At 39.1% G+C, this 59,160-nt stretch overlaps 3 protein-coding genes across 3 annotated transcripts; 2 read left to right on the top strand and 1 right to left on the bottom strand.

Moving 5' to 3' along the window:
* Window positions 1–1,660: 1,660 nt before the first annotated feature.
* naa20 (N-alpha-acetyltransferase 20, NatB catalytic subunit) lies at window positions 1,661–6,512 on the top strand. Its single transcript, XM_053336815.1, has 6 exons — window positions 1,661–1,752; window positions 2,421–2,445; window positions 2,778–2,868; window positions 4,299–4,434; window positions 5,202–5,347; window positions 6,148–6,512. The coding sequence occupies exons 1-6, from the start codon at window positions 1,700–1,702 to the stop codon at window positions 6,231–6,233; spliced, it is 537 nt and encodes a 178-aa protein (XP_053192790.1). The 5' UTR covers window positions 1,661–1,699; the 3' UTR covers window positions 6,234–6,512.
* An 11-nt stretch (window positions 6,513–6,523) lies between these two features.
* On the bottom strand, window positions 6,524–13,440 carry crnkl1 (crooked neck pre-mRNA splicing factor 1). The gene is made up of 14 exons (XM_053336813.1): window positions 13,272–13,440; window positions 11,840–11,992; window positions 11,650–11,741; window positions 11,103–11,261; window positions 10,810–10,976; window positions 10,249–10,427; window positions 9,897–10,067; window positions 9,528–9,719; window positions 9,340–9,399; window positions 9,143–9,223; window positions 8,622–8,861; window positions 8,325–8,426; window positions 7,185–7,433; window positions 6,524–7,054 (listed from the first exon to the last, which is right to left on the bottom strand). Exons 1-14 carry the CDS (start codon window positions 13,317–13,319, stop codon window positions 6,626–6,628), a joined length of 2,322 nt encoding a protein of 773 aa, XP_053192788.1. The 5' UTR covers window positions 13,320–13,440; the 3' UTR covers window positions 6,524–6,625.
* Window positions 13,441–14,762: 1,322 nt separating this feature from the next.
* On the top strand, window positions 14,763–57,240 carry cfap61 (cilia and flagella associated protein 61). Its single transcript, XM_053337462.1, has 24 exons — window positions 14,763–14,905; window positions 15,487–15,637; window positions 15,840–15,916; window positions 16,439–16,506; window positions 16,591–16,711; window positions 17,250–17,382; window positions 18,686–18,892; window positions 19,365–19,462; window positions 20,927–20,966; window positions 22,094–22,230; window positions 22,853–22,979; window positions 24,196–24,273; window positions 25,218–25,424; window positions 26,289–26,417; window positions 32,163–32,290; window positions 37,982–38,074; window positions 39,347–39,515; window positions 40,794–40,968; window positions 45,065–45,357; window positions 46,607–46,931; window positions 50,051–50,133; window positions 51,522–51,733; window positions 56,404–56,497; window positions 57,070–57,240. The coding sequence occupies exons 1-24, from the start codon at window positions 14,763–14,765 to the stop codon at window positions 57,238–57,240; spliced, it is 3,459 nt and encodes a 1,152-aa protein (XP_053193437.1).
* The last annotated feature ends 1,920 nt before the right edge of the window (window positions 57,241–59,160 follow it).

Here is a 59,160-nt window from a genome sequence, read left to right as displayed (position 1 = left end):
AGCACATTGTTAAAGATGAAACCAAAAAGCAGTGTGTAGTTAGGCTCACATTTCAGATGTCTATGAGTTGTTAACAGCTCCACCAAATAGTGATTTTTCCCTCTAAACTTCTCACATGCTTTCATTTCAATAATTAGCCAATATTTCACGAATATTCAAAGATTAGAGAAAAAGTAAGATAAGGAAAATCCTCTCTTTGGTTTAAGTGGTCAGAACTAGTAGACACAGTGTACTGTACAAGAAGAACAAGGAGTCCTGCAGCAGATGGTTTGGCCCCCACACAGCCCTGATCTCAACATCATGGCGTTAGTCTGTAGAGACAGAAACAGCTGAGACGCCAAAATCTACAGAAGAACAACTGTGGTGACTTCTCCAAGATGCAGGAATGCCCGACCTGCTGAGTACCTGAAAAACTGTGTACAGGTGTACTGATGAGAACTGCATCTGTGTTAAAAGGCAAAGCTGCTCACACCAAATATTGATTTTTAACTCATTTTTTAAAGCTTCCTCATTTTACTTTTAGTGCTGAAAACTTTTGCACAGCACTGTAAACAGATGATTGTTTTGCACGTGTTCATGTGTTGCGTGTATGGTTCACTTTAAACCCTGTAAACACTAAATTACATTGCTGCTTATCATTTTCCAAAACATGCCATACAGATTTGGATTGATTACCTACCCGTAGCTGCAACATCTGATGTTAGTTATTTTCTATTAGAATAAAATAATAATGGGTCTGTGTTTAAAAAAGCAACAAAAAACAACAACCTCAAATTAGTTACGTTCAGTGTTTATTCTGTTTTCAACCTCCATTTGAAAGATGAAATCTCAACTGTAATTTACACATTTCTAGAAAAAAGGAGGTGCTGTTCATTATTTCAACAGCAGATGGCGATGTCAAACAGCATGTGAATCTAACTTTAATGGAAATGTATGTTTTTAAGTTCACTGAGCTGTGGAGAAAAGACATGTACTGGACTGCACATTTCTTTTTAATTGACAAAAAAAGGAAAAAAATATTATATGTACACAATGTACAAAATCGTATACATTCTGGGTATATATAACCAATACAGAGAAAAGTAAATGCAAAAGAAAATAAACATAGTATGACTAGAAATTAACATTGGGGGGTAGTAGCAGCATAAGGATGAAAAAGATCAAATAAAAAAATAAAAGATAAGATAAAATAAAGTAGAAAATAAACTCAATTAAATAACATAAAAACAAAATAGATAAATTAAAATAAAATAAAACTAAATAAATGAAATAAAATAAGAGTGAAAGAGATCAAATAAAAAAAGATAAAATAAAGTAGAAAATAAACTAAACTAAATAAAATAAAAACAAAATAGATAAATAAAATAAAATAAAACAAAATAAATAAAACAAAATAAAACAAAACATTATTTCTAATAGACAATCTCTCTGTAAATAATCTGCAACTATATTAAATGTGCAATATGCATAAATACCTGATATTATATACATGTGTGCAAAGTTACTGCCACTTTACATAGCAAAGTTCAATATAATCACAAATAGGCAATGCATGCACAGCTCTGCACAGTAAAGTATGCATTCATGTTAACCTCCGTGTCAACAGAGGGAGCCACTCTTTATGTTTCATCCTCTTTAAAACAACCTGACTGCTCTTTTTTCTGTCCGAGGTGAAAGCACACACAGCAGCAGAGCTAACATGACAACGTTAAGACCTTTTACCTGCGATGATCTCTTTAAATTCAACAATATGTGAGTGAAATCTTGTCAGTTTTTTACCAGCCGAAGTCTATTTAGTGTAATTACACAGATGTCTGGTGTTTATTTAGTAAATATATTAGTATATTGTTGTGTTGGTGGTAAAGCAGCAGCAGCAGTGTTAGCTCCCAGCCTCCTGCACCGTTCTCTGCTGCACAAAACTCCATTCAATAATCTGCTCATTTAAGACTTCCCCCTTATTATATGTAGAAATAGACACTTATTATCATGTTATTTGAATTATTATGGATAACTAGACTCTCTTGGACAAATCGGCATTAATTTAATTTGTTAAAGTAGCTGTAGTTTTAGTATAAATTGGAGTTTGTTCACTGTTAGTAAGCAAGGTTTCACACCTCAGTGGTTGTTAGAGAGGGATGCTATTGAGGTGGTAATGTGTTATTTTCTTTAAATATTATTATGTTAGGTGTTATATGAGAATGCCGAATTTACCATAAGATCATATCGAAGTAAATGCTTATGATTTTGTTAGTTTTTTATTGATGTAAATGCTCAAAAATAAGGTTAAACAGTAAAGTTAAAGATTATTCTATTGAGTTTGGTTGGTGTGTTTCTTCTTCAAATGTGACTTTCGTAGAGGGTTTATTTGTGTAGGAGTCTTTATGCAGATTAATAATTATTATTTGTTTTTATCTCAACAGCAATTTGGACCCTTTGACAGAAACTGTATCCTTCATTTTACACATGGATTTAACAGTTAGCCACATTAGCTTAGCTTCATCTGTCATTACACCTGCCTATTGTTGTCATGCTGTAAATAACACTGACACAGCTCAAATGGTTTGTTTCTCTGGATCTGACATATTTCTGATTATGATATTTAATATACACTCAAATAGGGCTAACTTAGGCATTATGTCAATATTTTGAATTTAGGTGCCTTTGCAGATAGGTGTCTCTAACATTTACCCTCACTGATATAACATGAGGGGAGATAACATATCTGAGTGTTTATATGCATCAGTAGTCTGTAGTTGTCTTTAACCTTTGTCCTCCAGTATGGGATCCCATTTTATCTCCAGTACCTGGCTCACTGGCCCGAGTACTTCATCGTTGCTGAGGCTCCTGGAGGTGAACTGATGGGCTACAGTAAGTTCCTCTACTCGCTCATATTTTAGTATTTAGTTGACTAGGATGATTTTAAAAAGAGTTTCCAGCTCATATACTACACAATACATGATTAGCATTTTCCTCCAAGCATAAAATATTGAATGTGAGAATGTTTAGCTGTGTTTTTTACTATTAAAATAAATAAGTGTGCTATTTTCCATCAGTTTATTACTTATGTGATGCACTTTAGTCTGAAAAGTGCTCAAGTGTAATTACATGTTGATAGGTTACTTTTTTTCTTTATAATTGGATTTTCATAACTGTTTTCTATTTTAAACATCTCTTTTTATTTATTTAATTGTAATATAAGGCAGTACAAAGACCTAATCATGATAACAGACAATAAAGGCCATGATTATCCATACAATTTTTCGTGAAATAATACAGAAGTGACTAAATAAAGCAAAATAAGTTCTGACTGAACTATAATCCTTGAGTCACCAAATATACACCACTATTCTCATACTCCACATAAGTGTTGGTTAAACATAACAAACTCAATGATATAAGAGTTATACTAAAGTAGTGTTACAGTAACAGGTAGAGTAACAAGAGTTCAGACTAACTGTGATGAAGCTTGTGAAGAAGAGTCGGCAGTGAAAAAGCCCTCGTAGGAAGAACAACAGCAGTAAAAGTCTATATTAAATGTTGTGTTAGCCTCAGACCACTATAATAATGGATAGCTTGGTTAGCAGCAGATTTATTGCAGGAAAGTCAAATGAACACAAACACAAAGTAACTCCAGTAGAAATTAAATATCTACAGAGGATTGGTGGAAATAAAAGAAAAAAGATAATAAATAGATAAATAAGATGCTACTACAGAGACTTAACACTTTTTCCAGTGTTGTGAGATGATTTTAAATATATATAGTTTGTTGTAGATATTTTGATCAAAGTCTAAAATCTAATAAATGTATTAATGGGAGTGATGGGAGTCCCACTCTGTTGTTAAGCTGCTGTTGCTATGGAAGCGCCCTGGTAGCGGTTGCTACTAGCAACGTAATGTCCAGTATTCTGACCTCACTGCTTGTTTAGGATCATATATGCTGACATGAAGACAAAATAACAACAGCAACTTTTAACATTTATTTAAGCAGGATTCTCACTGAAGGGTTAATAAGCAGGACACACTTATTAAAAATGGTCAGGAGTGAAATAAAAAACTGTCTTTTAGTTGTGAGAAAAGTGAAGTTTGGACGAGCTTTACTTCTGTCTCTTTAGCACCATCTAGTGGCCGGCTGATATAATGACGTCTTAATGATTAATATCTGTCTGTAGCTTTAAAACATTTAATTTGTGTTTATTTCATTCAGTTAATTAGACCTATCAGATTGCTCATTAAAAAGCTTAGTGATAGCTGCAAGTAGACATAAAAATACTCACGGCTGACTCGTTGCTTTCTTGCAGTCATGGGGAAGGCGGAGGGATCTGTAGCTCGGGAGGAGTGGCACGGTCACGTTACCGCTCTGTCCGTCGCACCGGAGTTCAGACGACTCGGACTCGCTGCTAAACTCATGGAGATGCTGGAGGAGATCTCAGAGAGGTCTGTACCGTCACACACCACTACTAATCATTAATTATTGATTCATTTAAAGGTTATTTTAAAAATGTGAAAAAACAGTTTCTGAGAATCCATAATGACGACTTCAACTCACGTCTTGTGTCTGACCATAAAATATTAAATTTACTCATATGACAAAGAAAAACAGAGAATTATCCATATAAGAAGCTGGAAGCATAACACATTTGGCTTATTTGATTGAAAAATGAACGAAAGTGTTAATCTTCTATCTGAATTTTAGTCTGCCTCGACAATAATGCAAATTTTATGATAGAAATAGAAATTAGACAAATGTTATACTGTCAGTACTTGATTTTAATGTGGAAAATGAGCCTGAATTCAGGATTTGAAGTCAAAATCTGAAGGAAAATACTGTATCAAAAATATATAAACTAAACTTTTAAGCAGGTTACATTTATCTGTACACATATTTTTTAATTTACTGTCAGTTTTTCATTGAGGTTTGATTCATGAAAACCTCCCAAATCTGTTATATTTGATTAGATTTTACTCTAAAAATCTAAATTGTTGTTAATGTCAATGTTGTGTGTGAATGAACATTTTCAGACTTTAATACAGATTTTTTTCTTTTTTCATCCCTCTATTGTAAAACCTTTTTTAAATGCTTTTCTGGGGCTTAAAATCAACAAATCCTGTAGATAATCTTAGTTTTTATGTTTCTATTCTGTTACCAGATGTTCATGATGACTTAGCCTATAGCTGCTATCTGTCTTGTCTTTGTCTTTTAGGAAGGGCGGCTTCTTCGTGGATCTCTTCGTGCGAGTTTCGAACCAGGTGGCGGTGAACATGTACAAACGTTTGGGCTACAGCGTCTACAGGACGGTTATAGAGTATTACTCCGCTAGTAACGGAGAACCGGATGAAGACGCTTACGGTAAGACGAGTTCTCAACACTGACTCCACATCCTCAGAAGATTAAAAACACTGCTACCGGTTTATTGGAGATAGGCATGGGATGATAACCGTGTTCAAGGTATACCGCGATATGAAAAAGCCACGATAACCGAAACCGCCACATTTTCTGTCATAGCGTTCCTAAGGTATGAGATGTTTTTAGTCTGGTCAAAGACAGAAAGTGCTGGTCAGAAATCCCTCAGGTGGTGCAGCTGCAGCGTAGAGTATCACGACCCCTCACACTGTCATTACAGATTCAGGTTAAATTAACATGTCGGTCTTTATTTTTCTTCCTTTTAGGAACATTTTAGAGCTGGAATCGCAATACCGTGAAACCGTGATATTTTTGTTTATAGTTATCATACCGCCAGAATCTCATACCGGTCCATGTCTAATTGGAGATTCACAAAAACAGCCGACAGAAAATCGGGTTTGCAGCTTTTATTAAAAACCCAAAACTATGGAACAGACTACTTTCAGATATCAGAGAAGCCAGTTCACTTAATATTTTTAAGAGAAAGATAAAAGAATAATCTCTTCACTTTCACTTTTAATTAGCTCTTATCAATCACTACTGCACTTCTTGTTCTATTTTTTTAAGATACTTTGTGCTATTTTTATTTTATTCTTATATTACATTGTTTTTATTTCCTTCCTCTTTCTTTTGTTCTTGTTTTATGTTCCTTTTGAGTGAAGCACTTTGAGCTGCATTTCTTGTATGAAAAGTGCCATACAAATAGTTATAATCAATATATATATTTTGTGTTTTTCATCCTGCAGACATGAGGAAAGCTCTGTCCAGAGACACAGAGAAGAAGTCCATCATCCCGCTGCCACATCCTGTCCGACCTGAAGACATCGAATAACAGTAGACTGTGGCTCTCTGACACTTTTGCTCCTTTTTATCCTCCCGACAAACAAAAAAAAAAATCAGATGTGAAATATGTGTAATTATTTCAGGACCTGCTCAGTTTAAAGTGTACATAGTTTTAAAAAAAACAACTGTTGACCCATTTCCTGTAATGCTTAATATAATCAGAGAGCCACTGAGTGTACAAATCTTTTTTTTTTTCCCCCTCCTCTTAAAATCACCGATTCATTTCCTGTCAATATTCAAAATAAAACATTTGCTTAAGAAACAAGAACGACGAGTGAGTTTGAGTTGATTTTGGTGTATTAACATTTAAAAAATAACAACACTAACAGTAGAAAATTGATCCAGGATGAATGTTCACTTCCCTTGCCCCCCCCTTCTAATCTAATCTTTCTCTTCATCGCTGCCCTTGCTCTGTTTCTCTTTTTTCTCTCCATCATCATCATCACTGTCACTCCCACTACTGCTGCTGCTGCTACCATCGTCGTCTCGGTCGTCGTACGTCTTCTGCGGTTCTGTTTCCATCGCCAGGTTTTTGTCGTTGCCGTTCTCCGCCTGGTCAGCGGGTGGAGTCGTCGAGGCTTCGTCGGAGCGAGAGGGAGAACCAGAGGGCGACGTCGTCTTGTCTTCAGGCATTTGACCTTTTTCTGGACTGTTCTCGCCCGTGTCTTCGGCCATGTCCTCGTTCGTGTCCTCGATCTCCACCTGCTGCCTCTTCCACATCTTGGCCATGGCCAGCAGTTTGAGGTTGGGCTGGTTGGCGGCGTCCTCGGGGAAGATGTAGTCGTAATATTCCTCCCAGCCTGCGTCCGACTGCAGAGAAAAAGATTGTGATTCATGAGTATTTTCATTTAATTAATAAACTTGTTTGTAATCTAATGTAAATTACAGACCAACAAACTATGGTTTTACTCCAGTTTGCCGGCTGATGTGCGTTTCTTACCCCGTCCTCGGCCGTCAGCTTTCTCCTCTTCTTCACCTTCTCGGGCAGCAGCTTTCTCACTCTCTCTCTGGTGGTCTCCGAGCCAAACTCGATCTCGAAGTCCCTCCAGGATTCGAGCAGCATGAGTCGCTCCTCCTTCTCTTCGCAGCTCCTCATGCCCTTGTTGGCCTCCTCGAAGATCTGCCGGCACTTCTGCAGCCGCTCTGGGCCTTCGATCGACAGCTCGAACTTAGCGTAGCTGATCCAAACCTGCGTGAACAGACGGACGACCATAGAGTTAGAAAAAAAGAGTCCCTGATGCTGCTCAAATTACATCCATAAAATATACTGGTGGAAAATATTTACTTTATAGCGCACATTTTAACACATAAATCTGCAAAGTTGGACAAATTTATAGAAACAGTTTTTCATTTATTTATCATGTTGTCCAATATAATTAAACGTATATAGGCAGAGGCAGCATTTTGTTTATATTTGATCCCTTTTTCTTAATTCAAGTTTAATATGTACGTTTATATGTTTCTTTTGTTGTGTGTTTAATTTTTATTGTAGGAATTTATATTTATTCAATTCTAAGTGAAGTTTACTGTCTTAGTGCAGTGATGTAAGTTTATAGGTAAACTGTAAAATGCCTCCATTACAATATGTTTGTCACAAATGTTTCATAACAACGTTGCAAAAAATGCGATTATATTTTCTGTATATTTAAGATTATCTGCCAATATATCGATATTGGGTTGTTGTTTTTTTACTCCCTATAAGTTTCGGCAACACAAATTCAGTATAACTTTTTTTTCTCCTCAGTACTTCCCTGTGTGATATGACAATAATTGTAGCATAAAACTAACTATTTTAAAAAGCATTCATTTGTTACGGTTTTGCTGATACTGACTGAAACTCCTCATAAAAGAGTTTCAGCTTCCTGCAACTTTATCCACCTGGAAATCAAATCAGGTGTACTAACATCAGATACAAAAACCTTTAATAACATTACTGCCAACATCAAGCAAGAGAAAATACTTAAAACCTGTGTTCAATGAATTTTAAGACATTTTGAGGAAACTGAATTCAATCCATGTTTTACTTTTTGAAAACTTCAATTTCACATATTTTCAGAAAGCTTCAGTGTGCAGTTCTCACCTTGACATGCTGGGTGCGCTGCAGCAGCCTCTTGTACAGATTCCTCGTGTTGTCAAACTCTTCCTGCTCGATCTCAAAGTCGATGTAGGACTTCCACAGCACCTGAAATCATCAACAGAGTAAATATAACAAGTGTGTTTATATGTTTGTAATCTGTACTTTTTTTGCTCTGAGAGAAAGAGGCCGAAATAAAATTAGGCAAAGGCACAGAAGATAGGAAATTAGAGATATTAGAGATTTTATTTTTAGCCAATATTCCTCAGACATAATAGAAGTCTGGCTGAAAGGATTGGGTACCTCGGGCATGTCCAGTCTCGGCTGTCCGATGGCGAGTTCGAAGATGGCTCTGGATCTCTCCACGTCTCCCAGGATGGTCTCCAGCTCTGCGAACTTGATCCAGGTGGTGCAGTTCTCCGGAGTGTATTCCAGGTATTTCTCGTACAGTTTCCTGCAGCGGTCAAACTCACGCAGCTGCAGCTCCAGCTCGATGTAACCCTTCAGCAGTTTGTTCTTCGGACATTTCCCGATCGCCGTGCCCTGAGAGGAGAGGCGATGATGATGATGAGTGGAAATCACAGGAAGTGTTCCAAGACTTTGCCATTTAGTATTAAAAAGTGACGTGTTTGCTATATCTTATAATCTAAATGAGACTTTTCCTTGGTTAGATATAGGAAAATTAAAATAAACACTTCCATTTCAGTTTGTCTATAGTGAAAGCTGATGTTGGACCTTTGGATTGACTAAATATTGACTGAACTAATTGATCATATTTCTATCTTTATTCCCTTGTCTTTTTTCCCCCTCTGGTTGAATCTTACCATGACTTTTCTGGCTCCCTGCAGGTTTTTCTGTCGGATCTCAAACTGAGCGTAGAGCAGCCAGATCTTAGCAAAAGTGAACTGAAAGAGAAAAGAGACATATATGTAATAACTACTATACTATATGATCTGCATTGTGTTTTAATTCAGTGATTCTAGTATTAAAATAGACAGAAAATGGAAATCTATGAAATTACCTTTTTGTGAGGGATCAGATCCAGACAGGCCTGATACACCTGCCTCGTTCTCTCAGGATCCTGCAAAGAGGAGAATAAAAATGTATTAAACCTCAATTTAATTATGAATCTTTGTAATAAGTATCTCATAAGTCTTTCCAGGTGAAATGTTAGTTTTGATAATGAGATGAAGAGTGAGTTGAACCTACCTTGACCTCCAGCTCTTCATACAGAGCGTAGTTGATCCACAGGTAGATGTATCGTCTCCAGTGTCTCTTCTCCTGGATGGGGGGCATGTTGGCGATGGCTCTCTCGTAAACCTCTCTAACCGTGTCGGGGTCGGCGTCGCTCTCCACCAGGCGGAGATAATCGAACCAGGCGTCGTAGTTGTGTGGGTTTGCCTGGATACATACGAGGAGGGTAGAAAGTGTCAGTGATGAGGAATGAATTAAAAATGAAAAGCAGGTTTTTTATGAGACATTTCTTGATTTTTCTCTGTTTTTCTGCACATTCGTTGAGCTGTATGAAGTCAACTCTTTCAGGCTACTGATACTGGTTCTAGTTTCTGAGTTGAATACCTTGACTTCCTCCTCATACTGGAACCGTCGTTTGCTGACGATGACGTCCTCAATGCCTCGCCGGTCTCCAAACTTCTTCTCGAACATGGTGTAGTTCTTGAAGAGCTCCTGCGCCTGGTGTTTAGGGATTCGGTCCAAAGCGTATTTATAGATCACCCGAACCCGTTCAAACTGTAAAACAAAAGACAGTCCACACAGAAACAGTCAGTCAACAAGTTTAGGTGTTTTTAGTAGGAAGGAGAGCCAAAAATGATCCTACACAACACATGTTCAAGTCAATACAAGAAACAAGCCTCTACTCTACATTTATACACAGAAAATAACTCATTTAATGTCATTAGTCTTCACTCACCTCTTTCTGAGTCTCTTCAAACCTGGCGAAAGCCACAAAGAGGTTTTCATCCACATGCTCCTCCCCGAAGAACTCCACCGCCCTCTCGTACACCTTCCTGCCGTGAGCGATGTAGCCGTGCTTCTCCTCAAAACGAGCATATTTGATCCAGTTCTTCACCTCAGGGTGGACGATGACGAGTGCAGCGGAGTTAAAGAGTTTTTAGATCACAGAGGGAAAAAATATAATCCGGACGTTTCAGAAAAAAAAGATTATCATAAAACTGTTGCATCTGTTCTATTTTTATGGTTGAAATGATTCAGTTGACTAATCGATTGAGGAACAGAAAGTTAAATCAGCAACTATACTTCAGATAATTGATTTAAATAAGAAAAAAACATCAAACATCCTCTTATTCCAGATCCTCTAATGTGAAGATTAGTCTCTTGTATCTGTTTTACACCTTTGGATTTTAGTCAGACAAAAACATTTTTCTTATTTTCAGCTTTTCTTGTCACTCTTGGTCTTTGTAGCTCCTCTCTGCTCAGAACACAACACCTGAAACCATCAACAAAAGGATATATCGCTCATAGATTGTGCGTCCTTTGTCCACTTCCTTGTAGCGCAGCTCAAAGTTGATGTAGGAGTGCCAGGCCTGCTCCTCGGGCTCCCACTCCATCCAGCGCTCAAACACCTGCCTGCAGCCGGCCACGTTCCCCAACATCTCCTCCATGTAGGTGTACTTATACCTGAGAGAGCACAGAGAGACACATGTGGATAAAGCAGCAACCGGAGAAAAGCAAAAGTAATCTACAAACATAGAGCGAAGATTCTCCACCTAAACTCTACAGTTTCATTTAGGATTTTTAGTTTACCAGAACTGGTTGACTCGAGGCAGGATGGTGATGGCTCTGTCCCAGATGTTGCGGGCGTGGTTCACCTGTCGGCTCTTCATCTCCATCTCGGCGTACTTCAGCCACAGCGTGATGTTGCGGTGGTCGACGTCCAGCGCTCGCTCGTAAATGGAGCGAGCCCTTAAAATCAGAGAGAGGAGGAGGGGGGCAGGGGTGAAGGAGGAGAGTGTGGCACAGAGACATGAGTGAGGTGAGATTATGTGTGAATTAGGCTGAATTTGAGATTAAACAGACTGCTCACATCATCCTTACTACAAAAAAAGCAAATCCCAATGCAAAGTAATGCTACAAAAGGTTACAGAGGAGGAGAACATGTTACTAGATGATACTTTAGTTGAGAGAACTCAAGCTTGAATGACAGATTTAAACCTTTGAAGTCACTGAAACTAACATTTTATCTGATCTTCTAATAAATAACAGAGAATTTCTCAAACTAACCATGAAATAAGTCTGATTTACTGCAAGTTTCTCCTGACATTTTCTGAAGTAGTAAATGCAGACACAATACCTCTGGATCTCCTTCAGGCTTTCCTCCCATTGTGCGTATTTAATCCAGTTACTGATAACAGTCCGATTCTTTCTGATGTTGTCCTCAAACCCCTGAAAAGCAAACACAGCAAATTTGAATGAAATCATGCCACTGCTGACACAAATGACGTGTTTGTGTGACAGACATTTCACTGCTCGTAAGCACTTACCTTCCTCTTCCTCAGTTTGTAATCGTTCAGCTCTTCCTCATCAGTGATCTTCTGTTTCGGGGGTGGTGGCAGAAGTTCGAGCTCCCTTTCTTTGGCTTCTCTGAGCAGCTGCTCAGCAGTGATCTGAACCTCTGCCGGAGCTTTATTTTTCACCTGAAACACAACAGAAAGTCTTTTAATATGATATCTTCACTGAGTATGTATCCTACTGCTGACTAGCCTTGACTGTTACTGTGTTCAAGTTAACTTATCTTCTTTATGTAGAACATAAATTGCAGTATTGAGTAACATACAAACCAAATTGAACATGAATTTTAAAGGTTTCAGTGGGAGTGTTTGAGATAACTGTGAATAATAAAAATATCAAAAGAAAGGTAGACCTTACAAGAATGACTACTTCTATTTATATTCAAGTATATTTATGTAGGAGATTGAGACAAAGACTATGTATGTAAAGATACACCTACATGTAACTGTTAAGTAGGCCTTTATGCAAAGCACAATTTCACCAGAGTGCATCAGAAATATGTTTAACATGAAAGCAGTGCAACTATCAAGCAGTCAGGTGTCCATATGAACAATGAAAGAGGTTTTCTTCACTGTCATCATCCTTCCTGTCCATACTGACTATTACAAAATTTGCTTTCAATGTAAAGCGATGGAGGACTAAATCCACAGTGTGTCCACACATTTAAAAGTAGCTGATCAGCTTCTATTGAGCTTCATCAGTGTGAGTTATATCAAGTGATATCTGACACATTTACAGTCTTTTTAGCATCAGATTCCCTCTTAGTGTTTCCTGTTGAGCTGTGGTGGAAGTATAGTAACAAAAAGACTTTGATACTAAAAACACTGTAACGCTGAAACATAGAAGATGAAGATTTGACTCATTTGGACGCTGAAGCTTCATATTAGCTTCAGATCAACTTTTGAATACATTTTTGCACAGAAGGAGGACTGTGGATTTTATCACTTACATTATAAGTTCATTATGAAGAGATCTACTAATGGTCAGTATGAACAGGAGGAATGATTACATCAAAGTAACAGGTTTAATGTTAATTAGGCCTCCTGTTTGTTACTTTAAAATAAACTTTGAGCAATTATGAGCCTATCTTTTCAACAGATTCAAGTGTTGTTATATGTTTTTCAGGCATTATTTGTATAAATTATTAAAATAAAACAGCTTAGCTAACTTGTTTTTATGTGCTAATATTCATCATATCACCTTAAATAATAGTTTGACATATTTTAACATACACAGTTGTGCCATATATAAGATGTGGACTTAGTAAAAAGCAAACACGGGCATTATTTGGACAACTTTGTGACGTGGACAACTTTGTAATGTAAACTTTATCTTTGCGTGTTAGCATTAGCTTAGCACCAGTCAGCTCATGGCTACTACTGTTTGGGGTTATATTTTCCTTACCTTCGCCACCTTCGGTATCCGCTGCTTACCCGCCGCCGTCGACGCCATGATGCCGGCAGGAGTAACCGTAAACTACGCAGCAGAGACTTAATTTACAAATATTAACAAAAAACCCGCCGAGGGACGAATAAAAAACGTTTTTAGCTCACTGCAAGACAGCGGGAGCCACCATGACGGTACCCAGCGTGCCTAGCGTGATGACGTTCACACGCACACAGCGGCGACGTTCAGTTGCTACGGTGATGGAGTTTGTTGTTAGTTAGCTTCAATGAGCTAACATTAGCACAAACTAACTAATAAGTAACATTCATTCACATATTTAGCAGCCAGAAACTAATGTATAAATTACGTTAAGTATAAATGTATTTAGAGGCTTTAATCCACAACATCAAACCGTAATTCTAACGTTGTCATTTATAAGAAAAAAACAGAAAAAGGTAAGTTTTATGGTAAGGTTTTTGTTTATTTATTTGTATTAACATCGTCGTCGTCGTCGTCGTCGTTGTTGTTGTTGTTGTTGTTGTTGTGTTATTATTGTGGGGGACATTAAGACTGCAAGTGACGATTCTTTTAATTAGCCTAATGATTAAACTGCTGATCAATTAATTGATTAGTTGTTTGGTCTATAAAATGTCAGAAAATTGTCAATAACTGTTTCTCAAAGAGTGAAGATTTAAAGCACTTTATTGTCAGTGTATAGACAAGGCAGCTTTATTTATATAGGGCGTTTCATACACAGGGGCAATGCAGTGTGCTTTACATAGAAACAAAATATTAAACAGTAAAAGTTGGACAAATAAGAACATATAATTAAAAACAAGAAAACCCAATTTTAATGAAAAAGAAAACAAAGTACAGAAACATAGAAAGAGAGAAAGAAGACTAAAATATGAGAGTGCAGCATAAGATAATGATTTGCTATGAAATTATTAAAAGAACCAACAGTGCAAATGAAAGATAAAAAATTAAAGTGCTTTTAAAAAAAAGAAATATTCACATTGTATAGCACACCAAAATTACCCTAGAAGTAATAAATAAATAGATACAGTATGAATAAAGAAAAAAGCTGAAAAAACTCATAAAATGACAGTGATACCAGGCTCACTAGCACAGATTGTTACTGCACAAGTGCCCAGCAGCTTTATTATTTCTCATTTGGTAAAGAGTGTATTGCACATTACTGAGATAGCTTATTGTCAGAGTTTAGAAGATTTATGGCAGTTTTTAGTCTGTTTGTGCGTGCATAGATTGATCTGAAGCGCCTACCTGATGGGAGGAGTTCAAACAGGTTATGTCCAGGATGAGTGGTATCTTTGAGGACGTTTTTGGCCCTTCTCACACAGCGAGTGTTATGGTGTCGTTACTGTCATAGAGGACTAAATAAACCAGAATACACTCACTTGCCAATTTGATATTCGACAACTAATCCATAAATCTGCTTGTTGCTGCTCTAGTTGAAATAAAACTTTTCTCTTCTTTAATCCAGTAAAGATGAGGACAATAACTTCAACCAGCGGCCAAATGGAAACTGTGGTCATCAGAAGAAGTGAATCAGCCGATGCTCAGGGGATCGCCAGCCTCATCAGCCCCTCAGCTCTGGAGATTTTTGGAAAGGTCAACGTAATTCATCTTCTGTAAGAATTTTTTTTTTTGATGTCTTAAGTGTGGAAAACAGACAGGCTTTCTCTAAAGAACGTACTAAACTAACTGTTACCCGTCAAACTGATGTTTATTTAAGCTGTCCAGTCATCTGTAAGCAATTTTTGTTAATCATCTTGTCAATAGATAGTCAAAATAATGACAAACTTCTATGATCACATACTTAACTAAAAAAATATAAATTTGAAAGTGATGAAAACTGTATTTACTCTCCAAAAAAAGGTAGCATAGGGATCTAGTATGCTCTTATCTATGAGGCTAAAGTGCAGATGCAGTTTTGATAATGTTTATTGAATGAAAAAACAACAATTATTAAACAATACCTGATGTGATACGATGTGACGATGGTCAACAGAAATGATCTGAGTCCTAAAACTCGGTCTAAAACTCCCGTCACCACCCAAGTAAACAGATAAAATAAGAGGAAACTGTATAATTATAAGAATATAATTGTCATATTCTTGCACAATAGGTTTGTATAAAGTCACTGAGAACTTGTAATAAATGTGATTCTCTGCTTCTCTGCTTCTCTCCTCTGCTCTCCTGGACCTTCAAGGGAGAAAGCGAACCTGGCAGTGACCCTGACCAATGAAAAGGACGACATCCTAGCCCACGCGTCCTTCTTCGATCACCCTGTGGGAGACTTGGTGGATCAGGCTCAGTGGGAACCTTTCCTGAAGAAACACTTCAGAGCTGAAAAATGCACAGTGTGTATTGATTTCATTCGATGCCTATAGTTGATCTGTTCTGTTGATGGGTGGATGGTGCAGGGGGGAGGAGAGAGGGGGGCAGTTTCTTTCAGTCGGTTAATTAAAAACATAAACAGACTCCTCAGATCACTGACTTGTTTTATAGCTGTCATTTGTAATTATTCATAATGTTCATGACAACATTTCTTCTCCTCTGCAGCCTCTCAACACACTCTTCATCCACCTGTTTGTTGCAGAGCCGAGCTTCGCTACTGAATGTTTAAAGGAAATAATGAGGTATGAAAAGTCTTTTTGAAGTTGATTATGTTGACTTGCTTTAATTTTTGGATTTCTATTATTTTATTTTTGTTTTATTTAAATCTACAGAATGATATATAACCTTGCATGTCAATACATTTAATAGCCATATGGATTGGAGTTATATGTAACTCTAAGTGATGAACATGACACTGTCAGAGTTCAGATCACCCTGGACTAATGAAAATGGTATTTACTGTAAGGCTTAGAGCAACAATTAGTGATTTTTTAAAACCAGAAATGTCAACTTCTCCAATGTAATGATTTAATGCCTTTCTTTGTCATTTGTAGTATATTTGGATTTTTAACAGCCACAACAAGGCATGAAGATGACTAATTAGGGGAAAAGGGCAGATACAACAGATAATGAAAATAATCATTAGTTGCAGCACTAGTAAATTGCTTTTTTAGATGCAACTACAGCACATAGGTTGATAAAGGTTAATTCAATGTGTATTAAAGTATAATTCCCTTGTTGTTACTGTGTAAATCTTTTTACAGGGCTGTCTTTAATGCCATTGCTGAACTCGAATACATCTGTCTCGTCAGCCCAAATACTGGTGGATCAGGTGAAGAACTGCTTTCTATTCATTTATTTAATTAATCATTAATTCAGAAATTTAGAGATTCGATCTTGTGACTTCTATGTCCAGAGCTGGGGTTAGATGAGGTGTTTGAGCCACTGGAGCAGCTGACTGAGCCCGGGCCTCAGTGTTTAGCTTTAATCTGCCACAGAGAAGATCACTATCCAAGACTTCATGTCCGCCCTGCCACGTGAGTCCAGATGTTTCCTCTCAGCTAACATGGTATCTATCTAGAAAACAATTAAATGCATGCTATATATATATATCTGTGTGTATGCTCATGTAGTGCAGTGGAAAGTAAAGGGGTGGAGATCAATGGGCACACTCAAAAATCAAACTTATACTTCATCAGTGTGATATAGTGTGCCTGCATTTAAATAGGAGCACAGAGTTTACAGTGAATTTGTGATTAGAATTCAATGAATGTGGATCTTTATGACCATTGTGCTGCAGGTGGGTGATGTTAAGGCTTTTTTTGGCCACTTGGGGGCAGTAGAACTCCTGGAAGCACTGACAATGAAACATACAGAAACTTTGCCATAAAACCAACATTATGACTTTAAAAGAGAGTAAAAAGCTTTATATAACTGTAGATATATTGATGATAATTACTGGGTTAAACACTATCAATGTGCTACAGAGACTAATTGAACTCATTGTAAGATAAAATATACTGATTGGTTGATCTTTACGATGCAGGCTCATTCCTCCTCTTTTGTGTCTCACAGGGTTGAAGATTATGATGACATCATGCGGGTATTTGCAGAGCGGACAAAACTCCTGACAGTAATCGATCGGCCGTTCCTCCTGGCAGAGCTCATCGAGGCTCAGAATGATGAAAACTGCACCGCTGTTTGTGAGGTTTGATCCAACTTTAAGCACTTTCCTTTTCTAAAAAACACATAGAATTACATCCAATTTACGATTTTGCGTCATTCAGTCCATTTTTTTGGGGCGTATGTGGATTAAATAATTTGTCCCCAGCCACTGTTAGGCACTTTAAAAATGTAATAGCAGCTCGTCGATGATGCTTTGACTGATTGTCAGAAACCCTGCTGGGGTTAATTCCCCCAGGACGTGGGAGACGACAGATCCCCTCTCCCCTCCCCGCCAGTCGGGCTGACATGTGTTTGAGGCAGCATATGGCAGATACAAGCTGATACTTGGCCAAGACATGCTCTCACTGAACATATTGTGTCCAGACATCTGAAGCATTTTGGGCTTTTTGTCTGAATATGTTCAGTACTTGGAGAACAAACAATCCAACATTGCCCCAGAGGGTTGTGCTGCTCGGTCCGCTCAACTATTTATGAAGCTCTTTGATTTAACTGGTTTATTTTCTTAAAGGTGATTCAAGGCCAAACGCAAACCAGCAGGAGAATTAGTAGTTGTTGTTTGTTTTTTTAAGATTAATAAAGAATAATTAATTAGCACTTTTTCAAACAGCATTTATAGATGACAAATGACTCTCAGCTCAATGCTCTTTACTTTCTGTGCAGGAAGAAACAGCAACCAGCTAGTGTTTAATACTGAAAATGGAACAAATTAGACATAGATAGACACGTATCATTGGGGAAATACGAGTATGAAGGCTGGATTAGTACCCCCAGGGGCCCCTGGGCACTGAAGCTAATCCCCCTCCTCTCCATAATTAATTTATGTTCCAATCTCCTTCCTTCTTAATCTTTAAGTGACTTATTATTGTGGCCACTTCTTTCTCTTTCTTTATGTTTTTTTCTTTCTTTTGGCACTCCTGCATGACTCTTGGTTGGCGCCGGCGTTGTCCATTTCCCGCTAGTTGATCATATTTTCCTCCACACTCATTGATATCGTTGCCCGCTAACCAATCATTACTTGCTCAGCCGCCAAATTGACAAATAAAACAGTCACTCATGAGACTTAATTTTCTTGGAAACAACTTTTATTTTATTGAAATTGGATAACGATGCTGTTGGGTGGAAACTTCTTAACTTCATATGTTGTTTTGGACATTTGGACATACTCGGTTTCCAACGGTGACAGTAATTATCAGCGTCAAGAGAACAGGGTCAAGTCCTGTGTCACATTTCTGTGGAGCCCCACCAACATTGAGGGCCTCTTATGTTGCCCATATGGTAGATCCAGCTATGACTGTAGCATTGACAGTTGTGTATTATCTTTATAGAGTGACGGAGTCGCTGTCGGCTTCGTCAACGTCACCACTCGTGTTGATGTGAAACGGCTGCGTGAAAACTTCGAGCTGGGTCCGTTTGACGGTTTGTATAAACGTCAGGAAACGAGACGCGATAAACCCGCTGCTGGTTCTGACACAAAGGAGGAAGATGAAGATGAAGAAGCACTGAAACAAACCCAAACTCCAGATACACAGCAGGTAGCTCACACCAACCTGATACTGTACTTTAGTCAGATAGAAGAAGATAATGATGACATTTACAGTCACAATGGGGAGGAATGTCAGTGCTAACATTTCTTAATAAATACAAAAAAGGAAGCTGCATATGTAAAGTATTTGATGGCATTTTTTAAAATTATAAGAAGAGAGAATTTTGTCCTTGCCGAGAAAGTGTTTTTAAATTGTTGCTTCACATTTTAGAAGAAAATGAGAATAGACTGAAAAACCTCATTGCAGGAAGTATTTGGACTCACTGTTGCACTTGGCCCTACTACTTACTCCAGAAATGTAATTTGACGATTTAATGACAGGCTGTAATTGAAAATGACGTTTACGAGGTGCAGAGTGTTGATGCTGCTACAATACTTCAGCAGATAGAAACCATTAATCTTCAGTATTCATCGTCTCCTCCTCCGTGGTCTGTTTGTAGTTACTGTCACTGTCATCTCAGCAGGAGGAGACACGCTCGACCACAGCAGGAAGCTTTGTGAGGAAACTCAACGCTTTCTGCATCCAGTTCTTCGTTATTGACAAGAATTATGAAATGAGGTAAGATCAGGGTGAGAGTGTTAGCGAACAAGTTTTTAGCGTGTTTGATTTTTTGCGCTAAAGTGACAGGATTGTTTTCCAAAAGCGATGAAACTCTGCCATACACCGTCCTGCTGCCAGCAATACTCACCAGAGCATCAAATGTGTATTTATCCGCTGCTGGAAATAGTCCCTGACAGTAAACCTTACAAAAATGAGACTACGTATCTATGAGCTGTTTTTAAAAGGTTTATTTCTACAATAGTAACTGAATGGGACTTTAAGCTGAGAGCCACAGACAGAGTAGGGAAGTTAAAAAGTATTCATAGCAGAGTTTCCCACAGAATTTAGACAGACTATGTTTACCCTGGAGGAACATTTAATACATTTCGAACTCAAATGCATCATTCTGGTTAAAAATTTAGAGGTTGTATCTATCAAAAACTAAAGAAGGTAACGTCAGTCCTCGATCTCATTTGAAAATATATCGATGTATTAAAAACTCAATATACCACCCAGCCCAAAAAACATTTTCAAGAGTGGACAGACAACTCATTATGAGACTGTGGTGGCACAAATTAGACTATGGTGGACCACTACAGTCTATATAATTAATGGGAAAATGCTGGATAGATTAACACAGTGTTAGTTTTGATGTTTTCCGGAAATTTGTTAACAATAATAAAAGTGTAGAATTTAACCTTATCCCTTAAATACATAATTGCTCATCCGCCAGTGAAACATTTTCATTAGGTTGGATGTTTTTATGCTGTGATAAACTTCAACAATGTTCAGTATTTATATTTCTTAATCAAAGGATATTTGGGAAATTAAATCTTTCAACTTAAACAAAACCTCTTAGTAAGATTTACAGTATTTTGATATAAATATACAGTAAAAAATACTGCAGTATAATGGACAAAGTAGCTTGTTTGTAGTATTTTAAAAGTTGAAATATAAGACATAAAAGTGAATAAAAAAGGCCACATTTTTCTTACTAAAGTGTAGCTGCAGCTTCATCCAAAAAACACTTTCACAGAGTTATAAAGTCAGACACCAGAAGTCAGTTTTTCTTTTAATTGACTCTGTTTTTAAACGTATTTTTTACCTTAAATTGCTCTAACCAGAGCAGCAGAAGCAGCAGAAGCAGCAGTGGCAGCCGTCCAGACTCACATCAGTCATATGCTGTGTTAAAGCAGGGAGAGTGACTGTTAGTTGGCTCCCGCTGAGCTCCTCTCACCACCGCCTTACCTCCCAGCCGTCACTGAATATGGAGCGGAGTTGCTTCCTGCAGAGAGTGAGCATGTTATTAATGAGAGCCGCGCTTAAAGTGACAGCAAGTCGAGGGCGAGAAGTTGAGCTGGAAACAGCGGGCAGATTGGTGGGCCAGTTGTTCCGCCACAGTGATCACCGGCTTGGCTCCCATTCTGACGTTGGCACATACACATATTTTCACTTTATTTCTTTTTTCTGTTTCTCTTCCAGATCACTGGACTTTCTTCCATATGTATTCGAACTTTTCCCAGTGAGTATCATCTGTGCATGTTCACATTTTTGACTGATTCTCTGTCAGAAAATATGGTTTTGTTTATAAGTTGTAGAAACATGAGCCAGAACTGGTCCAATCCAAGTGTCCGATCCAGGTCCCACTGGATAACTTTGCAAAATATGAAAATTGCAGAAAAGTAATTCCAATTTTTCTGCTGCTTCAGAGATTTTTCCACCCTGACCAGAATACAAAAAAACACTGAATACATAAAGTGGTCATATTTAATAGGGCCTGGCCGATACTGGATTTTTGGGTCTGCCGATACAGAAAATAGGGAGTAAAAAAATTACAATATTGATATATGGCTGATAATCTTATATAGACAGAATATAAACACACACATTTTTTGCCATGGCTCCTTATATTATGTAATGGAGGCTGTGATATTGCACCATTTGAGAATCATTGCACTGAAACAGTAACTTCATAAGGAATTTAATATGTATATTTAACTTGAATTAAGAAAAAGGATCAAATATATATAAAATGCTGCCTATATACTATATCTTTTTTTTAAATTGGCACATATCAGACAGCATAAACACCAAAGCTGATATATCTGTGATAGGCTAATATCAGCCAATATTAACGGTCGGCTGATATATATATAGTATATATATGTATATATTGGTCAGGCTCTAATATTTAAGCCATTCAGATATTGAACATTGTATAAAATGTTGTCACTCAGCTTCTGTGCAAAATAATGTGAAAAAGACTGAGACATGGTGTTGAAACTGCATTCAGGCTGTTCATCCGTTTTGTAAATAGATGGTTTATTATAGTAAAGTTAATATATATTTTTTTTAATTATTTGGCCAACTTGAGATCAAAGTGGGCTTTATGTGGCCCTTGAGCTAAAACGAGTTTGTGTATCTATAGGCAAGAGATACAATAAATACTGATGATGTGTGTCAGTATGTAACTATAAAAGCTGGATTCCTTTACAATGATATTAGGTGTCGATATCATAGTGTTGGAATACTTGAAGAATTGAAGAAAAGTGTTTAAGATCCCTTCAGTAAATAAACCTTTCTTCTGATATATTGAACGTATATCAGATCAGCTCAGTGTTGTTTATGTGTCCTCCTCGTGTCTCTCAGGACCGGGACTTCTGCGTCATCACAGTTCCCACATTGTCCCCCGAGTTCCCGTTGCTGCAGAACTTCCTCAGGGTGCCGCAGCGTCCCGGCAGCTCCCTGACCCGTGAGCTCTACGTCTTCCACCGGACCGGGCTCAGGTGGGTCACCTCTCTTAAGAAACCAGGTTAACCTCACCTGCTTCTTAAAGGCAGTATCAGGTTGTTAGTCTCTGATCAGTGTTGCTTCCCATGATAGCACATTCACAACTTGGATATTGTTAGTGCACGTTTAAGCCTCCACCTGGACATGAAAAAAGTTCTTCAGTCTGTTGGATAGGTCTTTAAATATAAACTCAGCAGCTCAGTCAGGTGTTGTTCTTCATGTTTGCTTTGATTATGGAAGCACTCTCTGGAAAGCTTCTTCATTTATACTCTATTTTTAGGAGAAGCAAGTAAAGATACATTACTTATTCTTGAGAAATAAATGCTAAATACATTGGATTCTCATTTCAAATCTAATAATGAGGGATAAATTAACAACAAATCTACATTTACACACTATTAGTTCAAGTACAGTATGATCACAGATATTTTGCAGTACTAGCACAGACCACTAGGGGTGCACAGACCCCAGCTGAGAAACCCTGAGAAGCAACTCTTTCAAATCTGACCCTATATATCACTGTGGGGGGTAAAATAAAAGTCTGCTCAGTGTATTGTGATTGATTTTTCACATACCGGTGTTCCTCTCCGTTTGTGATACATATTGTGGTTTTTGCAGGAGTGTGAAGGTGAGGCCGGCTGTGGAATCAGACCTGCCTGCTGTCTGTGACCTGGTGAAGAGTCTGAGATTGAACAAGTCCCTGCTGCAGGACCTGGACCTCTTCTATGAGACCCGCAGAGACCTGGTCAGTCAACACACATCAGCCACTCTAAGCACTGTTTTCTTCAGACTGTACACACACTCAAGCAAAAACATTAGGTCCCTTAATAATGTAAACATGTGTTATAAATAATGAAACACTCTCTCTGTCTTTATGACGTTATTCCTGATCAATGACGTCATTCAAAATCCCTGTTTCCTGTCCAGATGAGTGAAGCTCTGAGTTTAAAACGTTGATACATCTGAGTCACTTCTGATTATAGCTGTGATTGTCTCTGAGGCAACAGGCTGCCCTGTGCTGATTCTTAAAGGGAAACTTAGTGATTTTTCCATCTGAACCCTATTTTCACATCATTTTGTGTCTAATTGACTTAACGGGAACAACGGTTATTGAACGTAAACACTTCAGGCAGCAGCTGTTCAACTGGCTGCAATGTAATCCTCTGAGGATTGCACCCTGTCAATGTATGTCTACTAAAAGTCCACTAAAAGGCTCAGGTTGTTTCCCCACCTCCTGCAGCCTGAGAGGAATACTGACACTACTCAGGGCTAAAAAAAAAAAAAAAAAGACTCCTCTGCAGCTTTTTTGGTACAAAAGATAGACATTCAAAGACAGAGCTCTTTTAAATAAATATGCAAGTACAGTATTATGTATATCTATGAGTATATGGTGTCTATTAATGTACTACTTGTGATTTTAAATAGGGTTATTGTGTTAATGGTGATAAATGAGATTTTCTTCTGTTTCATCATTATCACTGCTAGCATATGTAAAACTACAAAAGGTGCATCCAATTAACCAATTAACCAGAGTTCTCCTACTTGACCGACACTGGCCTGTAATATGGTCAGTTTTTAATTAGCATAAACAGTAAATAGAGAAAATATGATGGCTGAAATTTGAACTTGGCCTCCTTTAATTTTTTTAAAATGACATGATGATCGTTTTGGACCATCAAGTGTGACTCAAGCTGGTACGATGATTGTCTTGGAATAACGAGGAATATCGCACGTACGCCAGGGAACAGATTGGTGACAATTCAGTTGAACGGATTTTCCTCTCTGACTGACACCCCAGCTGTCACCGCCGCAGCTCCCAAACTGATAATTACTTCTCAAATGAGACTGCAGCCACTTCATGTGTGTGTTCATGGCACTGGACTCGGCTCGTATAAGACATTCAAATCAGTACACAGGTGCTAAATGTCCATGTTGTTCCTTGTTTGTCTGGTTTTCTTCAGGATGGGGTACCGCTGCAGGCCTTTGTGGCCCAGGTGGACGGTCAGGTTGGGGGCATACTGATCATCAGAGACGAGCAGGTAGGTGCAGTATTAGACGTCTGCAGGTGTTGGGTTGGTGGTCTGAAGTGCCGCTGACCTCCATTAAAAGACAACAACACTTCATCACTGCAGGAAATAAAGAGATTATAATGAAATATATTTATCAGGCAGATGTTCAGTTTTAAGTCTTTATACTCAAAATTCTTCCAACATTTCTTCTTTGGGAGCTTCAAAGTTCAAATCTACACTTTTCTCTCATTGTTCAACAGTCACATTTATATTATATTCACTTTCATAATTTATATTCATACAGAACACTACTACTACTACTACTACTACTACTTATAATAATAATAATTATTTATAATGATATGAATAATGATACTAATATTAATTTGCTCAGACCATACAGATCATTTGAAGATTTCACCCTTAGGCTCTGAGATATTATACATTTATCAGCTCATTTAAAATTGACAGATTAACTAAAAATGAAAATTGAAAAAAGAAATGATGTGGTGTTGATAATTTACAGTTTACAGTCTACTAATCTACTTAATCCAGTACTTTAAGTGAGGTTATATCACAATTAAACTAAGCAAAGGACTTTTTTTTATGACTGTGGAACTTAATCTAATCCAAAAATCTTCATGTCATATATTGTTTTATTCAGTCTGATAAATTTAATATTACAGCTCAACATGAGTTTCAATATTGGCTCTATTAATAGATTACATTGTCATTTCATTCAAGAAAGAATTCTGAAAAAATTTCTTATTTGAATCATTTTCATCCTTCAGTCATTATCAGCAGCTTTCATTTATTACTTATTTAAATGAAACACTGACAGGAGAGAACTGTATTTAACAAAATAAGTTTACAATTAGAAAGTATAAAACCCAAATATTTGTCCTTGAAATGTTCTGACACAGAGTTTATCGGCAGAGAAGTGACAGCATCTCCTGAATCTTTTTCCTCCTCAGGACATCGAGTACATCCGTGCCCACTACAACATCGAGAACTTCATCTATTTCAGCCACCATCGCTACGAGGAGCACGCTCAGATACGCCACTTCGTCCTCAAACCCTCCTTCCAGCACTTCACCAAACACTTGTTTAAGGAGGTCCTCCGGCTGGCTCACAAATCCTGCCTGTACCACAGAATCTACCCCCCGGACCAGAGCCAGGAGGTGGGTGGGTGCACAGGGACCTTCGGGGCCCTCGTTGGCCTCCTCATCATCGGGCCGCTTCCAGCCTGAGTGCATGTCTGCTCAGATTCACATTGTCATTAGTGTAATGAGCCTCAAGATTAGACACTGCATAAGAAATCATTCAAGACGAGATGTTTTCACTTTTAAAGCTGACGTCTACTTATAAATGAAGGGCTGGGTGATATGACCAAAATCTCATGTCTTTATATATACCAGGAAGATACCTACCCTCATATATAACACATTTTAATCCATTGAATAAATAGTTTGTCCGTCATGTAATTCTTCAAAATACTGCACACAATTAATACTTCAGATTAGTCAAGTTTTATTTTACTTTACCTGACAAATCCTCTTTCATTAACATTGGATCATCACTTATGTAGTTAAGGTGATGAGCATTTTTTGCAGATTTGTGCCCTGAGCAGACTGACTGCGGTCCCTGCGGTCGGGGGCAGCAGGTGCTGACAGTGCTGCCAGCTCCACCTCTCCACACCATAATAAGACATTTCCTCAACGTGTAGAGGCCTCCACTTCCTCTGCTAATTATCTACCACAAACAAGCGCCAGATTGGGAGATGATGATGATGTGCAAATAGAATAATGGCAGAAGATAGCCAAAGAATTAACTCTGAAGCACTGGCTGATGTTTTCCATTCATAATCAGCTCGTGTCGGTAGTGTTAACCTTGCATCATCTAACTTCTTCACATGAGTTTATTATCACTTCTTAGTCTTCCAGTTGCCTCCTGAGCCCCCTCAAACTGAAAATGTTTAACCTCCGATGGGATTTTCTCTCTCTCTCTGAGCTCGCTGACACTGTGGCCTCTTCTTCTGCACTCAGAATTCCTGCATTCATCATCTGGATCTTGTCCTCAACTGCGCGGTCCCTGTCCGCCCGCGACGCCAGATCATCTTCCCGCTGGAGGAGCTTGGCAACAGCGCCCCTTCCAGGCGGATCACCGAGGACCAGGTGGGCAGAGCAGCAGCTGGTTGACAGGGAGCAGCCTGCCAGGGAATGTAGATGAGCTGCTGAGAGAGAGAGAGAGAGAGAGAGAGAGAGAGAGAGAGAGAGAGAGAGAGAGAGAGAGAGAGAGAGAGAGAGAGAGAGAGAGAGAGAGAGAGAAAGAGAGACAGAGAGAGAAAGAGAGACAGAGAGAGAAAGAGGGAGAAAGAGAGAGAGAAGCAGTGTGTTAGTTTCACCACTAGACGGTGCTGTTTCAAAAGGGAAAAGCTTCTAGTGTGACACTCAAAGGTATGGAGAGCAAACTCCAGCACAAACAGTATGATGGAATGGACATGTTGAGATTTTACTACGCACATTTTGTCATAATAACAACAATAATAATAATAATAAACTTTATTTATAGAGCACCTTTCATACAAGGGATGTACAGTAGCTCCAACAACTTTACAGAAAAAAATAAAAATACAATCTAATAAAACAACAGCAAATATTTCATGACAATAAGTTAAAACAATATTAATTCAAAGCCAGATTGAATAAATAAGTCCGGCCCACATCTCGTATAGCTTTAAGTAGAGTATTCCACGATTTTGGAGCATAGTGACAGAAAGCTGCACTACTTAAACATAAACATACAAACAAGCATTTCCAAATGTATTTATTTTTTGAGTCCTCTGAGAAGCTTTTCTAAAACTTAACATTATACTTATACGTCATAAACAACCTACAAATCCAAATATTCATAAAACACCAGCAACAAAAGACACTTATTCAATCCAACGTGTGTCAGAAACAAAAAAATATAACATTAAATAAAACTATAAAAAGTAAAAGTAGCAGAGAGCTTCTGTTTGAGACATTAAAAAAATAATGAAAACTTAAGAAGCTGGTAAAAGAGTGAAAGAAAAAGAGACCATATAAATCCCACTGCTCTGAACTTATTCCTCCCTTATTCCAAGACTTTTCCTTTTGGTTACAAGTAGTGTGTATTAACGACGATAATGCTCTGGACTGTTTCTGCTTCTATTGTTTTACCATGAGTCATGAGTCATGTGTCGTGTGTTGGTCTCTGGACTTAAACCCCGGCCTGGTTGATCTTAATGAGGCCATGATTTATTCTAATGTCATGCTCTTCAAATATTTGCTGCACGTCCAACAGCGGCTCTTTAGACCCGAGGCGTCACCGTGTAAACTCACATGTTCATTTCACTCCATCAAACCCAGTCTAAACCCCTACACCCCCCCCCCACCCCCACCTCTACCACCTCCACCCCTCTCTCTCCTCGCCACAGCTACACAACAGTCATGATTTCCAGGCTACGGTGCAGATAAGAGCTTTCGCCTCTGAGCTTTGTCTCCTCGCCTCCCAATGTCGGCCTTCCGGATGATGAATCAAATTTAAAGCACCTGTCCCCTGCCCCCCCCCCCCACAACCCCCCCTCCCTCCTCTGTCAATACAGGATCATATTACACAGAGCGGCGGCCATTGTGTTCAGGAAAGGTGAGGCATCTCCAGCGTGATAAGAGCCGCTGCACCTGCTCCGCTGCACATGCAGATGAGACAGCAGCTTTGTCCATCTCATTACCTCATCTGGTTAATTCCTGTAGTATTCAGAGGGATGCATGCAGGCATTTAACTGGCCCACATGCAATAAAGCATACAGGTGTTTTTACAAATAAACTAGAGTAAGGCACAATTTTAATAAATTACCGAAGCGTATTGCATTAATTTTTTGGTCTGTTTTTCGAGGTAATTATTTCTGTTTTTCTGAGTATTTTTTTTTTTCTGTTTTCCGGAGTAATTTATTTTTATGCTTGCTTTTTCGGGGTAATTTTTTTCTGATTTTCCTGAGTAATTTTTTTCTTTTCTATTTTTCGGGCTAATTTTTATTTTTTTTCTGAGTTTAGAGGGCATTCAAAACATTGGACACATTCACTCTTTATTGAGAGCTCGATGTAATGGAAGCAAACATGACAAACTGCTTGTTTAGTTTAATCAAGTTTTACTTTGATCTGGGTTTAAGACACTGGGAGGTTGTCCTGAAGACTTTGTTCTCGCAAGATTTCGAAGTATTTCGATAATTCAGAGAAAAAAAATTACCACAAAAAACAGAAAAAAAATTACCCTGAAAAACAGAAATAACTTGAAAACTTGACTCGAAAAACTTACTCAGAAAAACCAGGCGGGGAGTTCCGGCCAACGCGGAAGTAACTTAGAGCTGCATTCTATCAAAAGGCCACCAGGGGGCGACCGTCTCTATACAAGTCAATGGAGAATTCACCAACTTCTCACTTGATTTCTAACCTCAGTAAACATTTTCAAAATGTGTTTATGGTCTCAATCGCTAGTTTAAAGCCTTCTTCAATGCAGTATGATGTTCATTTGGGACATTTTGGCCTCCCTGATTTTATATTTGACGATAAAGCAGGGTATGCATTAGGGTGTGGCTACGTCCTGATTGACATGTTGATTGCCCAATGTCCTCCAGATCCAGCCCTCGCAACCATAGCAACCTCCCCGCTCTGCCCATGGCCCCGCCTCATGCCCATATAAGTAGAATCCGTGTTTTTATTTTTCCCAGCATGCACCTGAAATTTTCAAGATGGCGCTGCCTAGATTCGAAACTATTGGCTTCCGAGCAGCAGTCCACAAACCAATGGGTGACGTCACGGATGTTACGTCCATTTCTTTTGTACAGTCTATGGTTCTGACTCATCTGCAGCCGTCTGATCAGTAGTCAAGCCTGATGAAGATAAACACATGAGCAAGTTTATCCAAATCCTGCTGAGACACAAATCCTTTAATTCTTGATATATTCCTTAGGTGATAGTAGACTGACTGTAATTGTCTTAATGTGGCTGATGAAATTCAGATTTTTAATATAAATGATGAAGTTCTGACTTTTAATTATTCTTCCTTGGCTCCAAAAACAATTACATCAGTTTTATCTTCTTTGTTTGACTGAAGAACGTTCTGACTCATCCAATCATTGCTTTGTTGAATTTACTTACTCAGTGCCTGTATTGCTCTCCTGGTGATATGGTTATGGTGAATTTTATGTGTCTTAATAATTTTGGTTAGATATTTTGTTGTTTTTCCATAATTTGAGCGAGTAGATGTGGAACAGAAGAAGCCCCAGAATGGAGCCTTGGGGAACTCCGCAGGTCATTTTTGTCTAATTATCTATAGACATAAAGTAGTCGCTGTCTTATTAGCAGGATTCAAACCAGTATAGTCACAATGTTTCAGTCATTTCTGTCACTGTCTGTGTTTAAGTGGATGTAACTGAAGACTTTAACTTTAACCTTTCTCATTGCGGGGATTTTTGATGTTTTTTGGAGAACGAGTAGACGTAATTATAAGAGCTCATGATTATAAAATAAGATGATTTAACCTTTTTTGTGGAAAAACCATCAAACACATTTTCCATTATTCAAAGTAGAGTATTTTAAATGCATCTTATATTATGTCTGGGGGGGATATTTAAATTTTTAATTAGCAAATGTGTACTGAGGTTGTTAGTAAAGACACTATGCGTGTATGAGGACTTTTTGTTTCATCGCTAGAACGAAAAACCAGAAGTATAAGATGATTAATGTGTCTGATGCCCACAGCCATGCATTCATTATATAACAAGCACGGGCTCCTTTTATTTTCCTGCCATTGTCAAACCCTGAGCCAGAGCATCTCTCAGTATGTGACAGATGTCGGGCACGCACATCCTCATGGAAATTATTTGAATATTACACAAAGGTTAATTAATTCTACCCTCGGGTTTCCCCTCTCTCTTTGCTTGATGCTGTTTTCATCCAACAAGGTGCATTGTGGGGCAAATCTGCCTAATTATGGATGATGAAGGAGCCATTAGCTGCCTTAGATCTGAGGGACTGGACCAGAGACGGTAGGCGGCGGAGGAATTGAGAAAATTAGAGCGCTGCGTTCGGTTTAATTCCTTTGGGACTCTTTTGTAATTATTGTGGAAAACTGTTCCTTAACTGTCGGGTCACAGGTTTGATCCCCGCAGCAGCCTCTGTGTTTCCACCTCATTGTGAAGTTGTGAATTTATGAATAGACAACAAGCAACTAACTAGGGCTGCAACTAATGATCATTTTCACTGCCAATTAAACCGACAATTAGTTTCTGGAATCGGTCCATTAAAGTTAGAAAATAGTGAAAAGGATCGAAGGGGAAGTCTTGAAATGTCTCATTTTGTCCGACCAACAGTCCAAAACACAAAGTCATCCTGTTCATGAAGTTAGAAAACAGAGAAAAGCATCAAATCCTCATATTTAAAAAGCCAGAGCTAGATGCCTTTTAACAGCTGTTATTAAAATCCTTCAGCTTAATGGATTAATTCATTGTAAAATATAAAACAATGGAGATGCTGGAACCAGAGAAGAATTGGGTGACTTAAAGCATGAATTACTTGGCATCACATTTACTTACATACTTAGTTTTTTTTTTCAACTAATAATTGACCAATCGTCTCACACACATTTGACTAAATGACACAAACAGAAGTATTTAGCTTTGTTTTTGTTCTTTATGTAACTGTTAATCCTATTAATTATGAGATTAGCCGATGTGTTTATTTATGTGGTTATAGTCTGTATGTATAACTGGATGTGTGGTGGACCCTGAGAAGAATAGCCAGGACTTATGATGGTGAGAATGGGATCTAAAGAAAGAAAGAAAAGTAAACTGTTGGATGACTTCAAAAGTTAACACAACCAGCACAGTGTGATGTGTCTGCAGATAACAGCTTAAAATGTACCGCTTCCATGTCATTTTCATTGGACAACATTAAGGGCCCAATGCTAGACTGTAATTTTTGAATTATTACGAGGAACCACAAATTTAATGACTTATCATCACCTTCATCAACCCCACTGTGATAAGACCTGGTGTGGTTTTCTAGTTAAATAAAAATATAGTAAAATAGTAATTATGGAGGTTTTAACCATTGATTACAATCAGTGGAGCTATTCAAGTAGATAATACCAAAACTGATGAGCCAGTGAGGAGGGAAGCCAATTCTCCAATTCTGATTTAAAAAAGGGGTTTGAAACAACAACATACAGAAAACCCCAAAAAGGGAAGATTTCAGATATTCACGTGATTTACCAGGCAAGTTTGAAGGCTAATCAGAAGCATAAATATCATAATAATTCAACTTCTGTCATTTCTACTGAAGAAAACAACATTTTTGAGGGTATTAAACTATCTCTGGTGGTATGTAAATGTCACCAGATCTCCTCTATCAGTCAGTTAAATATCTGTTTGGAAATACTTCAACTTAAAGTCATATCTATTCTCTCAATTTAGGAGTTTTTTGGAATTTGCATGCAACCTATAAAAGGACAGCTGTTGATTATACTGTAGATTTTGAGAGTGTTAGACGTGGCACAAACTGTTAAAGACTGTTTTTGCTGAAAGCTTTGACTGTCTCTTCTCAGCAGGCAGATAAAGTGCCTTAATGAAAGCTAGTTCCTGCTTCACCCTGTGAAATTTAAAAAAGGGGAAATTGGACATGTCATTATGTAATGCTTTTAGTGCTTTGATAATTAAGGGTACATGCATTTGATGGATAATTTAATTTTCCCAAAATAGCACCAAGCATTTTTGGGATTGACTAATACCCTTCAGTTTGTTTTTGTCCTCATAAAACCAACCAGTGTATCTGACAGACTGTCTCTCTCTCTCTCTCTCTCTTTCTCTCTCTCTCTCTCTCCCTCCCTCTCTCTCCAAGGCACCGTTTGCTCTCAGCCTCATCAGCAGAAAGTTAACCATGGAGCCAAAGGTCACCGTTAATGCCAGGATTGTGGTGGTGGGGGCGTCGGACACAGGTTTATCTTTCCTTGAGGTGCTCTGTTTCTGGTGAGTCCGCCTCACGGTGACCTCCTTTTTCCCCCCACATGAGCAGTAGACTGTGTGTGTATGTATTGACGTTTTCTAGTTGCAGAAGCAGCAGCGACCAAAAATTGTTTTCCACAGGCAGATTAATCCGTTAAGGGGCCCTGGGGCAAGAAATTTGTTTTGGGGGCCCCACTATTAACCCTCCCTCCCCCCCTTACACACACACACACACACACACACACACACACACACACACACACACATACACACCTCTCACCATCTGTGCATTGTGTATGTACTGTGTTGTTTCCAAGTTCCCGAGGACAGCACACACAGCAGATTATACAATCAGTACTCCGCTAGAATAATACTCACTGGGTCCAGGTTTTCTTTGTCAGTGAGATAATAGAGAGTAATTTGATTAAAAGGTAAGTCTGGTGATATTCTCTATTTATCTATGCTTAATAAACTCAACCAACAATGAATATACAGTGTCTCAAATTCAAATTCAAAGGGCTTCATTGTGACTAACACTAAGAAGTATTGTGTGTGTGTTAAAACCTGACATATCTTATTTCTCGGTGCCGTAGACTTCGGTTATTGTCCAAAAGAACTATTAAAAAGGCATCAGTGAGCCACGGCGCTGCAGTGGGTGGCATGTGCCTTCATTACCATGATTACACACACTGTAGTTTATTTTGACTCACCCCCACACGCATCTTCCAGCTGCCAGAAATACACACTACAGCATCAAATTGGGGATTCATTCGCCACTGAAGATAGTCCCCACCAAATGCACTATTTCCTCCTCTTTTAGGATTTTCTTTTTTTAGAGCCGAAACTATATACTTGAATAGTTTAATGGCTTTAGTGGGAAAAATTAGGTTGGAGACTGAGAGACACAGACACAGAAGGGAAGTCAGAAAGTATACAGAACTAGTATGCACCTATTGATTTAAAGAAGTACTTTGACCACAGGAAATAACAGAATTAGGAATCATTCTGTCCTGTAGTTAACTCTCCTGTTGTCCTCAAGTCAAGGAAGGAAGGGGGGAAGAAGGAAGGAAATGAGGAAGAAGGAAGGAAAGGAGGGAGGAAGGAAGGGAGGGAGGGAGGGAGGAAGGAAGGAAGGAAGGAAGGAAGGAAGGAAGGAAGGAAGGAAGGAAGGAAGGAAAGGAGGGTGGAAGGAAGGAAGGGAGGAATGGAAAGAAGGAAGGACGGAGGAAATAAGGAAGGAAGGTAGGTGGGAGGGAGGAAAGGAGAGAAAGGAAGGAAAGTAGGAGGGAGGAAGGAAGGAAAGAAGGACGGAAGGGAGGAAGGACAGGAGGAAAGAGAGGAATGAAAGAAAGAGAGAAGGAGGGAGGAAGAACAGAAAAAGGAAGGAAGGAAGGAAGGAAGAAGGAGGGAAGAAGGAAGGCAGGAAGGAACAGTTAAAACAGACGGGGTCAATTTGACCCGGGAGGACGACACGAAGGGTTAAACCAAAACAGGTCCAGACACCAAACCAAAATCAAACATAACACCCAACTAAAACTTGTACAGGCAGAAGAGACGCTGTTTAAAACTGTCCATCACTCTCTGCACGTCTGATATAAAAGGATAATCACTTTCATCTCAAGACTAGTTTCACACTTCATGTGGTTAAAGCACAAATCACTCTTCCCTTAAAGTGCACAGGGACAATGACGGAGGTGCAACTGAGAGCTGAGTCGTTGTTATAATGAAAAGTATTCACATGTTTATCACCGACGTGTCTGAATATAAATACCCTGAATCTCCACAGAAACCCTGAACCGAAGTCGAGCAGCCGCACACTGAAGCTTCTCTTTCATTTCTTTATCGCCTTTTATTCCTGGAATCCAATCTCTGGAAATGTCACTTGACTCCAGGTCGGACGTTTTACATGTTTGCCTTCGTTCTCGCTTTGTGAGATTAACTGCTCCGGCAAATAATAAGAAGAGCTGGGGGGGGGACTGCCGATTCAGAACCAGGTGATAGCTGCCAGGCAACCGGGGTCGGGTGTTTTGTTGCGAAATGAAAGCTCACAGCTCTGGCGAAGGCTGGCACGGCGGCAGTGGCGGGGCGGGCACACGCAGCTGTCTGACGCCTGGCATTCAGCAGGGCCAGCGCTGGCCCCCTTTAATTAGCCACTCTACTGTTTCCCCCTGTCAGGGATCTGCTGCAGCGATCTGTGTTTGCTGTCACTAATGAGTTGACTAATGAGGCAGTTAGTGTCCGCTGAACTAATGGTGAGGCGGCGACGCATTGAGAGGGTGAATGATGGGTCAGTTTCGGCCTGCTGGGGCCCCCCTTATCAGCCCTGCCCAAACGTCCACCCCCCACCTTGCCTCCTCCTCCACCCCTGCACAGCTTTCCATGTGCTCATTGAATCCAGCCCAGCAGCACCAGCACCACCACCACCACTACCCCCCCCTCCCCTCTCCAACTCCATTACTGGCTGGGACGGGGTCAGACAGATAAAGAGCTCTGCGGCGGCTCGGCCCTCTGCTCGCCGCGGTCAGGCTGCAGGGTCACCGTGGCCGTCTGTCACCGGCTGATAACACAGCAAATCCAGAGCCACTGATTCAGCCGCATCCAGACACCAATAATGGGCCTTAATGCCTCAGTGCTGCGGCATAAATCCACCTTCTGGCACAGATTAACAAGGAAAGTTTGACTGCTGTCATTGTCTGATGGCTGCTGTGATTATTATTGTTATTTGCATGTTCACATCAGAATCAAGGATCAGACCATTGATGACACAAAGCTTAGATATGACAACATGATTTTTTACTGTAAACACGTGTTTAATCTATGAATCAGCAGATGTCGTTGGATTAAAAGCATCAACATTTTCCATGTCATATATATCTATTGTCATATATCTGTTCCCTATTAGAGAGTAGAGGGAGGAATAAGCAGTCAGTCCATTAGCTAATTAACAGAAAATGTATCCATAACAATTTTGGTAATCAATTAATTATCTTTTCTATTTGTCAAGCAAAAAAAGTAAATGATTCCAGCTTCTCAAACACAATGATTTAGCTTTTTTCCTTTTTTTATATTACTAATTTAACATCTTTTGGTTTTGGATAAATTAAGAAATCTTAAGATGTCATCATGTCTGCTCAAGGAAATTAACTTTTTGTGTGTGAAAGTCTGTGTTTGGTTAATCTGAAGACTTTTAGACACAGTACATCATCACATTGATACACAAATCCTGTAAATCAGGGGTGTCAAAGTCATTTTCATTCAAGGGCCACATACAGACCGATTTGATCTCATGTGGGTCCGGATCATTAAAAAGATGGAGGGAAGGAAGGAAGGAAGGAAGGAAGGGAATAAGAAGGGAAGGAAGGAAAGACAGACAAAAGGAAAGAGGGAAGAAAGGTAGAGAGGACAGACAGAAGGAAGGAAGGACAGGTTGAAGAAATGGGGGAAGGAAGGAAGGAAGGAAGGAAGGACAGATGGAAGAAATGGAGGAAGAAAGAAAGGAAGGACAGATGGAAGAAATGGAGGAAGAAAGGAAGGAAGGAAGGAAGGACAGATGGAAGAAACGTAGGAAGGAAGGAAGGAAAAAAGAAAGGTAGGAAGGACAGATGGAAGGAATGAATAAAAGGAAAAAAGGAAAGTATGGAGGAAGGAAGGGCAGAAGGAAGAAATGAAGGAAGGAAAAGAACACAGAAAGGAAAGTGGGCCGGATTGCACCCCTCGGCGGGCCACTTCTGGCCCACGGGCCGCATGTTTGACACCCCTGCTGTAAATGCAGTATTACTGTAAAGCAATCCAGACAATTGATTTGCAAGATTGAGGACAATGGTCAGATACCTGCAGCAGAAATAGTAAATATCCCCATACTGCCCCGTACTGCCCCGTACTGCCCCGTCCTGTTGGTGTGTAATATAACCCCCCAGCCCTCATACAGTATATTAGTCGTCAGTCGTCAGTCTACCAACATTTTGGTGTCTGGTGTTGCAGATCTGTGCTAGTGGGCGTTAATTTAGCAGGAAGCTGAGATAAGAACAGAGCAGGAGGTGATCAGAGGCTCCAGTGTGATAAGGTTGTGCTGCTGAGCGAGGTACACACTCCGCTATTCACCCGACGTAGGAGCTGGAGCCGCCGTTATCTGCAGTGTTATGTCCCGTAGGCCGCCACAAAAGAGATCATTTGCATCACAAGAGACGGTTTATAACGTGGACAGTAAATCCACAAGAGGTAGGAGGGCTGTTCAGGATTGTTCATGCTGAAATGCTTCAGTAGGCTGGAGAAGTACCTACTGAGAAGATTTCAACCATTGATTCGTCATCTGAGATTTCCATATGTTTAATGTTTATTTTAGGATTTTATCATTTATAGCAGGGAGACACTCGGCTTCTAATATCAGCACTGTTTGGTTTTACTGAAGCACATTTTCAAGCTAAGATGTGAATTTACCAGTTCAAACCTCTGCTCTGTACTCTATTCTGTCCTCATTAGAGTATCAGCTTCAACAGCATAGCTCTGTTTTAGTTTTTTTTTAATTTATATTAAATTAAACTTTTAAATAGAGTCACATCTACAAAACTCAAGGATGACACAATAAACTTATTTCCACAGTGGTGATACCAATACAGATGAGTCCAGGTGACAAAAAATGGAACAACTTATGATTTTTGTGATTTTTCTGTCATTGATATATACTGCTAAGGTTCAAAACTTGCACCCTGGTGTCGAGTCGTTAGAGCACATGCCACATTATCGCAGCGTCCCTGGTTCGATTCCCTGTTTCCTGTTCCTTTTTCTTCTTTGCTGATGAGCTGACGTCTTACCTTACCTGTTATCCTCTTTGCTCAGGGTTTTTAAAGCCCCTAAAATGAATGGAGATTATTACCAAAAGAACAATAATCAAAGTTAAAATCTGGAAAAAAAAAACATATGGAGTCAATTTATGAAAAGTTTAACAGTCAAAAACAGTGAATCTGATTCCTCGGGCTAGTGCTGATGTGCACTGACCTGACTGGATTTGTGATATTTGACCTTTTTCCACCTGAGCTCTGTTTAGTTCAACCCAGTGAGATGATTACAGCTTTTTTTTCATGTGAAATAACAAAAAACGGTTCCAACTTTTTGTAGAAAAAATGTGTGTTTATGTAGAGCCTGATAGAAACTGATTGTGAAAATAGTTTGACCCTTTTCACCCAGACTACCATCTAACCAACATCATACTGTAAATAACTAACAAGAGGTTGAGCAGAGAATAACCTGCCAAGGTTTCCAACGCTGGTTGAACTCATGAATCCTTATTCCAAATAAAATCATTTATTTTTTTATGCTCAATATTTAATAGTATTTTATTTCTTTCTTTCTATTTTTCTGTACTTTGTTTTTATTATTAGTGTGGGGGAGAATGATAGAGCTCATATTCTTTATATTTTACACTAGAAGCAGCTGATATACTTTTACTGCAAGGGTCGAACACTCTCTCAGAGGTATCAGCATGTTCATGTACGGTTCAGAGCTTCCTCGTGCACAAAGCAGAGTTAAGAGTGTTATTTCGTATTCTTTATTTTCTTCTATGTGAGATCAGTCAAGCTTCTTCTGAATACCGTGACGCGTAGATCGTAGTTGTTGAGCGTAGTAATTAAAAACATTCCTCTCATACTGTACCCCTGCGTTTATTCACCGGATCCTGTGGTAAAGCACTCGTGTGTCTGTTGTTTGTTCTCTCTGCAGCCCTCACCTCAGGTTCAACAAGCTGACCCTCATCTCAACTCACGGTTACCCCGGCGACTACCACCACGAGGACGTCGGATTTCTGTCCACAAGGTGAGTGGATGTAACAGCGTCACATAAAGACAGGATAATATGTTGTGGTATTTTATATTGAGTAACTTAATTAGATGTGTCTCGGCATACTATTTCTAATTTACACCCGAGGCTGGCGGTAATATGATTAGTTTTGCTTGTACTGTATGAGGTAAGATGTAGAGTGAGGGGGTCAACGAGATCCCTCTGGGGACAACGCATGTTTGAACAAAATGTAATTGTAATTCATCCAATAGTGCTGCACACACTGACAGGCATTGCCATCCTTAAAAAAAAACATTTTACTGCAACTAAAATCTGGTGAAGCACTCAACACTGCTGTGACTCTAATGGAGAGGAGCTACCAATTATTTTAAAAAATAAGTAAATTGAACACATAATCTTTAAAGGCTGTGTAAAGTGAATTCAGACATTTTCTTCTATACACATTAAATAGGTCATACATGTATTTCTAAATAGGTGCAAAAAGCATTTCAGCCATTTAGATTTGAATTGTGGAGCTAGGCTTCACAAACTGATTAGCATAAACCCGCCCCTGCTGCTGTAGAGGTATAAATACATTCAGCACACACTACTACTACTACTACTACAGTTAGCTGAGTTAGCCGCCGAGTTAGCTGCCGAGTTAGCTGCCGAGTTAGCCGCCGAGCTAGCCACCGAGTTAGCTGCCGAGCTAGCAGCTGAGTTAGCAGCAGAAAACTCTCAGACCTAGCGTCCATGTTTCTCGTAGAGGTGGTGACTTTGATTGACAGGTGACACTTGGTCCCTGTAAGTCAAAATCCAGGGCTTCAGTCTACTCTGAACGTTTGGTATGCAACAGTTTTTTTCAATATTGCTGACATCTGATATCAGCTCATCTTGCCTACCAATAGCTTTTGTTATTAAGGTTGTTGCTAAGGGTTGTTTAGGTTATTTGCATTGCCCACTCTCGTATTTGGATCAAACACCCAAAGGTATATTTGAGAAGTTGATATTTTGAGTAAAGAACGTGGAAAAAGTAGTGAAATCCTTCTATATACTACTATAGTTTGTTAGCATGTACCCTTCTGAGCCAGTGAAAGTCTCCCATGGGGCTAAAAAGGCCTGTTTCCAACTGAATTAAGAGGCTGCATGTAGTGCCAGTAAGTAAGCAGTAAAGATGCATAAGTATTTTCTTAACTGTAAATCCTGCAGTTATTCCTGCACATCCCAAGATTAAAAAATGACCTTAAGATGTGCTGTCCCCATTTAAGCTTATTGCAATTTGCTAAGTGTCTTCTCTGTTTCCTGCAGTCATGCATACAGCAGTAGAGACTTTGCCCGGCTCCCTCTGCACTCCTGCATCAGTGTGATCACCGGGAAGATGGTGGGCATCAACAGGAAGTCTAAACTTGTCCTGGTGTCCGACGGTGTGAAGGTGCCCTACGATCACCTCATCCTCTGTACAGGCCTGCAGTACCAGGTCAGACACGCATTCACATTTACATACAGAAGTGTTTTGTACATTTAGAAAAAACACAAGAATTCATGTAAAGCCATACTCATAAATCAATCAATTATATTTATTTTTAAGAAGCTGCAACAATAAATATAAATCTAATGTCTGAAATGGTCAGTCAGTAGGTTAGTGGATAACTAAATAAATAAATAAATAAAAGTTAAAGTGGTGCAAAGAGGAGAGTCAGAGATGAAGTGACAGAGGGAAGGAGCGGAGGGGTGGCTGATCTTAAATATATTCTGGATGGACTAACACAGTCTCTGCCTACCTGAACCTGAAGAGAGACAAACACAGCAACCAGAGAGCTGTGACAGGGCTACTGTATAAAGACAAAGCATCTTGCAGTTGTTGGTGGTATTGAACTTTAAGCTACTTCCACATAAGCTTGTCACGATAACTTTTGTCGGACGATATATTCTCACAGAAATAATTGCGACAAACGATGTTATTGTCATTTGAAGATCAGTTCATACCACTGATATAATGATTATATGATAGCATAATAATGCAAAGGGGGAGCGGGAGGGGGGGGGGGGGGTGGGGGGATTGGAGGATGGGCACTACACTTCTGTAAAACACAGACTGCCATTAGTAGTTATTTAACTTTAATTCTTCTTCTGAATAGCCTCATAGGATAAGTCCATATATAGACATGATGTTGATAATTACGTTATTGTACAATAAGTCGATGACATTATTTTTGTGACAGGCCTGGTTGTCTTTAGTTTACATCAGACACATTCACACATCCACTGACCTACTGACTGACCATTTCATACATTAGATTTATAGTTAGTGTGTGTATTGGTATAACATTATCGTCAAATGACAATAATACCATTTATCGTGATTATTCCTGAGACAATATATGGTCCAAGAAAAGTAATTATCAGGACTATATGTTGGTGGTATTGAAGTTAAGCTGTTTCCATATTAGCTTCAGCCTCAAGCCGAGGTAGTTGCTGCTTAATTTCGGCTCATGACTGAAGCTTTGTTTTGAAATCTTGGTCATACCCTCATCAAAATCATGTCTGTCAATTAAGAATATATATATATCAGTGTTGATTATACATATATGTTAATCTGTGCTTTCACAGTTCCACTCATGTAGATTTTTTTGGCTCATTGTCTAAAACCCTGAACTGCTTTAACTGTTTCTGTAGTACTTGTGATGACACTTATGTATGAAATGTGCAGTTTAAATCAAATTGGATGTAATTACTTTATCATGTGATGCTGTAGGTGCCCCGTCCCACCGGTGTGGATCTGAGCCAGTCCATCACTAACAGCCAGCTTCAGTCTCCGTCCGCTCACAGATACACCGGGCCTGTACCCTCGAACCTCTTCACCCTCAACGACCTCCACGACTGCTTGGCTGCTCGCCGCTGGCTGCTCGCCAACTTTGTGGAGCTGGAGGGTAAGTGAACTCCCCCCTCCTCTCCCCTCTCCTCTCCCCTCACACACACACACAGAGCACCTAAAATTAATCTGTAGTAGTATGTCATTACTCAGCCAGTCAGTGCTGAAGTGCCCCGGTATAATTAGCAGCTAATTAGCTGCAGAGAAATCTTTCATCTCTGTGAATCAGGTCGGCCTCTTGCATCCATTTTCCATTATCATATCAGTTTCTGAGAGCCAGGCTGTTCAGAGCAGGAAAAAATACACAGTGTCATTAAGCAAAATTAATCTGCTCTCTGAAGGAATTGTGCAGTGATCTAGAGTGAGGTTTTTATACATACTAATTAGTTGATCCCAGTCATAAAGGAAAACCATTAATACATGCAAATTGCAGTGGCAGACTCCAGAAGATACCGTGTTTATTTCCATAATTTTAATAATAACAGCAGGCAGATGTAGACAGTAATTGTACTTTGTAGCATTAGCAGAGTGAAGAAGTCATTTTCTCTCTCGCTAGTTTTTTAATATAAGGTTTGATTTTATATTTTTCTAATACACAAGAAATACTGTTGAAAGACTTCTCTACTACACCTGTGACTCTCTGCTCAAAGCTCATTGGTTACTACTGAATACATAAGTCTTTAAAACCAGCTCACAAATGTATAGTTTCATTTTTTTAAACCTCCTGTTGTCCTCGAGTCAAGGGAGGAAGAAGGAGGTTAGGAAAGGAGGGAGGAAGGGAGGAAGGAAAGGAGGAAGGAAAGAAGGAAGGAAGGTAGGAAGAAGGAAATGAGGGAGGAAGGAAGGAAGGAAAGGAGGAAGGAAGGGAGGAAGAAGGAAATGAGGGAGGAAGGAAGGAAGGAAAGGAGGAAGGAAGGGGGGAAGAAGGAGGGAAGGAAAGGAGGGAGGGAGGGAGGAGGAAGTAGGGAAGAAAAGGAGGGAGTACAGAAGGGAGGAAGAAGGAAGGAAGGGAGGAAGAAGGAGGGAAGGAAAGGAGGGAGGAAGGAAGGAAGGGGAGAAAGAAAGGCGGGAAGAAGGAAGGAAAGAAAGGCGGGAGGAAGGAAGGAAGGAAGGAAGGAAGGAACAGTCAAAACAGACGGCGTCAATTTGACCCGGGAGGACGACACGAAGGTTAAAGGCTCAGTAATTTCCTAATGAAGTCCTGAAAAGGCTGCACTGCTTAGTTAAATTATAGTGGCTCTATGATTAAAAACAGGAATGTGGAAACATCCTTGGGTAGTTTCAGTAGTGGAAGCAGTAAACTGATGAAGTGAGCAGTGAAGTATAGATTTATTGATGAGAGCGGAGAAGCTTTATGTTCTGCTGGCCTTGATGCCTCAGTTGTAGCAGCTCTGCTTTCATTCAGCACCACGGACAGAGACCACGAACAGCAGCTGGTGTAAGCTGTGTTCATCAACAGCACCAACTCTTCTTCACTTCACTAGATGAAGATATGAACTTACAGATATTACAGTTTTATGTTTACTCAGAAAATGTTTTAGTTTTAGTCACTTGAAGTGTTTGCAGCCTTAAAAAAGGTATTTGTGAAGAGTTTAATAGTTTTTCCTTACAGATTAAATGTTCTCTGAAGTGAAGATTTCTTATAGCAATCTTTCTGAAAAGATACAACAAAATACTGTCCACATTTTAAAGTAAATTAGAAGAGACTACTTTGAGTAAGATTTGAGCAACACTTAATTTTTCATTTAATTTCTTTCTTTCTTCTTACATAATACATCCTACAGTGTTCTTACAGCCCATAGTGAGACAATGATCAAATTAGTTTAGATGTTTGACAGCTGAGTAACCTCCACACAGCTTTGGTTTGATGTTTAAAAAAAAAAAAGTCTAAAATACAAACAGACTGAGAAAACGACTGAGCTTTCTATGGCTGATGCCCGATCCAAGGATGCCCTGATACTGGAGATTCAGATAGAGAAACTTTTTGGTCCGTCTGTGGTGGAAAAATCATCTTAGACGTGGCTCAACATTCAAAGCTCACACTTACATAACACTCCTCTAAAACCAGAATCAAATATACAGCATAAATAATTTAATAAGAGATTATAGAATATAATACATGGTATGGCTGCATAGAAGGTAGGTATGTAAGAGTACACTGTTGTTCTATCAATCAGTTAAAAGTCATTTAGAGCAGGTCTAGACCGTAATCATTAATTTAATTTAAAGAGACCCAACTTTCCCACATGAGCAAACACTTGGCGTCAGCGTCAAGGAAAAACTCCCCTTGAGTGGGAAGAAAGCTCAGGCAGAATGGGGCTCTAGGTGGGAGCGCCATCTGTCTCCACCAGTTGTTGTTCTACTTTGTTTTAAACATGTTTTGCCATCAATCAACCTACTTACTGTTAGTCTTTGACATTAAACTGCTACCCAACAATGATCCAGAAACACTCATAATTTCTTTTTTTTTTAAGTATATTTTTTTGGGCTTTTTTTTGCCTTTAATGTACAGGACAGTAGAGATAGACAGGAAACAGGGGGCAGATAAGGGGGAATGACATGCAGGATAAGACCACTCGGCGCGGGATTCGAACCGGGGTCGCCTGCAACGAGGACTATAGCCTCAACTCATGGGGCGGGTGCTTTACCCGCTGAGCTATGCTCAACCCTAGAAACACTCATAATTTCAAGCTTATTAAAGTGTTTATAATAATGTGTTTATAAAAGATGCATGGTAGCCTACTAGTTAATACACATATCTGTTTTATAGTATTATATGAACTTAAACACTCACATAAAAACACCTATTCAATCTAATGTTTATGTTTTCTTTGGGGGGGGGGGGGGGGGGGGGGGGGGGGCTTTGAAATTGGTCTGTAGTTGGCCCTGCTGCCCTATTGTTCCTTTAGATTGAATATTATCAATGAAAGATGAGGACCACATAGTCTAATTCATTGTATAGAAACCTGTACTGTACATTCTGTAAAATGTCGAGAGGCCTCTCAAACAAAGAAAAAAAAGCATCCGTCAAATTAAGGATATACTTGGATGCTCATATTGACATTGATTGTCTTTCTTTACTTTAATGCATCTATGGTTCATTTTTAAGGAATCTGAGGGCCTCTTGTGAAATATGTGCAGCCTTTGCCGTCCTTTTCCAAGGCTCTCCGGAACACCTGAGCACAAACTATTGTTGACTGGAAAACCATGGCTTGAAAAGAGGGAAATCATTTGTATCATGTCTCTGTAGTGCAAATGAATTCCTCTGCAAAATACACTTCTCTTTTAGAAATCAGTGCTTTGTGGTCGGCATTCAGCTCCACTAAATTATAGAGCGTCTTGTATTTGAATATTATACTTATACTTTTTTAGATGAACATTTTTTGTGCCGACAGGAGCACCAAAACTGAAAAATATGAATCCAGAGTTATTTTTTTCAGCTTGTGTTATTACTGTAGTGTGTAGTTTTCTACTACTTTATTTTTTTTAGTGAGTAACAGTCTAAAAGCAAGTCATGTTGTTATTCTTAAATGTAAATGGTGGCAGGTGTTGAGGCTCGTTGGCTCAGGTGTAGATACTGGTTGGAGCTTTTTTGTGAAAACAGGGCTGAACGATTGGGGGAGAATATATTCTTGATAGTGAATTTTAGCCACACTAGCACTGTGGCTCAAAGGATGCGATGGTCCACCACTTTGGTTCAGACTGAAATATCTCAACATTTATTGGATGGAGTCATGTTCCCCAAAGGACTACTGACCTTAAGTGACCCTCTGATTTCAGTGCCAGCAGCAGGTCAAAATATTTCAACACTTTCCAAATGAACTGGGGGAAAACTTTCTCTAGTGCCATTATGAGTTTGACATTTGTGATTTTGAGAGAAAACTATGTATTTTCTTTGTTTTCCTGCAAGGTTTCCTCCCTGGCTTCTTTTCCAAACCAGTCATTCAGAAAAAAGTTAATTTAGTTTAAGCATGATTGTGTGACCTTCATTGGCAGAGCACTTGAGTCATGCCTGTATTACTGTTGTCAAAGAGTGGAAGAGTTTTTTGCCAAATCTAACTTTATAAATGAGTCCCCAAACTAAACATAAATGAAGAGAAAGCACCCTGAAAACACAATGTTAGCTTAGCTGTCTCTTCCTTGTGGTTCTTCAGATAACGCCGTCGTCTACGGAAACAGCATCGACGTCTACACCACCGTGGAGACTTTGCTGAGTCTCGGTATCCGGGGTTCTCGTATCCATCTGGTTCTTCCACCACGCAAACCCAACAAGTCCTGCTTCAGCGACCCAGACGTGGAGAAGGCCGTGACGTCGACCATGGAGAAGGCCGAAGTCCAGGTCCACCATGACTGCCTGCTGGCTCAGATGAACAATGGCGAACACCCCGACCCTCTCTCATCGGTTTCATTCACCACAGACTCGGAGCCGCTCCATCTGCAGTGTGGCGTGAGTCAAAATTTTCTGGTGACCTTAAAAAAAAAAAATCCACTGGGTGATTTCACAGCTCATCCAGCCAGTTATTAGCTTTTTACAAAAAGGAAATGATATCCAAACAATGGTGGGTTACTGGCCAAGGTGTCTGGTAAAGCTGAAAAGCTCACAACAGGCTGAATTCACCAGATTGTGTCCGTTGTTTGGATGTTAATTTCCCTCCTGGAAGCAGACCGTGTTTGTCAAGCACAAAATGATTTTGGTGTTTTTCCCGTTTTCATTGTTTTAGACAGTCCGCTTTTTTTTCCCCCATTTCAGTCTAAAATAGAAACATATCGTCGATGAGGTCCTGTTGTCCTTGTACATGCATGGACCGTGAGACAATATAGCCATGAGATTTGTGTTGTGAATGTTTTATGAGGAAGGAAATGCATTCATCAGATTTTTTAAGGCCTCTAAGGACAAACACAATCCATTTCAGTTCTGAATTAAAATATAAAACTGTGTTGTTAAAAGGAAATTTCACACAGAACTTCAACCTTGTGAATAATCTACAACTATTCCTGTTTCTCTTAGTGTAATTCAACTCCTTTCCTTCCTTCCTTCCTTCCTCCTTTCCTTCTTTCTTCCTTCCTCCCTCCCATCCTCCCTCCTTTCCTTGCTTCATTCCTTCTTTTCTTCCTTCTTCCTCCCTTCCTTGCTTCCTTCCTTCTTCCGTCCTTCCTTACTCCCTTCCTCCCTCCCTCCCTCTCTCCTTTCCTTCCTTCTTCCTCCCTTCCTTCCTTGACTCGAGGACAACAGGAGGGTTAAACACTTGGCAAGAGTCATTCCTTCCTCCCTTCCTTCCTTCCTTTCCTCCTTTCCTTCCTTCTTCCTTCCTTCTTCCTATCCTCCCTCCTTTCCTTGCTTCCTTCCTCGCTTCCTTCCTTCTTCCCTCCCTCCCTCCCTCCCTCCTTTCCTTCCTTCTTCCTCCCTTTCTCCTTTTTTTCCTCCTTCCTCCCTTCCTTCCTTCCTTCCTCCCTCTCTCCTTTCCTTCCTTCTTCCTCCCTTCCTTCCTTGACTCGAGGACAACAGGAGGGTTAAACTCTTGACAAGAATCTTAATAAGTTCAATAAAACTATTGATTTAACAAAGAGAAACTCCTTCCTTACTTAGATGAAACACCAAGGAGAAAACTGAAATGTGGTCTCAATGTTTAAAATTCCCCACATTAGACCTTTTACACCAAGTCACGAAATCACAACAGATTTTTCCCCCTTCTCAGGTGTTCATCAATCTCTCCAATAAAGGAGTCGACTACGACGCATTCAGCAGCATCAACAACTCCTTCCTGGTGTTTGATAGCAGACTCGTCATAGATGCCAGTTTCCACACCAGCGATCCAACCATTTGTGGCGCCGGGCCTCTCACCAAATTCTCCCGCTGCTACTACACGGAGGAATGGTCGCATGGCCACTTCAACTCCAAGGAGGTGGGCCAGGACCTGGCGGCCGTGTTGCTGCCCCTCTTCGACCTGACCCTGGAGCCCGCTGATGTGTCTCCACCTGAAATGGATCTTATACCGCTTTACAAACAGGCTAAGATTCAAGGTCTGATTTCAAGTCATGATTTACTAAAGTTATATATAGTTATATTCTTGGAGAAATATATATATAATAATATATAAGAGATTTCAGAGTTGGTTCTGGAAGTAGTTTATGTTAAAGTTTACTGCTAATGAAATCCTTGTTGCTACTAAAACCATGAAAGCGCTGACTAGCTAAAGAGACGACACATTAACCCTCCTGTTGTCCTCAGGTCAAGGAAGGAATGAGGAAGTAAAGGAGTAAGGAGGGAGGGAGGAAAAGAGGAAGGAAGGTAGGAAGGAAGGGAGGAAGTGAGGAAAGAAGGAAGGACTGAGGGAGGAAAAGAGGAAGGAAGCAAGGAAGGAAGGAGGGAGGAAAAGAGGAAGGAAGTGAGGAAAGAAGTATGGAAGGAGGAGGGAGCAAAGAAAGAGGGAAGGAAGGAAAGAAGGAACAGTCAAAAGAGATGGGACGACAGGAGGGTTAAGAAACAGCAGCTAGCAGCAGTGATAACGCTAAAACAGATTACACAAAGTGAGCTCTACACGTTAAGAGAAATTAACTGAATGTATCCCAAACATCAACCAATAGTAAAGGTTTAAATGTTAGCATAAAAAATAAAAAAGTAATGTTAGCATGAAACATTAGCATGAAATAGATCTTTACTGTCACTGTTAAAACCAAATGAAAGTCAGTTTGTAGCTCTTCAGGACAATAAAATAAACAGAAAAGTAACATTAGCATAGATTAACTAAAAAGTAGCATTAGCATAGAAATACAAACATTACGTTAGCATGAAAACAATAAAGTAGCATTAGCATAGAAACACAAACATTACGTTAGCATGAAAACAATAAAGTAGCATTAGCATAGAAACACAAACATTACTTTAGCATGAAAACAATAAAGTAACATTAGCATAGAAATAGAAACATTACGTTAGCATGAAAACAATAAAGTAACATTAGCCTAAAATAACATTAATATTAATAACATTAACATATAATTCCTGCTGTTTGTTACACAGGGAAGACGCACTCATTGTAGTTATATTTGTAAGGTAAGTTCTCCAGCAGTTTCCTCATAATGTACCAGACACTGGACGTCAGTGTATACAGGCAATACTGCATTTAATCAGTTTTATTGATCAGGCATCATGATCGGGTCATGACTAAAGACTATGAACACCTGTTAACACACAGTAACAGAGTGAGTGTCAGACCTTTTCAGTGTAAAATCATCCACCACCTTTATAATATCCAGGACTCTGACCAGATCTCTGAAGCTAACAGCTAATTGAGCTAACTGTGGAGTTTCCTTTTTTGGGATATTTAACTTTTTCCCACTTTAATTTTTTGCCTTTTTTAAAAATGTTTGTGTTTGTAATTGTAGTTTTATCACAAACACAAAATTCCTTCACATCCACCATCAAATCTTATGTTTCCATATATTTCCAGTTGTCATTTCACCACAATATTCTCTTCTTCTCCCGCGTCCTTCTTTCCCGGCCGTCGAAAATGTTTCTCTGCTTTTTTATCCGAGAGAATTCGCACACCGCCAATATCTTTTCATTGTGCTTTTGTGCAACATTTTCCAATCTTTCACCCACCCACCCACTGCCCCATGCTATTGTGACGGACACTCGAACCACAACAGAGTAGTAACAATGCCGTATTCTGCTGCGGCGTATTCACGGACTAACACAAGGCCACTCCAAACGGGTTACATAACCACAACAGGCACTCTGAGTCACCCCTCTCAGAGAGATGAAACACACATGAACTTTTCAGGGAGAGCAGAGATGTCATATCATCGCCTGCTATCTGAGTTCATTGCCTCAGCCTCTGTTTTCCTCTGTGGGTGGACGCTAACATTGAATTGCTTGTTATGTTTGTATCTTTTCCTTTTGTCCCGATGTTGGTTCGAGTGCATGTTTCCACACTGAAACTAATCTTTTATTAATGTTGATCCCATGATTGGGCTTTTCAGTAACATTTTCAAGCTTTTACATTTATGTGGCATTGTTCGTATCTTCAGCTGATAATTGATTTTCAGATTGATTTGATTTATTCTACAAAATATGTGATGATATAATATAGAAAAAAGTACAAGGTGACATCTTTGGACTGCTTGTTTTGTCCATCCAACTGTCGAAAACACAAAGATATTTAATATGCAATGATATAAAACTGAGAAAATGTGAAGATCTTCACATTTGAGAACATGAAACCAAAGAATAATTCACATTTTTGATTAATTAATGACATAAACAATTGATTGAATTGCTTTCAATATTTCAACATTTTGTGTCCCTTCACTCATTGGTAAATTGACTAGTTACTGAGTTATCTTTGAAACACATTTGTGATAGACGTGCATATCCAGAGCAAGGTTATTATAGTTTTGAAATTTTCTTTATTTTTTATTTTTCTGTAGTTTTTCAGTTTGCTTTTTTTATTTCAGTTTAGTTTTAGTTAGTTCAACTAGTGATTTAGTAGTTTCAGTGTAGTTTTTATGTAGTTTTAGTTTTTCAGGTATTAAGAGAAAGCCTTGAGTTGTAGAAGCTGAGAAGGATGAAAGAATATGTGACACCAAATATGGTTTATCATTAAGTCCCTTTTAATTTCATTCTTTAACCACGAAGATGAACTTTCAAATTGGTGAGATTTTTCCCTTTTAGTTGCCTCCCACAAATGTTCCCATCAGTCCTCATCACTATACATTTATATACGGGAGGAAAACGAAAACAACAACGGAAACGAAGCTGAATTTATCTGCAATTCAGTTTAGTTTTAGTTAGTTTTACATTGTTCATTGTAGTTTTTATTTTAATTTCAGTTAACTAAATTATTTTTTCCATTGCTAGTTTTAGTTTTAGTGAACTATAATAACCCTAATCCAGAGTGAGAAAGCAGGTATACTGGACCAAATAACAGTAATAAGTCTGCACAGTTCAGCTCTGAATGCAGGTAGATTTAATACTATTACTATAAAATCTACCTGCATTGTGCTGACTTTTTCCTTGAGTTATCTTTTAACAAATCTAACTACAAATCCATCCACAAATGATGAACTCACTGATGGGTTTATTCTTCTACAGCATGTTGTATATAAACCACCTCGTGTTTTCTTCCTTCTGTCCTCAGGTGGGAAGCTACCTGGAGGATTTAACTACCTGCACGTCACCAAACCGTCCGCCACCCAACTGACGGGTCCTCCTGTTAAACCTGTACGTCTTTATCACCAGATATCATCTCTGTCAGTGTTTTATTTGGTTTACACGCTCTGTCCTTCCTTCCTTCCTTCCTCCCATCTTTCCTTCCTTTCTTTCCTCTTCCCTTTCTTCTTTCCTTCCTTCCTTCTTTTCTTTCCTTCCTTCCTTCCTTCCTCCCATCTTTCCTTCCTTTCTTCCCTCTTTCCTTTCTTCCTTGCTTGCTTGCTTCCTCCCTCTTTCTTTGCTACCTCCTCCTTCCTTCCTCCCTCCCTCCTTACTCTTTTCCTTCCTTCCTTCCTTCCTTCCTTCCTTCCTACAGACTTGACAAGCTGTGACTGCTGCACACCTCTCGCCTCACATGATGCTAAGGATGCAGAAATACCTCCAGTTAATGTGTAGACTAACACAATATCAAAAATTGTGTTTATATCAGAATCAAGACGGCCCGAGTCTGAATCAGATTTAAGGTGATTTTGTTGCTGTTCGCTCTGAGAAAATCAGGTTTGAAGTGTGAAGATGAAGTGTAATTTCCCTTTAGAACCAAGTTTCTTATAATAAGTACTACTACTACTAATATAATAATACACTTTATTTATATAGCACTTTTCTTAACAATGAAATAAAACCAAACAAAGCAGATAGAAATGAAGCAATGTGGAGCACAGAGAACAGAAATAATAGTAGATTATGTATAAATTAATAATAAAACACACAGAACTAAACCAATAAATAGAACAATTCAAACATTTCCAAAAGCTTTTACAAAGGAAAAAGTTTTAAGAAGAGTTTTAAAAGAAGCTAGAAAGTAATAATGAATACCCAACGCTCGTCCTGGAAAGGTATCATTTGAAGGAGAAGTCATGTGACGTTGGTATTTTTCTTATAGTTAATAAATCTAATTAAAAAGACCAAAGCCAACAATGGATTGATCTACTAACAAGTGTTGTGTGTGTGTGTGTGTGTGTGTGTGTGTGTGTGTGTGTGTGTGTGTGTGTGTGTGTTCAAAGCCTGATATATCTTCTTCCTCTGACCAGTAGACATCCATTGTTGTCCAAAAACTATTAAAAACACGTCAATGAGCCACACGGCTGCACCAGGTGACACATTCTTTCATCACCATGAACACACACTGTAGTTTATTTCAACTCAATCACACACACACACACACACACACACACACACACACACACACACACACACCGTCCTGCTGCCAGAAATATTCTCTAGTGCAGCAAATGTGGATTCATCCGCCGCTGGAAATAGTCCCCAAGAAATAAGAAATACACTATTTCCTCGACTGCTGAGACTTTTAACTACATATCTGTGAGCTGTTTTTTAAAGATTGACAGCCTTATCCTTTAATCAATCTTCACTAACTCCTGTGTTCATTCATTCATATAAAGTTACAGGACAGAGGCATCGTGACCGGACGAGTGGAGACGGGGAACTACTTCTGTTTGCATCTCGACGGCCACGAGCTGGTGGAGACGCTCACCTGCCTGTCGCTGAAGCCGCTTCCCGTCTCCAATTACCTGAGTCTGTATGGAAAACACCAGCAGCTGCTGGGACAGCTGCAGTCCCGCTACCACCAATGCCTGATCCACGATCTGTACAGGTGGGGGAGAGACTGTTACACACTGACAGGGGAAGAATACACATTTATAATACACTAAGTGATGGGGGACAAAATCTGAAAGTTGATTTAAAGTTAATCTGAAGCTAATATGAAGCTTTAGTCGTCCAAATAAGTCAAATCAAGTCTTATATGTTTCAACATTACAGGGTTATTATAGTAACTAAGACTAAAACTAAAACTAGCAATGAAAAAATAATTTAGTTAACTGAAATTAAAATAAAAAATAATACACTTTTAATACAATTAAAAAAAAAAAAAATAAACAAAAACTACAATGAACAATGTAAAACTAACTAAAACTAAACTGAATTGCAGATAAATTCAGTTTAGTTTTCTCCCTCGATTACTTCCTGTCCTGCAGCATAAATCATATTTGGTGTCACACATTCTTTCATCCTTTTCAGCTTCTACAAGTCAAGACTTTCTTTTAACACCTGAGAAACTAAAACTAAATAAAAACTAAACTAAAACTACTAAATTACTTGATGAACTAACTGAAACTAAACTGAAATAAAAAAAGTAAACTGAAAAACTAAATAAAAATAAAAACTAAAGAAAATGTCAAAGCTATAATAACCTTGGTGCCTTACAGTGAATGTGATTATCATTATTATCATTACCAGAGTCTTGTTCAGTCTGATATGAGTTTTGGTCTGTCAGTTCAGATCCATTCGTCTCCGTGTTGAGCTCAAATCTCAAATCTGAGCTAATAAAAAACTCGTATTATAACAACCATCAGCTATCATAGCTGAGTTTTCAATAGCTATTTTGATTTTGATATAGAGTAGGTAATGTATGTTTTAAAGCTGTGAAACATGTGGTGAAGCACTGATAGTAATAATAATAATAATGATAATAACTCTCTCCAATCTTTCGAGCCTTTCTCATAACTCAAGAACACTTCACACACACACACAAAAAACATTTGTTGAAGAGGCTCACACGTTGGAAAACACTTCAGCAGGTCAAATGTGAAGCAGGAAGTGGGTCTTTAAACTGTGATGGATGCTTCAAACCGACAGTCTGAGTTATACCTCTAACCTCAGGGTTTGTTTACAACCGGTTACCGATGGCAACCATGGACAAAACTGCCAAAATCAATTGTGATAAACTGGAATTATCGCTATGCTACGCTAAGATGTTTATTTCTACCCTGTTTTTTAGGCGGTTTACCATCACTCAGGCATTTTCCTTTAATATCATCTTTTTCTGAAGTTCTTTATGAGCTTCAGTGAACGTAACAGCAAAAACACACAACTTGGAGCACAATAGATCTGCAGAAACGAGCAGTTTGGTGAACAACAACAAAAACAAACCTTCACCAAACTGGTATTTTCAGCCCTGTTTTGCACATCGTTGTATTTGTACAGTGTTTCTCTTATTTTGTCCAGCCCCTCGCCTGGAGTGGTATAATTAGACTTTGAGGCACCAGTCAGTTATCGCACATGAATACATGTTGCTGTTTTTGCAGTTGTGTGATGTTTGTTTGATTTTCATACCAGAACGTGACACAGACGGCAGGTGGTCGAGCTTTGGAAAAAAAAAAAAAAAAAAGAAGAAGAAAGAAGAGAGTGTTTTTTCATAACTGAAGTCGTGCATAGAAATGAGGGAGTTGGAGTGTCAGAAAGCTGCACTCATCGTGTGTCTGATGACTGATGACCTCACATGTCAAAATAACACATAAAGAGGAGTGACGGGATTTAGGCCTTCAGTGTCTTTTGTCCTCCTTCTGTCTGTGTGTTTGCTGTTGTGACTTTGCAAAGTGTGTGTGTGCCTCTATGTGTGTGTGTGTGTGTGTGTTTGTCAAACAGCGGGTGACCTGCTTCTGAGGTTTCAACACAAATGACCCCCAGACATGGAACGGCTATTGTCCTCCGCCTCCTAATCTGTTTATGCAGCTCCACCAATCTGTCTTTGTGCCCGGTCCGGGGGACGAGACAAAGCCGGAGCCTGCACCCAGCAGCAGAGAGCGATTCCTCGTCACGCCGCTCAGTCAGCTGACTCGTAAAGTCATTGTGGAGGCTGACGGGGCATCAGCAGCCGTTAAAATAATTGATTGACCGAGCAGCGGCTGGGGGTCATTCAGACACCGCGGTTAAGAGTGTTTGGTTCCCTTTGAGGGTTCACAAGATTTTATTTAAAGGGTCAGTCCTCGCCAATCACCAAGATTACCTCTTCTAGTGTCTGTGCATGCAGGTAGTTTGGATTTAAGACGTCTGCCTCCGCCTCACTACAATGAATGAATTAATGACTCTTTATTGTCATTATACAAAATGCACAATGAAACTGAAAAACATTTAAACTAGGGCTGTCAAACGATTATTTTTTTAATCGAGATTAATCGCAGAATTTCCATAGTTAATCGCGTTTTGAATTGTATGTTTAAAATGCAATTATTTAAATATTTTCCATTTGAAGGCAGTTTTAAGCCCATAATGTAAAACATTTCTTACCAGAGTGTCTTAACTGGGAATCAATCACGGCTCTGCTGCGACTCCCACACTCCAAAATGGTCCTTTGGTGGAGCTGAGGCTCGCCTGGCTGCACCTGGGTGTTTAGCGTGGAGGTGCTAACTCAAACTCCACGTACTCCGGTGGTAGTTAAACTCCGTTTCACACACGTTGCATTTTACTTTTGACGTTTGAAGTTTTTTAAAGTTAAACAAGCCGTTCAAAAGTCCAGTAGCTGTGATCATATGTTGCTCTCTTGCTTGATGAGTATTTGTTTTGCGGTCTTAAAATGAAAATTAAAAAGTCTCAATGCAGTTTAACCCTCGTGTCGTCCTCACGGGTCAAATCGACCCCGTTTCTTTTGACTGTTCTTTCTTTCCTCCCTTCCTTCTTTCCTTATCTCCTCTCTCTTTCTTTCCTCCCTCTCTCCTTTCCTTCCTTCCTCCCTCCCTCCTTTCCGTCCTTCCCTCCTTCCTTCCTCCTTTCCTTCGTTCTTCGTTCTTCATTCTTCCTTCCTCCCTCCTTCCTCCCTTTTTTCCTTCCCTCCTTCCTTCCTCCTTCCTTCCTCCCTCCATCCTTCCTTCTGCCTTCCTCCCTCCTTTCCTTCCTTTTCCTTCCTGCCTCCTTTCCTTCCTTTTTCCTTGCCTCACTCCTTCCTCCCTCCTTTCCTTCCTTCTTTCCTTCCTTCTTCCTCCCTCCCTTCCTTCCTTGACTTGAGGACAACAGGAGGGTTAAATAACTTCTATAAATAAATAATAGCTGCATGTAGTATGAGTGAACTATGAACTACAATAACTATGAGTGAAATGTAGTTTGTGGTGCTCACAGTTTACTATAAAATGAAAGAAGTAGCGTATCTACTCTGTAAGATCTCTATAATCCACAGAGCTCACTGTCAACATCTGAACTTTCTACTTAAGAAATAATCCCCATACCCAGAATTAATGAATTACCTTCAACATGTGAGCCCATAGACACTGGCTATTATACAAAGCCTCACAATGTCTACCGACCTATTTATTTACTATTATTATTATTATTATTATTATTATTAATAATTTATTTTACTGCTTTTATATTCTGTCTATAGTAGATACTCATTTTATGACCATGAAATATCATTGTAATGCTTGATGTGCTGTGTTCTTTACTTCTTATTTATTTATTTTTTCTTCCTTTTTTCTTCTCTTCTCTTTTTCCTCTACTTATTTTTTCTCTTCATTTTATTCATTTATTTATTTATTTTTTCATTTTTCTCTACATTCAAAATCAATACACTTAAAATTTCTAAAAAAAAGAAATAAAAAAAGAAATAATCCCTATGAAAAGTCTTCTGGGGGTGATCAGACGCTCCTGAAAATATTTTAAATACTCAATTTTGTCAACCTGGACTAATAAAACATGAAGTCTCTGTGTAGCTACCAAGTGAAAGTAGAATAATCAAAGTGACTCTTTAATATCAGATACTAACTGATAAAATGACTTTCTCAGCACTGGATCGTCTCACTCTGTGTTTGTGGATTATTTTAAGGGTCAAACCTCCAGAAACACACATGTAGTATTAACCTCATCGGGTCAGTAAAGCTTTTAGTCTCTCAGCTGGAGTTCATCAGCTGTCCTGGTAATGGCTCCGTTTCTTTTCATGTGTCAGAGATTAGATTTTCTTTGGACATTTGACTTAATTGAATTGTTCAGTAATGTTTTGTGTCAATTAATGTTCCTTTTTTCCCCCTTTTCTTTCTTTTTAATCTCAGCGTTCCCTTCATCGAGGATAAATGATGTCACTTCCTGTAAAGTTTTAGTGTCACAATAATGGGAAAGTGTGTAATGAACTTTTTTTTCTATTTCCGTGATAGTGCTACAGTTGATCACACACCCATTGCTCAATCTGACAGTTTGACACAGTTTGACACACACACACACACACACACATACACACACACACACACACACACACACACACACACACACACACACACTACTCTCAACTCTATTTATTTAGAGTAGCGTAGTTAGTTAGTATAGTTTAATTATGGTGTCACTTATTCAATGGTAGTGTTTGTTCACCTGTACGTATACTTATCACCTGTGTGTGTGTGTGTGTGTGTGTGTGTGTGTGTGTGTGTGTGTGTGTGTGTGTGTGTGTGTGTGTGTGTGTGTGTGTGTGTGTGTGTGTGTGTGTGTGTGTGCGTACTGCAGTTTCTTCAGGCAGAGTTGGAGTTTGGCCGTTTATCACGACAGATTCTCCGACTTTGAGCAGGAGCTTCAGCAGATCACCTCGACTCACTGGAAGGTTCGACCAGAAAATCAATTTTGTTTTTCTTTACCTCATTCAATCTTTCTTTCTGTCTTTCTCAATCCTTCATTCTGTCTTTTATTTATTTGTGCATTATTTTATTCTTCATTCCTTCCCTCTGTCCTCGCCTTCCATCGTTTTTCTTTCTCACTCCTTCATTCTGTCATTTACTTCTTGCATTCTTCCATTCTTGTCTTTCTTGTTTATTTTATTTACTGTATTTCTCACTAGCTTCCTAATTTCTGTCTCTCCTTTCTGTCTTTTTTCTCTAGTTTTCATTACTTCATTCATTCTCTTTTTGTCCTTTCTTTCTCATTCCATTCTTCTTTTCTTTCTTTTATAAATGTGAATATCCAAGATGTACTGTATGCCTCACAATGGGAAATTCAAAACATGTAAAATACTAAATAACGCATATAAAGTATCAGCACTTCTATGTTAACTAAGTGGAAACAGCATCACACAGGAATGATTTTCAACCCACAAAACACATTACAGTAGCAACAGAGTGCAGTTAAACATATAATCAGTCATTGGAGAGTCATGCTTTAATCTCCGCGTCTCTGCAGGACGATGAGTCGAGCCAGCAGGAGACGACGGAGGATGACGAGGAGCCAAAGGTCCTCCAGCCGGTAGTACTGCAGGAAGAGAATCGAGAAGCTTTGAGGAGCAGCACCGTGAAGTATCTGACCTACAACCGAAACCTGCTGCCCATGTTCGGCTACCCGGGACAGCTGTGACGTCAGAAAGTTTGTAACTTTTATTTAAACAGCAGAATAAAACTTTATTGATACAAACACACACATCTTTGAAATCATAGTGTCATTAAAATAGTGAGTAAAGGCTGACGTGTGTTAACAAACTTTACAAATTCAAGTTTCTGTTTTGGATCCCAGCAGCAAAACTTGATTCAGCAAAGTGAAAATAGACTTTTAAAAATTGAAATCCTGATATAAACAACCCCTGTGTAAACGTAGCTTGGTGACAGTTTGGACATCTGAAGTCATCTAGAGTCCTGGAAACATCTCAGCTGTTTGCTCACCAAGTGATTTTTGTGTCTAAAGCTAACCAGAACTAAACCACAGCATCTTAACATCTCCAAAATTACTCCAGTTTTGAAGCTTCAAGTTTTCATTTTGATCGTCGTCATCTTAGATTTTTGGAGCCAGAAGTGACTAATGTTTGCTAGCTCGGTTAGCATGGTCAGGGTGTGTTTACTACAGTCTATGGGTAACTGTGATGATGCTAATGATAACTTCACTGGCAAAAAACAAGCTTAAATCATCAGAAAAACTGGACATTAAATTCATTAGAGGGTCTTTTACTACAAACAAACACTGAACAAGAGTTTTTAGGCAACCAACATTTTAGTTACTTTTCATGACATGACTGTGAATCTGGGGATAACGCCATGGTAACTGGTTTTAGTACTATTATGTTTTGTTGTTTTGTGAAGTTTGGCTTTTCAACATGGCCGTTTATGGAAACTGACTCACTTTTTGTTTTGGAGCCAGACTCAAGTGCACTTCTGTGTTGGTTTCATATTTCAACCTGCTGCTTTAATGTTACGCTCCTATACTGGAGGTCGTTCTTGAGTGCTTTACTACAACTGCTATAGATTGATTTTTGCTGATTTAATTGTAGACCTATACTGTAGTTTGATAATCAAGATGTGTTTATTTGGCTGTTTAATTCGTAAGGACTTGTTTTGAACTTTGGACAGAGCCTGACTAGCTGTTAGGTAGCTAGTTAAAACTAATCTAACTATCTTCATCTCAGTCTCAGAAAGAAAGTGAGTAAAAGTGTTTCCCAAAAAGTTGAAGAAGTCACTTTAATTTGTTCCTCTAATCAGAAAAACCCTATAATCTACTCTAATACATTTACAATACATTGAATTTAAAGCACTTTCCTAAATCAATAAAAGATGTTATTCATGTTAAATGAGTGGAAACACTAATATTAACATCTACAAAATGCAAAATCTTAAAACTATAACTTTGTATTGTTGTGTTTCCTGTTAACTGGAAATATTCCCTGTTAGAGAAAAACAATCAAATTAAAGGATTTCCATTTAATTAAAACCCAAAAACCTTGTACAGGCATTTATAAAACATTTTAATCATATAACAATCTAATTAATTAGCTTTTTAATCAGTATGGAGGCTGCCTAATTACTCCTTATTTAACATATAATGTAAACTGAATTCTTTCATACAAGTAAAAATGAGTATTTGTGACATTCTTGGACGTATCTGTGCCGAAAACTACAATGTGCCAACTGTAACTCTCCCCTCGGTGACTCTGCAGCAGCGTGACCAATCAGGCGGCTGTATAGTGGCTGTAGATGAAAGTGGATGTGTGGCTTTTTGGAGGAGGAGGAGGAGGAGGGGGAGGAGGAGGGAGGAGGGAGGAGGGTGTCACTCTACAGCTGTATGCTAATGAGGCTAAGCTGAGGCCTGTCATGGAAAATAACCGCACACGACAGCATATGTCCGCACCTACAAACAACACACACACACACACACACACACACACACACACACACACACACACACACACACACACACACTCTCTCTCTCTCTGCTGGTGTCACAATTTAAAGTCACATATTTTAGGATTCATGTACGATCGGCCTTGAAGAAAATAAAACAACAGGCTGT

Source organism: Scomber japonicus, chromosome 17 (genome assembly GCF_027409825.1).
Source record: "Scomber japonicus isolate fScoJap1 chromosome 17, fScoJap1.pri, whole genome shotgun sequence".
NCBI lineage: Eukaryota > Metazoa > Chordata > Actinopteri > Scombriformes > Scombridae > Scomber > Scomber japonicus.
Note: the sequence above shows the minus strand (reverse complement) of the source record. Positions and strands in the feature narration are given on the sequence as shown.

Bases quoted from the DNA above. Each gene is read 5' to 3' on its own strand.
- cfap61 (XM_053337462.1), top strand. From the start codon at position 14,763: ATGAGGACAATAACTTCAACCAGCGGCCAAATGGAAACTGTGGTCATC. The intron at 15,917-16,438 runs GTATGAAAAGTC...ATCTTTTTACAG, and splicing joins TGTTTAAAGGAAATAATGAG to GGCTGTCTTTAATGCCATTG. The intron at 22,231-22,852 runs GTGGGTCACCTC...TGGTTTTTGCAG, and splicing joins TTCCACCGGACCGGGCTCAG to GAGTGTGAAGGTGAGGCCGG.
- naa20 (XM_053336815.1), top strand. From the start codon at position 1,700: ATGACAACGTTAAGACCTTTTACCTGCGATGATCTCTTTAAATTCAAC. The intron at 2,446-2,777 runs GTATCCTTCATT...TTTGTCCTCCAG, and splicing joins TGGACCCTTTGACAGAAACT to TATGGGATCCCATTTTATCT. The intron at 5,348-6,147 runs GTAAGACGAGTT...TTCATCCTGCAG, and splicing joins ACCGGATGAAGACGCTTACG to ACATGAGGAAAGCTCTGTCC.
- crnkl1 (XM_053336813.1), bottom strand. From the start codon at position 13,319: ATGGCGTCGACGGCGGCGGGTAAGCAGCGGATACCGAAGGTGGCGAAG. The intron at 11,262-11,649 runs GTATTGTGTCTG...TCTGATTTTAAG, and splicing joins AGCCTGAAGGAGATCCAGAG to GGCTCGCTCCATTTACGAGC. The intron at 9,720-9,896 runs GTATTCAACTCA...GTATGTATCCAG, and splicing joins AGTATGAGGAGGAAGTCAAG to GCAAACCCACACAACTACGA.